Below are 62639 nucleotides of genomic sequence, written 5' to 3' on the forward strand. Positions count from 1 at the left end.
CCTCCTCCTCATACACAGATATCAGGACACTGATCTCACACACTCGTCCATTCTGCATCTCTTATCCCCCTCCCCTTCAGTACAATACAATACAATACACAGAGCGCCCCCTGACTACTATTAGACAGTCATTAGTAACAGCAATTGCAGGCAAGTCTGAATACAAACAATGTGTAGAGTACTGATCCATCTACAGACACTGACCTCCCCCCCTCCTAATACACAGATATCAGGATACTGACCTCCCCCTCCTCCTCATACACAGATATCAGGACACTGACCTCCCCCTCCTCCTCATACACAGATATCAGGACACTCACCTCCCCCCTTCCTCCTAATACACAGATATCAGGACTCTGACCTCCCCCTCCTCCTAATACACAGATATCAGGACACTGACCTTCCCCTCCTTCTCATACACAGATATCAGGACACTGACCTCCCCCTCCTCCTAATACACAGATATGAGGACACTGACCTCCCCCTCCTCCTCAAACACAGATATCAGGACACTGACCTCCCCCTCCTCCTCATACACAGATATCAGGACACTGTCCTCCCCCTCCTCCTAATACACAGATATCAGGACACTCCCCTCCCCCTCCTCCTCATACACAGATATCAGGACACTCACCTCCCCCCCTCCTCCTAATACACAGATATCAGGACACTGTCCTCTCCCCTCCTCCAGACCACACATACATACACACTCACACACAGTCACACACTCTCTATCCTGCATTTCCCTTCCCCCCTCCCCCTCTGTACCTAGCAGCACATCTCTCCTTCTCTTCATCTCTTGCAGCACTGCACGGGCTATAAAGACACACCCAACCTAGTCATGTGACGGCTGACAACATACAAGGTCCTACAAGCTTTCCCCCAATCTTATCACAGTTACAACAGTTTGTCTGTGATAAGAGCGGGGGTAGCAGGGGTAGCTGTCGCCGGGCCCCCTAATGTCCCGGGCCCTGTGGCAGCTGCTTCTGCTGCTATGGTGGTAGTTACGCCACTGAAAATAGGGTACTGATATAAGTAGTGTAATTCAATGCCTAAATAAGTGAGAGTGGTTACCTGCCACGTACATGGGAAAAAACCCTCTCTGGACCCATCCTGTGCTGCTAACTATCGACCCGTCTCTAACCTCCCCTTCATCTCTAAACTTTTGGAACGCCTGGTTTATTCTCGGTTAATCCGCTATCTCTCTGCTAACTCTCTGCTTGACCCCTTACAATCTGGTTTCCGCGCTCTGCACTCTACTGAAACAGCTCTCACAAAAGTCTCTAATGATCTACTAAAGGCTAAATCCAATGGTGACTTCTCTCTTCTTATTCTTCTGGACCTCTCTGCAGCTTTTGACACTGTTGACCATCAACTTCTCCTCACTATGCTCCGCTCAGTCGGCCTCAATGACACTGCGCTCTCCTGGTTCTCCTCTTATCTCTCAGACCGCACTTTCAGTGTATCATTCGCGGGCTCTGTTTCCTCCCCTCTTTCCCTTGCTGTTGGGGTTCCTCAGGGCTCGGTCCTCGGCCCCCTGCTCTTTTCTCTCTACACAGCCCCCATTGGACAAACCATCACCAGATTTGGCTTCAGGTACCATCTTTATGCTGATGACACCCAATTATACACATCTTCCCGTGACATCACCCCTGCACTCATACAGAACACCAGTGACTGTCTCTCTGCTGTCTCTAATATCATGTCCTCGCTCTATCTGAAACTAAATCTCTCTAAGACTGAACTACTACTGTTTCCACCATCTAACAGATCTGTCCCTGATATATCCATTGCAGTCTCAGGCCTTACTATAACTCCTAGGCAGCATGCCCGCTGCCTCGGGGTCATATTTGACGCAGACCTTTCCTTCACCCCTCATATTGAATCACTCGCACGTTCATGTCACCTCCACCTCAAAAACATCTCCAGAATACGCCCTTTCCTTACCAGAGATACACTAAAGACACTTACTGTCTCTCTGATTCATTCTCGCCTTGACTACTGTAACTCCTTACTAATCGGTCTTCCCCTCACTAAACTCTCCCCTCTACAATCTATTCTGAATGCAGCGGCCAGGCTCATCTATCAGGCTAGACGCTACAGCGATGCCTCTGGTCTGTGCCAGTCACTACATTGGCTGCCTATTCATTATAGAATAAAATATAAAGTTATTACTCTCATCCACAAGGCTCTCCATAAAGCCGCACCTCCCTACATTTCCTCCCTCATCTCTGTCTACCGCCCAACCCGTGTTCTCCGCTCACTCAATGATCTAACACTTACATCCTCTATTATCAGAACCTCCCACGCTCGTATACAAGACTTCTCCCGAGCTGCACCACTTCTCTGGAATGCTCTACCCCGGACAATAAGATTAACTCCCAACTTCTACAGTTTCAAACGCAAACTAAAGACGCATCTTTTCAGACTAGCCTATCACAATTCCTAATGCACAAAATTGTCTGAACACTGTATAAGCAATGCCGCCCCTGCTACCTCTTGTGTCACCCCCTCTACCTCATAGATTGTAAGCTCTTTTGAGCAGGGCCCTCAGTCCCATTGTGTGAAATGACGTTCTTTGTTATGTATGTCTGTCTGTATCTGAACCCTATAAATTGTACAGTGCTGCGGAATATGTTGGCGCTATATAAATAAAATGTATTATTATTATTATTATTATTATTATTAAGGTTGTACGCCATCCTTTCCTTGCAGACCCAAATATCAGAATCATCTTCATTCATTTCACCCTGCCCACAGCAGACAAGAAAACAAACATACACCATGTCACTATTTTGGGCTTAAAGGGTTGAAGTAAACGGGTCAGTTTAAAATCCTTTACCTCTTCGTGTTCTACGGCGTACTATTACATGGTAATAGTATGGCGTTATAATACCGTTTGCACAGGAATTGATTTTGTCAAATAGAATTCATTTTGACACAAAACTAAATTTTGCCACATTGAAGAATGTGACACAGAATGTTTTTGTACTGGAATGGTGCAGTGTGCTCTTTCCTGTCATGAGTAACTTGGGCAATCATTTGGCGTCAGTGGGTTGCACCACTTGAGAGCAACATTCAGCTTCTCCTATGGGGCAAATTATAGGTGCAACTCTGTTCCACCAATGAAGAGCCATCACATGATCTGACTTGCTGGAACTTCTCATAGCAATGACTGCACAAAGACCTCACCAGCCAAAGTGACTTACTCTAACCAATACATCAATACACAGTGCAATATAACATGCAATGCAACCCTTCCAAACTGAATGTGCAGTGAGAATAGTAGCTAGATTCCTCCCCAGCCTGTCTGCACACCTGTATGGGGGAACAGCTAGACTAGAGTATTTAAGGTGTGTACTACACCCAAAGTGCAGTGATTTTGGTGGTGGTAGATTCCCTCTAGGAACATAGGAAAAACTTCTATGTGTCATGAATAAACTTGCACAGATGAAGGTGAGGGTTCAGGAAATATATATATATATATATATATATATATATATATATATATATATATTTGAATAGAATGACATGACAAATTCATAATTGCTATGCCAGTACATATCTGCTACTATGGGGATAAGGTGCTATCTGCATATCACATTCTGTATTGGAGATCTGTGACCTGCCTTGAACACAGTAGATAAATGCTTATTTCTCTGATACTTAAAACATACACTGGGGTTCAAAGGTGGAGGGATTAATGTCCTGGGTCTTTATATATATATAGGTATAGTGTGACAAAAGATCAATTGTGCTTCAAGTAGTGACCAGTGAAGGAACACAGCTGAAGAAGATGAACCTGATCCATAAAGCTTCAGTGTCTGTGCTCATCACTACCTTATGTATTGTACCATTCTGTACAGGAGCAGCCATATCCATAGGTGAGCCAATATTTGATCTTTGAGCTTACTCTCACTCTACATACTGGTAACCCCCTAAACCCAAAAACCATCTGTACTGAACTGGAGGGAAATGATGGTATTTACTCCGCATTTACACTGCTTCCAGAAGAGGTGTGCTTTAAGGATAGCATTTGGACTACATGTATCAATGAATAATTATATTATTAACATGATACAGTATTTTTGAGCAAACATGAATTTTATTAATTTGTGGGCAGAAAGTAAAGATGTAGCCATTACCTGGAGATGGGCATACCCCCCACCACTCAGATATTTGGGATCCTACAATGCAGAGATTCTCCTTTTCTCTCTTCCATCACAACTGGGTGTTGGGAGAATAGACTATATCCAGAGAAAATGCTTTGGTATTGCCCAGGGACTGGATTGAAGCCAAATGAATGAATGAAGGATAAATGCTTGTCTATATATCCGGTCTGTCAGCAACTTGTATGGATGGAAAATGTTCTATTATTGGAAAAAGCAGTACACCACGTATTGGTCCACACCGGGCCCTTTTTCAAGAGTGGACCGATACGTGGTGTACTGCTTTTTCCAATAAAAGGACATTTTCCATCCATACAAGTTGCTGACAGACCGGATTGCTTTTTCTATTGCAAACCCTTTTGCCTGAAGAGGGGTTTCTGCTGTGCAATTTGTGGGATAATCCCCAGATTTGCTGGTGGTGCTGCTGCAATTATTTTTCATATATATATATATATATATATATATATATATATATATATTTATTTATTTCTTTAAATTTTATTATATATACCATTTCACTGTATGTTATATCTGCTCTGTATATACAGTAAAGTCATTATGTCCAATCATCAGCACATTAAGCTACACAGGGTATAGATAAGAGATAACACCTTATCTCTTATGAGCCAACAAACAAGCACATATGGCAACAATGATTGTCTGTAGCACAGTTCCCCGTGTAAGGCCCCATGTACATGGGGCTATCAGGACCGGATCAGGACAAGAGTCCCTACATACCCTCAACTTTCCTATTCATACCGTATACAGTTTGGGATAGTGAAGCCACAATAAGGCAGGGACTCCCACTATCAAAGATCACTGAGCCAAAGGAGTCCTGGTCTACTGACTGGGATTGGGACAAGAAATCTGGCAGATGTAGTGACTGAGTTTTTAGATTGTTCCTCGGGCGTGGGGCATTAGGGAGCCTTCACACGGAGCAAACGCGTGTGTATTTTTGCAAAATACACGTGTAAAAATACACAATTTTTACATGTCATGTAAAAATAAGACTCCCATTGACTTCGATGATATTTTTTACACGTGTAAAAATACGCCTGTAAATATACGCCTGTAAAATGTCATTGAAGTCAATGGGAGTCTTATTTTTACACATGTATTTTGCAAAAATACACGCGCGTTTACTCCGTGTGAAGGCTCCCTTATATAGTGGCTTTTCTGATCATGAAGTAAACGCACAATACATCTTTATATGTGGCAGTTAACTCATGTTGCAGATAAATTGAAGTCTTAGTCACATGGACAAGGGCAGTATAGAATTCAGTATATTACATGGCAATACTCTTTTAATTGCAGAAAGTGTTCATGATCATTGTTAGCAATCCTGAAGATTTTGCTTACATAAAGTAGTTGTCTCTGAGGTTACATATTTAGGCAATCATGATCGACTATCAAAATTAAGTGAAAAAAGTGGTCATGACTTCCATGGAAAGAGAGCATGGCTTAAATGTGACAAAATGCAACAAATTTTACCAAACTTTTTGCCCTAAAATTTTGACCCAAAGTAAATCAAGTTAGGTTAGATAGTCTAAAGATGCATCAGATACATCATCCAGCATCATCCTATGTGATAAATCTGGTACTTTTCTGGCAGCCTAAGGCTAGATTCATGTCTGTGTCAGAGTATCCATAGGAGATTCCGCCAGAAATCGTCAGAGAGAATCATGTTTTCCATACCGACATGCTGTCTGTCCTTGGGTATTGTGACCCCTGATGATTCTAAAATAAGATGAAAAGTTAGGGACATTATAGTGTGTGCAAATGGAGAATTATACTGTTTGAGGGCCTGGAAAGGGTACGCTATGCCAGTGATTAAATTTTTTCCATCAAAACGCCAAACTGCAATAAAAATGGACATATAACAACTTCATTTATGTTCTGTGTATTGTGCCTTATAGAAGCTGAAAAGACCCCCAAATACTGGAATGATCAAGCCAGGGAGACTCTGAGAGCTGCGCTGAATCTGAACCCAAATGTCAATAAGGCTAAGAATCTTATTATGTTTTTAGGAGATGGTAAGTTATCACCTGGCTCAGGATGACCAAACAATAGGTTATGTGTATTGGTACGAAGATACAAGTGCAGTTCTTAAATGTTGTTCAAGATGTCTTAAAGAATAACTAACGTTCAGACAACTTTTGATTTTCTGTCAGTATTTGTGTCATAAATACATTTTATTATATACTTTATTAACAAATGTTGTCTCCTTGCATGAAATCCTGTACTTCTTTATTCTTTCCCTTGCTTCTGTATTGAGAGCTGTTTCTGCCTCACTGAATGTAGTCGGGGCTGTATAACATGTAGAGAAAATTAGGGGGAGGGGAGGGGCACTTCAAACTGTTATATTTCAAGCATTATAAAACTTACAAACTTGATTCCAAAAAACAGAAACTTAGTCTGCTTAAAAAGCAATTACCTACAGAAATGGGTTTCCATCCGAAAAATACGGAGAGGAAAGTCTTGCTTGCAGGACTTATCTCTTTGCATTTTTCAAGTGGATTCGGAGATGGAATCCCCGAACAGCTGTGAACCTGTATAAATATTTCCAGAGATATTACTGATTAAAAACACAACATTAAGATATTTATTTATTTATAAGGATCATAATGTGCAATTTTTTTTTCCTATCAGTATGTCCACACAAACACAGGGAAAACATATAAACTCCTTGCAGATGTTGTTCCTGGCAGGGTTCAAACCCAGGACCCAAGCACTATCCAAAGCTATCATGCTAACCACTGAGCCACCATGTTGCCCCCAGCATTAAGATATTTATATGCAGCAGTATAATATAAATAATGTAAAAACCCCAATCTGGACTGTGTTTTCAACCAGTGCTGTCATAGTAAATAATAAAGATAGCATTGAAGAGAATCTCTTCTTACATATGAAACCAAAAGCAAGTTTGTATGTTCTATATTGCCCAAGTAATCACTGTTTGATGTGACCTTTCCCCTCTCATTTTCTCTATATGCTACACAGCTCTCTATTTCCCTACACAGTAACATTCAATGAGAGGCAGAAACTGCTCTCAAAGCTGAATCAAGGGAAAGAGTAAAAAAAAAATGCAGGATTTCACAGAAAGGATCCAAAATGTGATAATAAAGTATATTACAAATTTATTTATGACACAAATACTGATAGAAAATCAATGTTGTCCGAAAGTTTATTTAAACTGTAAGAAGATACATAGGCACTTATATATAGATGGCAAAAAATGGATCTTGTGTAATACAGTTTGTACTGGACGCTTAACTTTATAAAATACAAAGCTTTTAATAAACACTCAATAAAATCGGCATAAGGCTGAGGCCCACTTTGAGGAAACACATTTTTTTATATTTCTCATTTCCATTTTTGTAGCCATTCTTGGCTTTGGCAAAAAAAAAAAAAAAGCAGCAAAATCTGCAACTTAAAAAGCTGCACTTCCGCAAGGGGGCCTCAGCCTAATGCTTATATAAGCAGAAGCATCTTTCAAGAAAACAAGAACACACTACTAGGTCTGTTATACCAAGACAGATAGATGTTGCTCAAGTAAGGGAGAAAGGGACACCATCATTGTCCATCGTACAGACCTTCATGCAGAGTACCTTAAGTGAAAATGGCACCCCTGTCTGCGAACCTCTTCTTAATATGGGTTTGTAAGGTGAAAGAAGGTAGGGATAAAAAAAACCCCAAACAATGCATTTATACATGTTTTGCTATACATGTTTATTTCCTTTGTGTGTATTGGAAGAACACAAACAACAGGGGAAAAAAAAGCCAAAATTATATAATTTGATGCAAAACTCCAAAAATGGGTTGGACAAAATTACTGGCACCCTCTACTTAATATTTGGTTACCAACCTTTCGAAAAAATAACTGAAATCAATTACTTCCTATAACCATCAACAAGCTTGTTACACCTCTCAACTGGAATTTTGGACCTCTCTTATTTTGAAAACTGGTCTCTCATATATGATGGGTGCCTTGTCCCAACAGCAATTTTAAGATCTCTCCACAGCTGGTCAATGGGATTTAGATCCGGACTCATTGCTGGCCACTTCAGAACTCTCCAGGGCTTTGTTTCCATCCATTTCTGGGTGCTTTTTGAAGTATGTTTGAGGCAAATGTCCTGCTGGAAGACCCACACCTAGAATGTAGCTTTCTGACACTGGACTCTATACAATGTGACCCAAAATCCTTTGGTAATCTTCAGATTTTATGATCCCTTGCTCACAGTCAAGGCACCCAGTGCCAGAGGCAGCAAAACAACCCCAAAACATCTTTGAAGCTCCATCATGTTAGACTGTTAGTACTGTGTTCTTTTCTTTGTAGGCCTCATTCTGTTTTCAGTAAAGAGTAGAATGTTGTGCTTTACCAAAAAGCTCTATCTTAATCTCATCTGTCCACAATTTTTTTTCTCAGAAGGATTTTGGCTTACGCAGGTACATTTTGGTAAACGGCAGTCTAGCTTTTTCATGTCTCTGTTTCAGCAGTGGGGTTCTCCTGGGTCTCAGGTCATGGCATTTAATTTCATTTATATGTTGATAGATAGCTCATGCTGACACTGTTGCACTCTGAGCTTGCAGGACAGCTTGAACTTCTTTGGAGCTTGACTGGGGCTGCTTATCCACCATGTAGACCCGTAATGGCGAACCTTTTAGAGACCGAAAGCCCAAACTGCAACCCAAAACCCACTAAATTATCGCGGAGTGCCAAGACGGCAATTTAAAGGGGCTCTATCACTGGGAAAAGTCATTTTTAACTAATCACATCCTTGCATAGCCTTTAGAAAGTCTATTCCACACCTACCTTTAGTATGTAGATTGCCTCAGTGGTTTCTGAATAAGTCCGTTTTTATTCATATGCTAATGAGCTTTCAGCCAGTACAGGAAGTTTCCAGCAGCCTCCTCTCTGCTATTATCTCCTATGTGTGTGAGGCAAACAGGAAGCTGAGTCATCATCATCAGCAGCAGCAGCAGTCTCCCATAGGAAACAACAGGGAGAGGAGTGCACGATGTAGTGTGCAACAGTCTAATTATCATATGAATAAAAATGGACTTATTCAGAAACCACTGAGGCAATCTACATACAAAAGGTAGGTGTGGAATAGACTTTCTAAAAGCTATGCAAAGGTGTGATTAGTTAAAAATGACTTTTCCTAGAGCCCCTTTAATACTGTGCAGATCCACAATTGCGGACAGTTACAGACCACAAATTACAGTCATGTGAATGGGGCTTTACAGAGCTTTCAATAATACAAAAAACAAGTTCGTACTGAAATGTAAAACTATCTGCATTTTGTATTTTGAACAATTAATTTTCACTATTTACATCGCACAAGATCTGTTTTATAGTGACCGTGTAATATTCTTACATCCTGTACTAATATCACGTCTGCTATAAAACAGATACTGTGTGATATAAAGAGTGAGGGGACCCCAGACAGAATTAGATGTTCCACAGAAGGCCCACCACACAGTATTATATTCACCACAGTATCACAGTAGTCCCCCAGTGTTATATGCTCCGCAGTAGGTCCTCCCACACAGTATTATATGCTCCATAGTAGCCCCCCACAGGATTATATGCTCCACAGTGGCACCCACACACAGTATTATATGCTTATAAATACGCCCCCCCAGTATTATATGCTCCTCAGTATGCTCCCTTCCCTCACACAGTATTATATGCTCCTCAATACACATCCTTCCCATCTTATATGCTCCTCAGTACGTATCCCCTCAGTATTATATGCTCTTTAGTACGCTCCCCAGTATTATATGCTCTTTAGTATGCCACCCCAGTATTATAAGCTCTTTATTACACCTCCCCAGTATTATATGCTCTTTAGTACGCCCCCAGTATTATATGCTCTTTAATACGTCCCCCTGTATTATATGCTCTTTAATACACATCCGCCAGTATTATAAGCTCTTTAGTACGCCCCCCAGTATTATAATCTCTGTAGTACACCCCCCAGTATTATAAGCTCTTTAGTATGCCCCCACAGTATTATAAGGTCTTTTGTATCATATTCACACTCAGACACAGTCAGCCACAGTCAGCCACAGTCAGCCACACACTCTCATACTCACCCACGAAGAGCCGCTGGCGTCCAGCTCCTTTTCACTGCTGGTGCTGATGATGTCATCGCGCCCGCATCGGGGCAGAGGTAAAACTCTGCAGTCAGTGTAGGCCGCAATCCGCCGCCTACACTGACAGCTTTCAGCTGTATGTGCATTTGCACATACAACTGAAGGCAGAGATCACTGATCAATGGGGAATCCTGTACCGGATTCCCCGTTGGTGAGCGATCCGGGCGACCGCATGCGTGCCAGCATGGAGGACTCTGCATGCCCTCTATGGCACACATGCCATAGGTTTGCCATCACTGATCTAGTCTATCCTGCATTGCAAACCTTTCATCTATTTTATTGTCCACGTCAAGGGAGATTAGCTACACTGCCGTGGGTTGTAAACTTCTTGATTATTTTGTTCATGGTGAGCAAAGGAGCTTCAAGATCTCTGGAGAGAGACCTGTAACCTTGAGATAGTTGAAATTTTTCCACAAAATATCAATTCAAAATATCAAAATTCTATTCTCCATGTGCAGTGTGGCACAAACAGACACACAATGCAAACATTGAGTCAACTTTTCTCCTTTTTATCTGGTTTCAGGTGTGATTTTTATATTTCCCACACCTGTTACTTGCCACACGTGAGTTAGAATGAGCATCACATGCTTGAAACAGTTACTTACCAACAATTTTGAAAAGGTGCCAACAATTTTGTCTGGACCATTTTTGGTATCCTGTATGAAATTATGTCCAATTTGCCTTATTGTCTGTTTTTTGCTGTTCCAGTACAAACAAAAGAAATAAACATGTGTATAACAAAACATGTAATTACAATAATTTTATGGAAGAAATATTTAATTTTCTGGAAAAAAAAATCAGGGGTACCTGCATATGTATAAGGTTGTTTTCTAAATAATATTATGCCTCAGTACGATGAATGATGTACCTAATTCCAGGGATGGGTGTAACGACAATCACCGCTGCCAGAATATACCAAGGACAGTTAGCAGGACAGCTTGGAGAAGACAATATATTAGAGATGGAAAAGTTTCCACATGTAGCTCTATCAAAGGTGAGAATGGGGAAGCAAATATAACAATAACATAGATAAACATATTCACAATTTTGCCTGCTGAATCACACAACTAACAATTATTATGCCCATTGTTAATTTATATAGCAAAATATTGTAAATGCATATAGAGTAAAGTAAATATAAAAATAAACCTTCCTAAGCAAGTTGAAGGTTGTAGGTTAGGTTCTCACGGCAGAAAATAAAATGAAATTCCACATAATTTTCTGCCGCCGTATTCGGCCATTAAATTGACTCGACGGTTTTACTCTACTGATTAGACCTGGATGAATGGGCGTAATTGTAGGGGCTCCTGATCCGCGGAATCCAGCTGCAGAATCTAGTAGGACGCTGATATTTTTCTGAGTCCTATTGAGATTTTTCCCGCCCATTGAAAACAAATCCGTGGCAGATTCCTCCATGTGAATGTACCCTTAATGGTAATGCATATTTACACTGCCTCCTTTACCCCCAACTCATACTGGTCTCCATCTTGTCAACTTTCTAACATCTCCAGAGAGCACTCTCTCTCACAGGACTAGTATATGAGAGGTATATATAATACTGTATATACATAATAATAACATCAAAGGTACTGCCAGTTACTTTGGTGCAACTGTCTCTATCTTCAAATCATCATCGATTAGATTAGATACTTATTTTAGCCATTGCCCAAATTTTAAAAATTTCTGTTCCTATTCCTTATAAATCCCATTTTCATGTCTAATTTGGCTACTCATAAATTACTATAGCAACATGACACTAAAATGACTGCATGTTACTTCTAGGTATACAATGTAGATGCACAGGTCCCTGACAGTGCGGGTACAGGCACAGCCTACTTGTGTGGGGTGAAAGCCAATTCTGGGACCCTGGGTGTGAGCGCAGCTGCAACATATGGAGTCTGTACAAGTGCCAATGGCAATGAAGTTGAATCCATACTTCACAGAGCTAAATTAGCAGGTGAGAAATATCATGCCTTTACCTGGATGACACCGTTCATAGCCTCCACTTTATCATTGTGAATTTAGTCCTGTATCTGTATAAAAATAAATATAAAGAGCAGAACTAGTGACTGTCACTCCAAAGGATGCAAAGACGAATAGAGTGGAATTCCCACCAAATTTTCAGATTTAGTAAAATAGGAAGTAGGAATAAGAATTCTTTCAAGCTGGTCCTAAATGCAAGTTTTAAAGGTACCCTGTACGAAGGCTGGTTCACGCTTGACTGCTGTTTGGGGCTAAAATTTAAATGTTGCCCCCTAAAGACTTGCCGGCGGCCGGCCACTTAACCCCCCGCGTTCCGGCCGCTTCCATTCATTTCTATGGGAGCGTGCTGTGAGTATGCTGTTCGGAACGGCTGAAGAGACATCAAACCCCTTGCTCTGCTACTCATGGAAACCCCTTGCCCACAGTTGCATCTTGCTTCACTGCAGGAACCATATGCTATATTGGTTCTGAATTCCATGTATGGGTCACAGGTGTACTCCTATCTCTGGTTGGTATATACTGTATAGCTCCTGTCTTTGCTGGGCATTCATTGTATAGCTCCTCCCTTTGCAGAGCATTCACTGTATATCTCCTCTCTTTGCTGGGGATTCACTGTATAGCTCCTCTCTTTGCTTGGGATTCACTGTATAGCTCCTCTCTTTGCAGAGCATTCACTGTATATCTCCTCTCTTTGCTGGGGATTCACTGTATAGCTCCTCTCTTTGCAGAGCATTCACTGTATAGCTCCTCTCTTTGCTGGGGATTCACTGTATAGCTCCTCTCTTTGCAGAGCATTCACTGTATATCTCCTCTCTTTGCTGGGGATTCACTGTATAGCTCCTCCCTTTGCTGGGCATTCACTATATATCTCCTCTATTTGCTGGTCATTCACTGTACAATATAGCTCCTCTCTTTGCTGGGCATTCACTATATAGCTGCCACTTCTCTCTATTGGAAAGAGGTAGGATGAAGCGCTGGCTGTTGGTATTTTGCTGGAGCTGGTGATCTCTAGGAGGCGGTGGTTGGTGTATGAGCTGCTACTGTAGTATTAGGTATGTTAAACTCCACGTATAGCTTCAGTTTTCTCATGCTTCGAGGCTTTGTTTCAGTATATGGCTTTATTCATCTCAGACAGTGCACACTACTAGGCTATTTTCTTGTCTCACCTCAAGGCAGATGTATCCCTGGCTTGTATGGGATTAGATGCCGAAACTCTACTGAGTAGGATCCTCACTATAAACTCTTGAAATGCTCCAATAGCTGTGTGCAACCTTTGGTTTTTGACATTGTCAGAGTCTTTCAGAAAGCCACAAGGTTCCTACATTTTCTCATTCTCATTAGAACCCCTCAGTTTGCATTACATACAGAGGTGACGGACTCCCTATCTCAGCCCTTATCAGTCAAATTCAATTAAAGCGTCTGATAAGAGCTCAGAAATCCCGGAGCTCTCACCTCCCCTATCTGAGAAGCTCCGCTACTTATCGGACACAAACAGCTCAGAGCTGCTCCCAGCCCCTCCCTCCCCCCCTGAGAGCAGGCAGCTACATCACTTGACAAATGAGCAGATAATCCCAAGGGCCATAGAAATGAAATAACAAAATAAAGCAATGCATTTAGGAAAAGTCTTAAATCCACATAAACTAGCAGCATAGATAGGATCCTTGTGATGGGACAACCCCTTTAAGGATTGACCACAGTCTACTGGCAGTCTGCGTCAGTACGATAGCTACCTAGATATTTCCTGAAAGTTCACTACCTTGCCTCCACCGGGTGGCAAACACTCCAGCTGTAACTTACCACCCTAATGGCACCATAACTTAGATATGTGAGGACATGTCTAACCCCACCCAGTGATGTTTTATCATCTCTTGTGATGACATAGACACTAGAGATGAGCGAACACTAAAATGTTCGAGGTTCGAAATTCGATTCGAACAGCCGCTCACTGTTCGAGTGTTCGAACGGGTTTCGAACCCCATTATAGTCTATGGGGAACATATACTCGTTAAGGGGGAAACCCAAATCCGTGTCTGGAGGGTCACCAAGTCCACTATGACACCCCAGGAAATGATACCAACACCCTGGAATGACACTGGGACAGCAGGGGAAGCATGTCTGGGGGCATAAAAGTCACTTTATTTCATGGAAATCCCTGTCAGCTTGCGATTTTCGCAAGCTAACTTTTCCCCATAGGAATGCATTGGCCAGTGCTGATTGGCCAGAGTACGGAATTCGACCAATCAGCGCTGGCTCTGCTGGAGGAGGCGGAGTCTAAGATCGCTCCACACCAGTCTCCATTCAGGTCCAACCTTAGACTCCGCCTCCTCCGGCAGAGCCAGCGCTGATTGGCCGAAGGCTGGCCAATGCACACTCGGGTCTGCTACATCAGATGTGCACACTCGGCTCTGCTATATCAGATGGGCTGACCGGCACATCAGATGTAGCAGAGCCGAGTGTGCACACTCGGCTCTGCTACATCAGATGTGCACACTCGGCTCTGCTATATCAGATGTGCACACTCGGCTCTGCTACATCTGATGTGCCGGTCAGCCCATCTGATATAGCAGAGCCGAGTGTGCACACTCGGCTCAGCTACATCTGATGTGCCGGTCAGCCCATCTGATATAGCAGAGCTTAGTGTGCATTGGCCAGCCTTCGGCCAATCAGCGCTGGCTCTGCCGGAGGAGGCGCAGTCTAAGGTCGGACCTGAATGGAGACTGGTGTGGAGCGATCTTAGACTCCGCCTCCTCCAGCAGAGCCAGCGCTGATTGGTCGAATTCCGTACTCTGGCCAATCAGCGCTGTCCAATGCATTCCTATGGGAAAAAGTTTATGTCACAAAAATCACAATTACACACCCGATAGAGCCCCAAAAAGTTATTTTTAATAACATTCCTACCTAAATAAAGGTTATCCCTAGCTATCCCTGCCTGTACAGCTATCCCTGTCTCTTAGTCACAAAGTTCACATTCTCATATGACCCGGATTTGAAATCCACTATTCGTCTAAAAAGGAGGTCACCTGATTTCGGCAGCCAATGACTTTTTCCGATTTTTTTTCGATGCCTCCGGTGTCGTAGTTCCTGTCCCACCTCCCCTGCGCTGTTATTGGTGCAAAAAAAGCGCCAGGGAAGGTGGGAGGGGAATCGAGTTTTTTTGGAGTTTGCCACGTGATGTTCGATTCGAATCGAACACATTGAACAGCTTGATATCCGATCGAACATGTGTTCGATAGAACACTGTTCGCTCATCTCTAATACATTTTATATTTGACTAAAACACATAATAGTGTAAGTCCGGGCCAGCAGGTAACGAGGATCCGCGACTAGGAGACAGACGCACACTGGCAGGTATATAACACAATTTACTTATGGAAAATGGGAAGGAATCAACAAAATAAAACTAAGTTACATATAACAGTATGAGGATAACGCACGCTATAAACTGGCCCTAGCTGTCCCTGAGATACTTGTACGGTACCGGGTTTATACAGTCTCTCAGCTCTCTGTGGTGCTCCCTCGATGCAGGCCTGTCCAGGAACTCAGCAGACTCTGTCTTGCTTCTGTCTTGGGTGAAGGTCTGAACAAAGTCCAAGGCACAGTCCGGCTTTAGTCTCCAGAACAATCTCCACAACACTGCCGCTTTCTCCAGTCAGTCTCTGCAGTGCTTCAGGCCTTCTACTATGGCCTACAGCAGCAATGGCCTCTCACAGGTCCTCACAGCACACACTCTGGATCCACACCACGCTGCTCTGTGCTTCCTGCTCACGTCACTTCCTCTGGACCGCACCATTTACCAAACAGAACAGGGTGATTATTGTCTCACAGTAGTACAGTCCCAGGCTATATTTCTTCACACCAGTAGATGGCAGCAAAACACCACTGTTAAGACAATAGGGGCTACTACTGACTGCTACATACCCCCCCAGTCGAATGTTGGCAGTCCCTGACAACAATAGCCCCATCAACACATTTCTGTAATCGCAATGTTGTGATGTAACGATGGACCGCTGGCCAAACAAACTCATTCTGGGCATAACGCACTGGCGGTACACCCGCTGTGGAGCGACTAGTCCGCCGCAAGCTTGTCATATCATCAGCAAGTGTAGAGGTCGGTCTCTCATTAGGACGGTCAGATATGGCAGTCGGGGGTGTCACTACTGTTGCAGGCCCAGTTACTGTCGGGGTGGTCACAGCTTCCACAACACCCCCGTTATCATCATCGTCATCCCACAACCAGGGCTCACTTGTGGAGGGGTGTGTCATAGTCACTTCCTCTCTGTCATTCTGAACTGGTCCCTGAGACTGACATGGGCGTAACATGTCACGGTGTAGCGTCCGCGTCTGCTTGGTCAGGGTATTTTGGACTTGGTAAACGGGACTATCAACATGAGGGTGGGCCACAATGCAGTAAGGGTCAGGTTCCCACCTACTGTCCAATTTCCCTAGTGGCTTCTTTACTCGTACCAAGACTAAGTCGCCCACTTTAAGAGGGGTGTCCTGCACCGGCCGATGATTAGGGTGAACTTGTTCTTGTAGTCTCTCACGTACTATCCGGTGGACAGTCTCTAATCTCTGACGGTGAGCCTGAATCCAAGTGGGCAGGCCTCGATAAGGAAATTCATCGGTGTCTTCGAGGTTGAGGTCTCCCACACCTTTTCCGGGTCGCCCAAAGAAGAGAACATATGGGGCGTACCCTGTGACAGAGTGGACTTGATTATTATAGGCCCATAGCAATTCAGGCAGGTACTGCGGCCATTGTCGCTTCTTGTCGGCTTCCAAGGTACGGATCATCTGAAGTAATGTGCGGTTAAATCGTTCACATGCCCCGTTCCCCTGTGGATGGTATGGGGTGGTGCGTGACTTTTTCATTCCATAAATACGTTGCACTTCTTGCATGACTCGCCCCTCAAAGCAGGCGCCTTGGTCAGAGTGAATGCGTTGAGGGCAGCCGTACACTCGTATGAAGTGGTGACACAGGGCCTCAGCAGCCGACTCAGCAGTCTGGTCCTTTGTTGCAACGGCTACAGCAAATTTGGTAAAGTGATCTACCATAACTAAGCAATACTGATGCCCACTTGCAGAATATCCCACGGCGAGATAGTCAATCATCAATACTTCAAGTGGCTCTTTCGTCACTATGGTCTGTGTTGGAGCCCTCTGTTCAACTGCTTTGTTGATTTCGCATGCTCTGCAATCACGACATACTTCTTCAACAATGAAGCGGAGACTCGGACAGAAGATCAATCGTTGGAGCCACCTAAAGGTCTTCTCAGCTCCAAAGTGACCATTCCTACGATGTACCTCGGCGGCTAGTGGACGGGCCAGATCAGTAGTCACTACAATTTGATAACAGGCGTCAATTTCAGTTGGCAAGTATACACGCCGTCGTAGGATCCCGTCCCTCATCTCCAATCGGTTCCACTGCCCCAGTACCGCTAATACTTCGGGTGACAGCTGGTCTCTTTCATCAGTAGTAGGCTTGCACCCCTTTTTAACACAACGGCATAGCAGTGCCAGGCTTGGATCACGTTGCTGGAGCCCAATCCATTCTTGGTGGGATGGGCCCAGGAAGGGAGCTACTTGAGTTCCCAGTATTTCGCTCTGTCGAGCAGTCACCACCTTCTGGGAAAACTGGGTGAAATCAGGTACCTCTGTTGATTCTAATTCTTGATCTATGTCCCCGACCGGTGGTTGGGTGGTGACTCGGGACAATGCATCGGCATTCTGATTCTCATTTTTGGAGCGATATTTCACACTGTAGCGGTACTTAGAAAGTCGGGCCATCCACCGTTGCTCCAGGGCACCTAGCTTTGCATTATCCAAATGTGCCAGTGGATTGTTGTCTGTCAACACTTGTACTTCTGCCCCGGTGAGGTACCCCGCAAACTTCTCAGTCATTGCCCACACAAGGGCTAATAACTCCAAGCGGAAGGAGCTGTAATTAGCAGGGTTTCTTTCAGAGTCTCGTAATGACCGGCTGCCATATGCGATCACTCTTTCTTCTCCATTCTGGATTTGGGAGAGTACTGCCCCAAGACCATATTGGCTGGCGTCTGTATAAAGCTGAAAGGGTAGATGGTAATCAGCATATGCCAGAATTGGAGGGTTGGTCAAAGCATCTTTCAGAGTTTGAAATGCTCTCTCTTGTTCGATACCCCAAGGCACGCATTGAGCCTTCGGACCCCTAGCGGTATTCCTCAATAGCGCATTCAGTGGTTCAGCTTTGTGTGCAAAGTCTTTCACAAACCGCCTGTAATATCCAGCAAGCCCTAAGAAGGCACGGACCTCTCGTAGGGTGGTAGGAGTGGGCCAGTCTCGCACAGCCGCAATCTTCTCACTGGATGGCTGCACTCCACGTCCTGATATTCGATGTCCCAAATATTCAATTTCTTCCTGTAACAGGCGACACTTACTGGGCTTCAACTTCAAACCGTGCTCTCTCAGTCTCCTAAAAACCTGCCCCAGCTTCTGAAGATGATCTTCGAATGTAGCGGAATAGACAATGATGTCATCAAGGTAAATCAGAGTGAATTCGAAATTGAAATCGCCCAGACATTTCTCCATGAGCCGTTGGAATGTACCCGGGGCATTGGTCAGACCAAAAGGCATACGGTTGAACTCATATAGACCCATTGGGAGGATGAAAGCCGTCTTCCCTTTGTCTTTCTCACTCATGGGGACCTGCCAGTAGCCACTTGCTAAATCCAGGGACGAGAAGTAACGGGCCTTGCCTAAGGCCGTAAGCGATTCTTCAATACGGGGGAGCGGGTAAGAGTCACGTACAGTGCAGGAGTTCAGTCTACGATAATCCACGCAGAACCTTAAAGATCCGTCCTTCTTTTTGACTAACACCACTGGTGCAGCCCAAGGGCTTTGACTCTCTCTAACAACTCCATTCTCCAGCATTGAATTCAGCAGATCTTTCACTTCTTGGTACTGTTGGGGTGGTATCTGCCGATATCTCTCTCGGATGGGAGCCGCATCTCCAGTGGGTATTTCGTGATAGATTCCCTGTGCGCAGCCAAAGTCATTCTCATGTCGTGCAAATGAGGCCTTGTGTTCTCCTAGCAACTGGTCTATCTTTCTGACTTGATCAGTGGTGAATCGGGAAACATTTAACTTCATCCGTTCCCGCAGCAACCGCCCTTCTTCATGGGAGACAATGAGCCCTTCTGCTTCTGTGGACACGGTCACTGACCATTCCCCCTTCCCGGACGGGGTCAGTTCTAAAGGTGTCGCCTTTCGTATTTCAGCTGGGACAGCATAGACCTTGGCAAGGAGGCTACCTGGAGTCAGATCTAAACTCTGGTTATAGGTATTGACACACCGCACCAACACTCTCCCCTGGGTTACCACAGACAAGGAGCGAGCCACAAGCACATTAGTGCACCCGCTCTGGTTAGATAATGGGTCAATCATGACAGAGAGGCCTTCTAATTTCCGGGTGGTGCCCAGTGGGAGCGATATAATAGTCTCTCTTTCAGCTGGTAGTGTTATCTTGGTGTGATGAGGAACAGTAATACAGCCCACGGGCTGTTCTCCACCGGTGGCTCTCTGTAGTCCACACATCCTTATTAATCGCTGTAAGGCAGCCCGAGTGGGTTGGTGAGCAGTAGCTTCTCTCCAATAATTATGCCCATCTCTAGCAAACAGCAGGTGGTCCATGTCCTTCAGAATATTCATCCCTAAAATTACGGGGATCTGTTTATCATAGCCCTCCTGGACTACGATAATACCTCTTCTGCCTAAGTCTCGGCCGCATATGTTCACGTCCATCCAGACTACTCCGCATACCGGGACAGGTAGGTTATTGGCTGCCACCACACTCACAAACATCTCAGGGTCATACTGGGCAGACTGTTGGAAGTACCGTTCATAACATTCTCTTCCCATAGTGGTAACCTGTGATCCCGTATCTATCATTCCAGTAACAAGAACATCATTCATCTTGACCTGCAATACTGGGCTTGCTGCAATCAGTGTATCATCAGGGCTCTTAACTTCCTTCACTCTTTTATTCCCTTCCAACGCATGCCCCGCTGCGCTGGAACCTTCTAGTTTAAAGGCGGCTGTCTTGGGAACTTGTCTGGGCATTTTGCAGCGACATGTCCCAGTCTTCCACACACCCAGCACTGGATCTCTCGCCGAGGTGGTCGTCTCTCTGGGCCCCCTCGGTAGACCCAACGTTCTCGGTCCTGTTCTGGGCCCCCTCGGTAGGCCCCTGACACTCCTCTCTCAGGTACTTTATTCACTCTTCCTCCTTCATAGCCTCTCTTGGCCTGCTGTGCATAATCTTCGCAGCGCTTTGTTAGGTATTCTACTTCTACCTGTAGTTTCTGAATAATGGACTCCAGGTCTCTGGCTTTTCCTATAGCTGCTGCTTCGCCTTGACTTAGTGTGACACTCTCTCTCACCTGTGGCTCTGTCACTTTACTATTCGCACGGTAAATTGCCTCCACCCGTATGTCACTGAAGGTAGATTGTGGCCGTCTCCTTATCTCATCTTGCATTGCCTCTGCTATGATCTTGTCACGTATTCCTATGACAAACTGGTCTCGGAGAGTACGGTCATAGTCGGCTATAGCGTTGGTTCCCCCTTTTTCCCTAACGTCATTGAGTAGTTCTTGTAGGGCATTGGCATACTGAGGGAGAGTTTCAGTTTCTGACTGGGTTCGCTGAAAGAACCTGACCTTTAGGGAACCTAATGATGCTGTCTCTCCATAAATGGTCTCTAACAAAGTCACTACTTCATCAAATGTCTTTTTCTCATTAGCTGGTTGTAGCCTGACAGTCGTCTTGGCGTCCCCTGTCAGCGTCAGTGTGGCTAACTGTACTATCACATCTGGTGCAATGTCATATATCTGCTGTAAGCCTCGTATCTGATCTGCCCATTCAGCTACCGTCATATTACATCCGTCAAATTTTGTCACTTGGCTCATCACTGAGCCCGGCGGCACCATTCTCCTTCCTGGTAAAACAGCTACATTGGGACTATCAGCTGGGGCGCCTGAGCTTGACCCGGCAGAGGTTCCCTCTTCCCTGTCCGACATGTCTCCTGAGCTACGGATCCTGCCGACTACGCCAAAATGTAAGTCCGGGCCAGCAGGTAACGAGGATCCGCGACTAGGAGACAGACGCACACTGGCAGGTATATAACACAATTTACTTATGGAAAATGGGAAGGAATCAACAAAATAAAACTAAGTTACATATAACAGTATGAGGATAACGCACGCTATAAACTGGCCCTAGCTGTCCCTGAGATACTTGTACGGTACCGGGTTTATACAGTCTCTCAGCTCTCTGTGGTGCTCCCTCGATGCAGGCCTGTCCAGGAACTCAGCAGACTCTGTCTTGCTTCTGTCTTGGGTGAAGGTCTGAACAAAGTCCAAGGCACAGTCCGGCTTTAGTCTCCAGAACAATCTCCACAACACTGCCGCTTTCTCCAGTCAGTCTCTGCAGTGCTTCAGGCCTTCTACTATGGCCTACAGCAGCAATGGCCTCTCACAGGTCCTCACAGCACACACTCTGGATCCACACCACGCTGCTCTGTGCTTCCTGCTCACGTCACTTCCTCTGGACCGCACCATTTACCAAACAGAACAGGGTGATTATTGTCTCACAGTAGTACAGTCCCAGGCTATATTTCTTCACACCAGTAGATGGCAGCAAAACACCACTGTTAAGACAATAGGGGCTACTACTGACTGCTACAATAGAAAACACAACATCAACACAGTCTAAAGGCATATACATTTTTTTATTTTTTTTAAATGTCGATTGTGAGCTCCACATAGAGCTCACAATGTACATTTTTTCTCTATCAGTATGTCTTTTTCGGAATATGGGATGAAAATCCATGCAAACACAGGGAGAACATACAAACTCCTTGCAGATCTTTTTTTTGCCCATGGTGAGATTTGAAGGCTGCAGTGCTAACCACTGAGCCACCGTGTGACCCCTATACATTTGCATATGTGACCGGGGCAAACACGCCATTTGTAGCGTACCCCCTACCTCCCCCTACCTCTTTTCATTGTTATTTGTCCCTATGTTCTTTTAGTGCTGATGTAACTAATCCTTTTTGCATTATTAAACTAAACTTTTTGCATTGACAGGTAAATCTGTAGGCATTGTGACAACAACCCGTGTCCAACATGCCTCTCCAGCTGCTTCCTATGCACACAGTGCCAACCGTGACTGGTACTCTGACAATGAGATGACCACAAACATGATCAACAATGGTTGCAAGGACATTGCTTACCAGCTGGTTCATAACACAGACATTGATGTAATTATAACTACAATGTATTAACTGGAGGATCAGAATATTTAAGCAGCATTTACTGACTTATTCTCTTATTTGAAGGTGATTCTGGGAGGAGGCCGAGCCTACATGAGTCCCAAGGGAACACCTGATCCAGAATACCCAACCAGTACATCAAGCCAAGCTGTTAGAAAAGATGGTCTCAACTTAATAAATCTGTGGCTGAACAAGAGACAGGTATTGAAATCTGTGGCTATTGGGATATTCATATAATATTGACATGCTTCTCTTACAAAGCATAAAATGCAACCTGCCCATGTGTTACCACAGTAGGAACTATAATTCCTCCCGTAGGTGGCAGGTTACATCATATACAGTCCTATGAAAAAGTTTGGGCACCCCTATTAATCTTAATCATTTTTAGTTCTAAATATTTTGGTGTTTGCAACAGCCATTTCAGTTTGATATATCTAATAACTGATGGACACAGTAATATTTCAGGATTGAAATGAGGTTTATTGTACTAACAGAAAATGCGCAATATGCATTAAACCAAAATTTGACCGGTGCAAAAATATGGGCACCTCAACAGAAAAGTGACATTAATATTTAGTACATCCTCCTTTTGCAAAGATAACAGCCTCTAGTCGCTTCCTGTAGCTTTTAATCAGTTCCTGGATCCTGGATGAAGATATTTTGGACCATTTCTTTCTACAAAACAATTCAAGTTCAGTTAAGTTTGATGGTCGCCGAACATGGACAGCCCGCTCTCAAATGATCTGAAAACAAAGATTGTTCAACATAGTTGTTCAGGGGAAGGATACAAAACGTTGTCTCAGAGATTTAACCTGTCAGTTTCCACTGTGAGGAACATAGTAAGGAAATGGAAGACCACAGGGACAGTTCTTGTTAAGCCCAGAAGTGGCAGGCCAAGAAAAATATCAGAAAGGCAAAGAAGAAGAATGGTGAGAACAGTCAAGGACAATCCACAGACCACCTCCAAAGAGCTGCAGCATCATCTTGCTGCAGATGGTGTCACTGTGTATCGGTCAACTATACAGCGCACTTTGCACAAATAGAAGCTGTATGGGAGAGTGATGAGAAAGAAGCCGTTTCTGCACGTACGCCACAAATAGAGTTGCCTGAGGTATGAAAAAGCACATTTGGACAAGGCAGCTTCATTTTGGAAACAAAAATTGAGTTGTTTGGTTATAAAAAAAGGCGTTATGCATGGCGTCCAAAAAGAAACAGCATTCCAAGAAAAACACATGCTACCCACTGTAAAATTTGGTGGAGGTTCCATCATGCTTTGGGGCTGTGTGGCCAATGCCGGCACCGGGAATCTTGTTAAAGTTGAGGGTCGCATGGATTCCACTCAGTATCAGCAGATTCTTGAGAATAATGTTCAAGAATCAGTGACGAAGTTGAAGTTACGCCGGGGATGGATATTTCAGCAAGACAATGATCCAAAACACCGCTCCAAATCCTCAGGCATTCATGCAGAGGAACAATTACAATGTTCTGGAATGGCCATCCCAGTCCCCAGACCTGAATATCATTGAACATCTGTGGGATGATTTGAAGCGGGCTGTCCATGCTCGGCGACCATCTAACTTAACTGAACTTGAATTGTTTGTCCAAAATACCTTTATCCAGGATCCAGGAACTGATTAAAAGCTACAGGAAGCGACTAGAGGCTGTTATCTTTGCAAAAGGAGGATGTACTAAATATTAATGTCACTTTTCTGTTGAGGTGCCCATACTTTTGCACCGGTCAAATTTTGGTTTAATGCATATTGCGCATTTTCTGTTAGTACACTAAACCTCATTTCAATCCTGAAATATTACTGTGTCCATCAGTTATTAGATATATCAAACTGAAATGGCTGTTGCAAATACCAAAATATTTAGAACTAAAAATGATTAAGATTAATAGGGGTGCCCAAACTTTTTCATAGGACTGTATATAAATCTGTTGGCCCTTCACCTAAGAACATGTAAGAATGTGTAATATTCCCTACTTGTGGCCTCCTCTACATTATAATGTCCCTTTGTAGCCCCCCACAAAGTATAATGCCCCTTCCTTGTGGCCCCACTTATTTACCTCATACTGTAATGCAGTTTCCACTCTGGTTTCTGTGGCTTGGAGCAGGAGGTGCGATATAGTGTTACCACTGCTTTGGGTCTACCTACAATCTAAGATACCAGCATCCCCACCAGTGACTGAATGGTGAAGCAAGAAACTGACTTCTCCTTGCTTCAACATTGTTCTTAATGCTATCTGCATGCAGATAGAGTTGAATCCTGGACCTACTGTTCACCACCCAAAACCATGATACAGCATCTAAAATAATTGTAGTATTCTGGAGTTTTGTGGGTCACAACACAATCATGTTTACCATCTGCAGTTGCAATATAGCAGCCATCATCATTGTAAGTTATGTGGCGAAAAGTCAACTGTGTAGTGCAAGCCATAGCCTCCATATATCTTAGAAACAAGTGAAAATTATTCAGGCAGCATATTCCGAGATATGAAAAGGATGGTTATTACAAGGCATTTCCTACAACAGTTTTAATCCATATTGTACTTTACTGAAGTCGGACATGCAGGACTTTGTGTCCGGTTTAAAAAAAAAAAGGTTTCGCCGCGGAGAGCCGGCGCTCATAGCAGGACACTGTCTGTCGGGTTTCCGTCTTCTGCCTGCAGAAGAGGAAAACCAACAGACGGAGACCGGGCGCTGGTGTAAACGAGCTGTCAATGTCTGCTATAAGCAGGTAAAGAATTGTGTTATAATTTGTGGCAATTACTGGCCTATGGAATAGTAAATCTGTTTTTCCTTGCTAAACCCTGCCCCTGTGAAGGTTGAAAGCTATAGCACATATATGGCGTCCCTTCATTTGTGACTTTTCTATATATATAGTTGGATATATATATATAGTTGGTGTATAGCCTACAATAAATTTCCTCCACGGTGTATGTTTCTGGAACACATTCTTGTGGTATAAAAAAGTTGCAAGCCTTGGGTCTGTAACTTTGTAGATGGCACTTGCAAAAAAAAAATTATTGCAAGTGCTGTTTTTATGTCACCCTCACCACTTTCCTGAAAAGATGGGTTGGTGAGGCTGTGTCGCTGGCAAGGCGCCATCGGGTGCCATTTTTGTTGCATAAATAGTGCCTAAAATATACTCCACCTATGGATTGGCATATATTGAAGGGTAGACGCATGGCCTGATGGAGGGTGCACTAGATTTCTGACAAGACATGTGCCTCATGATACATCAGGCTAGTTCTCCGGCCAGTGCAGGGATTCTCAAGACCAGAATAAGTTGTACTCTAAGGCTGCATTCACACTACGTAACGCCAGCGTGTATCACAGCCGTACACGCCGGCGTTACAGCAGGGCTGCCAAACACTTCCCATTCATTTCTATGGGAGCCGCCATGCGAGCGCTCCCCATAGAAATGAATGGACTGCTTCTTTCACTGCGAGCAGTCCCATTGAAGTGAATGGGAAGTGCCGGCGTGTACGGCTCGGCATGAGCAGAGCTTGCCGTATACGCCGGCACTTCCCATTCACTTCAATGGGACTGCTCGCAGTGAAAGAAGCAGCCCATTCATTTCTATGGGGAGTGCTCGTATGCCGGCTCCCATAGAAATGAATGGGAAGTGTTCGGCAGCCCTGCTGTAACGCCGGCATGTACGGCTGTGATACACGCTGGCGTTACGTAGTGTGAATGCAGCCTTAGACATAGTTTAGCTATGTCACAAATCTAGAGTAGTCACTACACTGAAGCATGCTCTGTCTGTGATACTAAACATCATTATTTGCGTCATTTTTCTCCTGTTAGGGATCCAAGTATGTGTGGAATAAAAAAGACTTTGATGCAGTGAATGAAAATACAACTGACTATCTTATGGGTAAAGTATCCTATTAATATTATAAATGTGAAAGTTTGTGAGTTTGGATGTTTGTGGGTTTGTGTGTTCGGATGTTTGTTAGTCAATCACGCAAAACCCGCTCGACCGATTTGGCTGAAATTTTCCACAAACATAGTTAATACACCCCATTGCGCAATAGGCTACTTTTCGTCACAATAGCGCACACACGTTTTTCCCAGGACCCCCACAAACCCCAAACTCACATCACCATCTCTGCAATCTCACACACTTTGGACCATAGCAAGCCACAAAATTCATATTGCCCTCTACAGCCTCGCCCCTAACCCCATACAATCACATATACATATACTTTACCACTTTGCCCCTCACCTTAACGATACTCCAGGAGGCTCTCTTTAACGCTCCGGAGCAGCCATGTTTGCCAACCCCCACCGCTATGACAATCCGCGACACCGCCCACCCATGTCAATACCCCTAGGCGGTCTAATAAATGCAAAGAAAATTTTTAAAAAAAAGTAAAAAAAAAATTAAAAACAAAAAAAAAAAGGATTAAAAATTCAAATCACCCCCCTTTCCCTAGAACACATATAAAAGTAGTTAAAAACTGTGAAACACATACATGTTAGGTATCCCCGCGTCCAAAATCGCCTGCTCTACAAAGCTATACAAATATTTTTCCTGTTCGGTAAACGCCGTAGCGGGAAAAATGGTCAAATGTGCCAAACCGCCGTTTTTTCACTGTTTTGATTCTGATAAAAATTTGAATAAAAAGTGATCAAAGCAATAACATTTCCTGAAGATGGTAGAACTACAAAGTACACCCAGTCCCGCAAAAAAAGACGCCATATACATCCCCGTACATGCACGTATAAAAAAGTTACGGCTGTCGGAATATGGCGACTTTTCAACAAATTTTTTTTTAACAGTTTTGGATTTGTTTTTAAGGGGTCAAAATGTAACTAAAACCATATAAATTTGGTATCCCCGGAATCGTAACGAAACACAGAATACAGGGGACATGTCATTTTGGTTGCACAGTGAATGCCGTAAAACCAAAGCCCGTAAGAAAGTCGCAGAAATGCATTTTTTCTTGAAATCCACCCCATTTTGAATTTTTTCCCTGCTTCCCAGTACATTATATAGAATAATTAATGGTGGCATCATGAAGAAAAATTTGTCCCGCAAAAATTAAGACCTCATATGGCTCTGGGAGCGGAGAAATAAAAAAGTTATGGGGTTTAGAAGGAGGGGAGTCAAAAACGAAAATCAAAAAATGCCATCGGCGGGAAAGGGTTAACTTCAAATACCTCTGTCCCAAAGTCACTATGTAAAGTTTCTCACAACACCGTATAGCAGCTCTAATACAAATTAACTTCAACACAAAAGTCTCACGTATTCTCAGAATTACAGCAAAAACAAGATACAATCTTACATTTCATATCCCATACCTTATACACAGTACGAAAACCTTACCCACGCCTGTATATACCCACTTCTACATTCACCGCAGACGAAGTCGCGGGTACCAGCTAGTCTTCTATATTTTTATTCTTTTCTGGTTAAATTGAAGAGTAAAGCATCAGTATATCTCCGATTATATCACAAATGTCTGATTATGGCATTTTGGCCACTGTAACCCCCACCAGTCCTGAGTTAGAAGGTACCTATTTCCATAGTCCTAATGGAGAATTGGCTGTGTGTATTTCATCAATCTTTGTTGAAGTCTATGACAGCTAAGTAAGCTATGTCTAAGATTGTCAATCTTTCAAAGGTAACATTTATTTTACTGCAAGTCCATCCCCCCCCCCCCCCAGTACATAAGTTTGTTTTCCTCTCCAATCCTGTGTAATGTAATATACATTTACTATGCATATCATTTGATTTGGATTTCTATGTCCCGGACTCCATGTATGTAGCTGCAGTTTATTCCATTGTCGTTATGATGCTATGTAGACATCACCTAAATGCTTTTGTTATTGGTTTGCTAGGTCACTTATTTCTGCCTTAGTAGATTTGTAGAAAATCACAGCACATAACACTTTTATAATTTTAGGTCTTTTTGAGCCCAAAGACATGAAATATGAACTGAGTCGTGACCCTTCTTCCGACCCATCCCTTGCTGAGATGACAGAGAAGGCCATCAAAATTCTAAGCAAAAATCCCAACGGATTCTTTCTATTTGTAGAAGATGAGTATAAAATACTTGCCAAAAATGACTTGTGTACTAACTCAATGTGAAGAAACTTTTTTAACTTACATTAAAACTCTGAACAGTCTCAATAAGCAGATGGCTTTTCTCTTACAAAACCATTGAGGTTACATATTGACATAAGAGTGTCCTGGCTGAAGTATGTTTTAAAGAAGACTTGTCACTAGGCCTGAAAAGTCCAATGACATGCATATACTGTCATCCTGAGCATTTTGGTGTTTTGTTTATGCAAATCATCCCGCCATGAGGTAGGCTATCAACGTGGGCAGTAACACTTTGGTTTCTCCAGGTTTGTGCTATATGTCATGCAGTGCTATCACCATCCAATTTTGCATCAACACTAAAAAGGTCTATATCTTTGCAATGGCTGAACAGATTTTGATAAACAAAACAAAAAAATGCTCATGGTGACAACGTCTATTATATGATATATGCCATTAGGCTTTTCAGACCTGGTGACAGGCATTTCACCACATCCACCAATTCTAGCTTTTTGCTACACTAAAAGGACACTGCTTCACTGATTCTGGCACAGTTGGAATTTTTTCTCTAGCCCCTACCGATCCTGAACAATAAGTGCAGTGTTCTGACACTGTCCACCTTTGATTGGAGCTCGGAATCCTGCCCCTTGCCTGTTCCTACCTGACACTGCCCTTCTGATAGTACAAAGTCTAAGTAGCATATCAGGCACCATAACTAACTGCATTGATTGCTGGGGAATGGTTGGGGCTGGAGAAAATTTCCAGAATCAGTGAAGCTGATCCTATTAACAGATGCTGGGGTTGTAGGTGGTGAAAGGTCCTCTTTAGAGGACAAAACTGAACAGTTACTACAGTTGGCTAGGTGTCAGTGTCTATGAATGTGTATTTTAATGACCGTGTGGGTTCTCACAATCACCAGCAGTGTTGAAGATATGCTGTACCCCATTGGACATGATGTACACGGCTGCATAGAAGAGAGGATATATAAAAAATTATATTTAATGTAAATGATGATATATTTGCTGAGCTGCAAATAAGGATGACACACTGAAGAAAAAAAAACAACAACCTGTGGGTACCTGGGTAACTGTTCTGCAAATATGAATACACACGGAATGCCCTGTGCCATCTGTGATTTGTAGTCCTCCATAGGCTTCTATGGGTGGGTTTGTGCCACAAACACTGAACACAGTAGGACCTGCACTGAGATTTGCAGCACGGACTCTCGCCCTGCACACTATTTTATGGTAGTGTGCTTCGGCCCATAGGAATTGAACGTGTCAGTGTGCTATTCAGGAACAAAGCGGATAGCACACTGAAAAATCACAAGGTCATCTGTGATGGGCCTAAGAGATACAATTATGGAATTTTGGGACATATCATAGTCAGGAATAGGACAGAATCCTAACATGAATTATATAAGAAAAATACGTCAGTCCCTGACTGGTGTAAATTTACATTTTGTGGAGTGGGATTTTACAGGATGCCCCAGAATTATTAAGAGCCTGGTTGTGTCAGGTTAGAGCCTGTTGTGTCAGATGGAGAATGAAATGAGATAGACGTAAGACAGGTACCAATCTTAATAACTGGGTTTATGATTTCTGTTAATTGATGTATGTTTAATTGAATTTACGAGGTAGAATTGATCACGGACACCATGATGGGAACGCTAAGAATTCACTGACTGAGGCTGTTGAGTTTGACAAAGCCATCCGTAGAGCTGGACAACTGACCTCGGACTCTGACACGCTGACTGTGGTGACTGCTGACCACTCACACGTCTTCACCTTTGGAGGATACACAGACCGTGGCAATAGTATTTTTGGTATGAAAATCAGCGAAAGTTGTTTCATTATTAATTGTTTTTCAATCTAATTAACTAATATTAGGGTGACGACACGCATCTGCTTTTTTAAATCAGACTGAAAAGCTAATAAAATGGTGGGTGCAGATGGAGATCATTTACTATAATGGATGATGGACGCCTTCTTCTTATACAGTATATATGTATCTGCTTTTAAGTCTCGTATGTCTGACTAGAATATTGTATTCCGAGCTTATCCCTGGGGTATCTGACTTATCTGTCTTCTCTCTGGCCACAGCATTGCCACTGACATTGTGTTGTTCCTAATCTTTCTAGGTTTGGCGCCTAATAAAGCCAGCGACATTAAACCTTTCACTAGCCTTTTGTATGGGAATGGACTTGGATTTAAGCTCTCTAATGGAGTACGGGAAGACATCACCAATATTAATACAGGTATCATCCTATATACTATTAAAAATCATTCCATGATGGGAATATTTCTTCATTTCTGTGTAAACCTGAGCAGTATTTGATAGTGTATCCTAACTGTAATACTATTAGCTTCTTTATGTTACCTTATACTGTGTATCATTTTTCTTTCATCACTTTCATTTCCCAAATTTTCACGTTAACTGAAACTGGTTCTTCCTTTCTACAGAATCCAATACCTACAGACAGCAGGCTGCTGTGCCCCTAGTATCGGAGACACACGGAGGAGAGGACGTAGCTATCATGGCTAAAGGCCCATTCGCCCATCTTTTTCACGGCATCCATGAGCAGAGTTACATTGCTCATGTTATGGCCTATGCAGCCTGCCTGGAACCCTATGCAGAGTGCGAGCAGCTAAAGTCTACATTGCACCCTGAATAGCTTCTGCAGCAGGTACCTATATTTCTGCCATTGTAATAATTGTGGTGGTGTCAGAGCATCTCAGATACATATTACCTGTTTATAATTTTTGGTATTATGATGTCTACAAAATTTTCGAAGATAATAAATTTCTTCATTAAAAAAAAACTATATGGTCATTGTCACTTTTGATGTTATATAGAGTGTCTGGTTTCTGACTCGTGCTCAAAGAAAACTTCAGTGTTTGCTTAGCTAATAAGATACATGTACTCCACAAGGCATCTGAAAGACTTTCAGAACTGCACTTATTGTTCAGGATCGGTAGGGGCTAGAGAAAAAAATTCCAACTGTGCCAGAATCAGTGAAGCAGTGTCCTTTTAGTGTAGCAAAAACCTAGAATTGGTGGATGTGGTGAAATGCCTGTCACCAAGTCTGAAAAGCCTAATGACATACATCATCTGATAGATGTTGTCACCATGAGCATTTTTTTGTTTTGTTTATCAAATCTGTTCAGCTATATATATATATATATATATATATATATATATATATATATATATATATATATACAGTCCTATGAAAAAGTTTGGGCACCCCTATTAATCTTAATCATTTTTAGTTCTAAATATTTTGGTGTTTATAACAGCCATTTCAGTTTGATATATCTAATAACTGATGGACACAGTCAGGGGCGTAACTACCGTGGTAGCAGCAGTAGCAGCTGCCACAGGGACCGGGCCATTAGGGGGCCCGGTGACAGCCGCTACCGCTGCGGTTTTTTTCAATAGGCAGTTACGGGCCCTATTCACTTGCCGATCCTGGCTGGGCCGGGATCGGCAAGTGACACCGCGGGCCCCACAGAGGCTATCATTATACTCGGGGGTCTTTGCAGACCCCCGAGTATAATGACCGGCGGATCAGGAGAGGTAATAAACATAAAACACTGTTACTTACCTCTCCGCGATCCTGCCAGGCCTCCGTCCTACTGCTGTCTGACGTCTCTGACGTCACATGAACCCGGCATGCTTCCCGGGTCATGTGACGTCCGACGTCATTAACGAAGGACGCGAGAGGAGGACAGCACAGCACAGGAGCCGGGGAACAGGTAAGAAGCAACAGTGGGGTTTTTTTTTTAATGTTTTTATTCCCGATTTAGTCTCCGATTATTATACTCTGGGGTCTGAAAAGACCCCAGAGTATAATAATTGTTTATGGGTGTCCACAGAGGGACACTATTGGGGTTAACACTGTGTGCAGGGGACACTATAGGGGTTAACACTGTGTGTGCAGGGGACACTATAGGGGTTAACACTGTGTGTGCAGGGGACACTATAGGGGTTAACACTGTGTGTGCATGGGACACTATAGGGGTTAACACTGTGTGTGTAGGGGACACTATAGGGGTTAACACTGTGTGTGCAGGGGACACTATAGGGGTTAACACTGTGTGTGCAGGGGACACTATAGGGGTTAACACTGTGTGTGCAGGGGACACTATAGGGGTTAACACTGTGTGTGCAGGGGACACTATAGGGGTTAACACTGTGTGTGCAGGGGACACTATAGGGGTTAACACTGTGTGTGCAGGGGACACTATAGGGGTTAACACTGTGTGTGCAGGGGACACTATAGGGGTTAACACTGTGTGTGCAGGGGACACTATAGGGGTTAACACTGTGTGTGCAGGGGACACTATAGGGGTTAACACTGTGTGTGCAGGGGACACTATAGGGGTTAACACTGTGTGTGCAGGGGACACTATAGGGGTTAACACTGTGTGTGCAGGGGACACTATAGGGGTTAATACTGTGTGTGCAGGGGACACTATTGGGGTTAATACTGTGTGTGCAGGGGACACTATTGGGGTTAATACTGTGTGTGCAGGGGACACTATTGGGGTTAATACTGTGTGTGCAGGGGACACTATTGGGGTTAATACTGTGTGTGCAGGGGACACTATTGGGGTTAATACTGTGTGCAGGGGCAAGTAAGTAAGGGACATAATAGAGTGCGGAGGAGGGGGTCAGTCGAGGTCTTCGGCGTCAGTTGGGATGGGGGGGGGGAACCATGTCAAAAGTTCGCCACGGGGCCCCGCCATTCCTAGTTACGCCACTGGACACAGTAATATTTCAGGATTGAAATGAGGTTTATTGTACTAACAGAAAATGCGCAATATGCATTAAACCAAAATTTGACCGGTGCAAAAGTATGGGCACCTCAACAGAAAAGTGACATTAATATTTAGTACATCCTCCTTTTGCAAAGATAACAGCCTCTAGTCGCTTCCTGTAGCTTTTAATCAGTTCCTGGATCCTGGATAAAGGTATTTTGGACAAACAATTCAAGTTCAGTTAAGTTAGATGGTCGCCGAGCATGGACAGCCCGCTTCAAATCATCCCACAGATGTTCAATGATATTCAGGTCTGGGGACTGGGATGGCCATTCCAGAACATTGTAATTGTTCCTCTGCATGAATGCCTGAGGATTTGGAGTGGTGTTTTGGATCATTGTCTTGCTGAAATATCCATCCCCGGCGTAACTTCAACTTCCTCACTGATTCTTGAACATTATTCTCAAGAATCTGCTGATACTGAGTGGAATCCATGCGACTCTCAACTTTAACAAGATTCCCGATGCCGGCATTGGCCACACAGCCCCAAAGCATGATGGAACCTCCACCAAATTTTACAGTGGGTAGCATGTGTTTTTCTTGGAATGCTGTTTCTTTTTGGACGCCATGCATAACGCCTTTTTTTATAACCAAACAACTCAATTTTTGTTTCCAAAATGAAGCTGCCTTGTCCAAATGTGCTTTTTCATACCTCAGGCAACTCTATTTGTGGCGTACGTGCAGAAACGGCTTCTTTCTCATCACTCTCCCATACAGCTTCTATTTGTGCAAAGTGCGCTGTATAGTTGACCGATGCACAGTGACACCATCTGCAGCAAGATGATGCTGCAGCTCTTTGGAGGTGGTCTGTGGATTGTCCTTGACTGTTCTCACCATTCTTCTTCTCTGCCTTTCTGATATTTTTCTTGGCCTGCCACTTCTGGGCTTAACAAGAACTGTCCCTGTGGTCTTCCATTTCCTTACTATGTTCCTCACAGTGGAAACTGACAGGTTAAATCTCTGAGACAACTTTTTGTATCCTTCCCCTGAACAACTATGTTGAACAATCTTTGTTTTCAGATCATTTGAGAGTTGTTTTGAGTAGCCCATGATGCCACTCTTCAGAGGAGATTCAAATAGGAGATCAACTTGCAATTGGCCACCTTAAATACCTTTTCTTATGATTGGATACATCTGGCTATGAAGTTCAAAGCTCACTGAGGTTACAAAACCAATTTTGTACTTCAGTAAGTCAGTAAAAAGTAGTTAGGGGAATTCAAATCAATAAAATGATAAGGGTGCCCATACTTTTGCACCGGTCAAATTTTGGTTTAATGCATATTGCACATTTTCTGTTAGTACAATAAACCTCATTTCAATCCTGAAATATTACTGTGTCCATCAGTTATTAGATATATCAAACTGAAATGGCTGTTGCAAACACCAAAATATTTAGAACAAAAAATGATTAAGATTAATAGGGGTGCCCAAACTTTTTCATAGGACTGTATATAGTGTGTGTATATATATATATATATATATATATATATATATACATAATATAAATATATACAGTAATGTATAATGAAATATAATACACCCTGGCAAAATATATATATATATATATATAGCCAGGGTCTGGGGTTGCTAGGTGGGGTGGCATAGACACAAAAGTCCAGTTTCTTTAGTCCAAAATAAAGGTAGAGTTTATTTTCACTCAAAAAGGTAGTGCAGCAACAAAAGGAAACAATACAAAAATAAATCCCTGCCCAGCTAGGCTCTAACTAATCATAGAATAGGTTACCTCACTGAGAATAACAGAAATCAAAAGCCAGTTGAGTCATTCAGGACACAGCTCCAAAAATATGACCTCTCTGTCAGCTCTCCAGCCAAGCTCTGCCCCCAGTCTGCTGCTGGAGCTGGTTTCTTAAGCCTCCTTGACGAGGAGACTCTCTGCAGCTGAGTCGCTGCTGGAACATCCCCAAAGTGTGGACTGGAGGGGGGTGGAATGACAGATAGATCCCACTACCAACCTACCTGCCATTCCTAAAAATCCAGCCCAATACTGAGCATTTACCAAAATGTTCAGCAGACGAAAGTTGTCTGCTGAGAACAAGCATTCCTGGAGTTTTCTCATGTCATCCACCTGAGTAGTCTGGGTGAGATGTACACCCCCTCCATTACCTGACCAGCCATCGGCTTATAATATATATGATATAAATATAGGCTTTATGCAAATAAATGCAATAGATGACTATAGATGTAACTCTATATATTAATAGTCCAAAGAGGACAATAATTATGTTTGTGATACTGAAATCATCCGTTCTGAGTTGTGAAAACTTCCTTATGACACTTTAATAATGGTGCCCTAGAAGTAATAAACATTGTAACCTTGTCAGATCTTTGGCTAATTTAGTGTTAGTGCTAGTGTAAGGAATATAAAGACCCCTGCCATCAATTCTAAACAGTACATGACATTGGTCATAGTATCTATATAATATCCCTAAAACGCTAATCTTCTGTATGACTTGAAAGTGCTGTGTTACATAGTGACCACTAAGGGGCAGGAGAGACCATATTGGCTTATGGAGTGAAGAGGAAAAGAATTACCTTTGTACTTAAACTCTATTGAGACATTAGTATCTTATAGAAGAAATCTTTCACTATTTTCCTATAGTGTTTAAAGTTATTTTGTGAACTGTATATCAGGCTCCAGGACTGAGAGGTTTCAATTGTTTTTTTTTAATCACATCCTTCAAATAACAATAGCATCATCATCATCATCATCATCATAATAATAATAATAATAATAATAATAATAATAATAATAATAATAATAATAATTGAGCTATATAGGTGTGAAAAAGTGCAATACTAGCAGTTTTTTAGACAGCGTTCAATTTACAAAGCAATGGCTACACACATGATAGATACACATATCTACAATGAGTAGATACAAATATGTGAAAAAAAACTGTATGTAATTTATACCATTAGAGGTTGTTTAATGTATTTAGTGATTCAACAATGAATCTGAAATGATTCAAGACTCTCACTTACAGTATTATAGTTACAGCATTAGAAAGCTATCATTTGGATAGAACATCAGTATAAAGTCATATGAGCTGAAATATTACATGAACCCTAGAGAGTGTACGAGCTGTCTGCTTTCAGTTCCACAGTCACAGGATGATAACCAACCCTAGGGACAGGTCCTAAATATGTAATCTTGGACAACCCCTTCAATATATAATTGTGCTGAGAATTCTGTTGTGAAGATGTTAACAGATCTTTTTTGAAAGTCCGGAAGAACTAGGTCGTGCACCTTGTATCGTATGGTGAGTCACATAACTTTCTTTTGCTTTTTTGTAGATCTTTTTGTTGTTTAAAAATAAATCCCTCCAGTTATTGTAGTAAAAAATGTTATTTTTTTACTTCTTTTAGAGCTCAGCTTGAATTACAGCAGATGGGGCTGTTGCATTGCTTGTTTATTTCTTAGAATACAGGCACTACTAATCTTTCAAGGAGATGTTTCTTACGATAGCGGTCCCTTAATTTAAAGGATCAAAGAAGACTATTACGGTATATTCACTTGTGGTGGATTTGTTTACTAAAAACCAATCTCATTCATTTTCTGTGGATGTGCATGCATATCCCATTCCTACAACCAATGTGCCAAGTTTGGATATACAGAACCGTATATCACTTGCCAGCTTTTGAGACAGGATAGAGAAAACCTAATGTACCTACCAGTTTTTACACCCCAACATTTGAATCACTAATGGCATATATAATATGACCCCTTTATCACACCCCAAAATAGATATAAACCACAGAGCAGACCTCCAAAAATGAATACAGACCACAGGTCAGACCTCTTTAAATGAAAACAGATCACAAATCCCCTAAATAAATATAGACAATAGACCGGACATTTCAGGAGGAAAACAAATAACCATGGGGCTCCCATACAAATTTGTAATTGGAACCCTCTTTACCATGGCCACCTTAATCAGTGATGTCAATGGTTTTCAATTATTCTGGTTTCCTTTACACACATTTTACAATACAGATAATGCACACAGTGATGCGCAATACTGGGACAAGAAATACAGTGATGTCACAGTACAGAGATAATGCACACAGTGATGTCACAGTACAGGATGATGATCCACACAGTGATATCACAGTACAGAATGATGATGCACACAGTGATATCACAGTACAGAGATAATGCACATAGTGATGCACAATAATGGGACAAGAAATACAGTGATGTCACAGTACAGAGATAATGCATACAGTGATATCACAGTACAGGATGATGATGCACACAGTGATATCACAGTACAGGATGATGATGCACACAGTGATATCACAGTACAGGATGATGATGCACACAGTGATATCACAGTAGAGGATGATGATGCACACAGTGATATCACAGTACAGATATAATGCACATAGTGATGCACAATAACGGGGCAAGAAATACAGTGATTTTACAGTACAGAGATAATGCACACAGTGATATCACAGTACAGGATGATGATGCACACAGTGATATCACAGTACAGGATGATGATGCACACAGTGATATCACAGTACAGGATGATGATGCACACAGTGATATCACAGTACAGGATGATGATCCACACAGTGATATCACAGTACAGGATGATGATGCACACAGTGATATCACAGTACAGATATAATGCACATAGTGATGCACAATAATGGGGCAAGAAATACAGTGATTTTACAGTACAGAGATAATGCACACAGTGATGTACCATTACAGGGATAATACCTACTATGATGTCATAGCATAGGTAGGGAAATAACTATTGCAGGTGTGGGGGGCATCATTATTAGGGAAAGCAGATTGGCACTTATTTCTGCTGCCTATACAGGTCACTGTGCTGAACTCTCCAGACAGCAGACACGAGTGCTGATGTCTTCTGCCAGTAATGTATTATATTTACATAGGAGACTGCCTTATCCTATAGAAGTGAACATGATTTAATTAAAATGCACAATCACTAGAAAACAGAAGCGTGGAATGTAAGAAGTTAAGGGGTCACAGCACTTGCACTTGCCATCCCTTCAACCAGATAATCTGCAGAGGGCCTGGGAGTTGGACCTCCACTGATCTTTTATTGATGATCTATCCTCATTAATACCAATGAACCAAACATTTATGGCCTATCATTAAAGACGTTGTCCAGGATAACTTTTTTCTTTTTTATATATTATCCCGGGAAGGTGGAAAAAACAAAACCTACTCACCTGTCCCTGGTGATCTACCAGTGCGTTCCAGTCCAGCTGCTCTAATGTTTTCCTCCATTGGAAGTTCCTGCCACAGTATGACATCCCTTGTTCCTTTCCTTAGACTCAGCAGTCACGTGACTCAACCAATTAGCGGCCTAAGGAAAGGACATGGCAGGCCACAGGTAGTGACGTAACATGTCCTTTGCTGAGGGTGCTGATTGGCTTTAGCAATCATGTGTGGTGAGGACTTCAACCAGCAAGAAACACTAGAACAGCAAGACCGGACTGCATTGTGAGACACAGGAGAACCAATTATCGTATTTAGAGAAATTAAGGTTTTTGGTGTCACAGCATTCTGAGAGTCATAATTTATTTTTTTTTCCATATCAAGGCTTGGTTTTTCAGGATGAGTTACATATTATGGTACTATCTTGGGGCATAGTATATATAATTTAGTAACTAAAAGAACAGCAAAAAGTGCGTGTAAGGTCAAACACTGTCATACAGTTGTACAACAAGTCTAGATCAGAGAAGTCACACAACTGCTCCACTATTTCCTGCAAGTATCCCTCAGGATGGCTCCAAGCCAAATACAACCGGGCAGGGGAGTGTTGCCAGTAACAGTGGCACAAACATTGTAGCTGCACTGTAGTTCGGTAGAACAATACAGCATACCTGCATGGCACATATAGTAAATCTGGTGGTGTGCCGCTTTATAAGCGGAAGTGGTGGCTTTACTATTGCAGTCCCATTCCTTTCATTAGGAGCTGAGCTACGGTACCCTGGCATGGTTACCATACAGTGTGCAAAGCTGTTTTTGTCTGGCTCAATACAGTGAGCAGATACAAAGACCACAGCAGCAGACTAGTGGGGGTGCTGGGAATTTTACCCCCACCAAGCTGATATTGATTACCTATCATACAAATATACCATCAATATCAAGTCTTGGACAAGCACTTTAAAGAACTAAATAAGGATGACTGGATAGTGTGCCACCAATAGTACCACTTTAGTTTTCAGTATATGGACTCAGCTTTCAATAAGAAAATGTTGAGAAATATCTGACCCTAACTACTGTAGACTTTTATTGTCATTATATGGAGGGACAGATAAGTAGAAGCTAGCAGATTCCAATGTTGTAAAACAGTTTCCAGGAAAGCTGCTGCTAACATGAACTTCAAGCTAAGTACTTACGTAGGTGGATCTTCTTGAACTGTCATATCATCAAATGATATTTGGTGAACTTTGTGTTGTGTGGCCTGAAAGAAACCAAGTACTTCAGTGAATACAGCCAGGAGATAAGCAGGTTTATCCAGATTAGGGGATCTCTTGTTTCGTGGGAAACCTTTAATTCGCTCCTGGATATAGTAGCTACTATGGAGCTCAGCATTTGAGAGGCACACATCTAGTGATGTGTAGCTGATCATAGCCAGAGCCATTTCAATGCAATAGAGGGCCAGGCGCGCATCTCTAATGAGGCAAAGTTTTTTTTGTTTTTTTTTTACTCTTTTTTTTATCCTAAACCAGTCCATGACAGGGCACTCTGAAAAAACAGTTGAGCGGGACCTGTCCTGGGTTGGCTTAGGAGACCTTTGCATCACAGCACAGGTGACGATGCTATGATGTCATCATGCCTCCTCGCAGAGATGCAGACATCTCATGTGCTAGTGATGAAGAGGAGGCGGCGGCTCCATCAAGGGATCGCAGGTAGGGGAGGATAACTTTTTCTTTTTAATAGGCCGTTACCCGCTGGAGCAACCCCAGCGGATAATGGCCTATTTACCTATCTATCCTCGCTCCTGTTCATGGCCACCCCTGCTTCCCCTTCTGCTATAGGACACAAAAGGGGGAGCAGATGCAGCTGTGAGCAGGCACAGGCCCGTGAACCCCAGCAAATACCTCTATTATTATACTCTGCGATCTTTTCAGACCTCGGAGTATAATAATCGGAGACTCAGGGGAGGTGAGAGAACATAAACAACAATGTTACACACCTCTGCTGGATCCGGTGTTACTCCCAGCAGGTTTTGGGCCTTTATGGTAACATCCCAAATGTCATGTGGGCCAGGCCTGGTCTGGCCCATATGATGTCAGGGCTGACATTGAAGATGACCGAAAGCTGCAGGGTGTGCACCGGAGCCCGGGATACATAAGTAACAGTGGTTTTTACAGTGTTGGCCAAAAGTATTGGCACCCCTGCCATTCTGTCAGCTAATACTCATTTTCTTCCAGAAAATGACTGCAAACACAAACTCTTTGGTATTAATATCTTCATTTATTTTGCTTGCAATGAAAAAACACAAAAGAGAATGAAAAAAAAGTCAAATCATTGATCATTTTACACAAAACTCCAAAAATGGCCCAGACAAAAGTATTGGCACCCTCAGCCTAATACTTGGTAGCACAACCTTTAGACACAATAACTGCGAACAACTGCTTCCGGTAACCATCAATGAGTTTCTTACAATGCTCTGCTGGAATTTTAGACCATTCTTCTTTGGCAAACTGCTCCAGGTCCCTGAGATTTGAAGGTGTCTTCTCCAAACTGCCATTTTGAGATCTCTCCACAGGTGTGCTATGGGATTCAGGTCTGGACTCATTGCTGGCCACTTTAGAAGTCTCCAGTTCTTTCTCTCAAACCATTTTCTAGTGCTTTTTGAAATGTGTTTTGGGTCATTGTCCTGCTGGAAGACCCATGACCTCTGAGGGAGACCCAGCTTTCTCACACTGGGCCCTACATTATGCTGCAAAATTTGTTGGTAGTCTTCAGACTTCATAATGCCATGCACACGGTCAAGCAGTCCAGTGCCAGAGGCAGCAAAGCAACCCCAAAACATCAGGGAACCTCCGCCATGTTTGACTGTAGGGACCATGTTCTTTTCTTTGAAGGCCTTTTTTTTTTTCCTGTAAACTCTATGTTGATGCCTTTTCCGAAAAAGCTCTACTTTTGTCTCATCTGACCAGAGAACATTCTTCCAAAACATTTTTGGCTTTCTCAGGTAAGTTTTGGCAAACTCCAGCCTGGCTTTTTTATGTCTCTGGGTAAGAAGTGGGGTATTCCTGGGTATCCTACCATACAGTCCCTTTTCATTCAGATACCGACGGATAGTACGGGTTGACACTGTTGTACCCTCGGCAGCTTTAACTTGTTTGGATGTTAGTCCAGGTTCTTTATCCACCATCCGCACAATCTTGTGTTGAAATCTCTCGTCAATTTTTCTTTTCCGTCCACATCTAGGGAGGTTAGCCACAGTGCCATGGGCTTTAAACTTCTTGATGACACTGCGCACGGTAGACACAGGAACATTCAGGTCTTTGGAGATGGACTTGTAGCCTTGAGATTGCTCATGCTTCCTCACAATTTTGCTTCTCAAATCCTCAGACAGTTCTTTGGTCTTCTTTCTTTTCTCCATGCTCAATGTGGTACACACAAGGACACAGGACAGAGGTTGAGTCAACTTTAATCCATTTCAACTGGCTGCAAGTGTGATTTAGTTATTGCCACCACCTGTTAGGTGCCTCAGGTAAGTAACAGGTACTGTTAATTACACAAATTAGAGAAGCATCACATGATTTTTCAAACAGTGCCAATACTTTTGTCCACCGCCTTTTTTATGTTTGGTGTGGAATTATATCCAATTTGGCTTTTTGACAATTCTTTTTGTGGTTTTCCATTGAAGACAAATTAAATGAAGATAATAATACCAAAAAATTTGTGATTGCAATCATTTTTTGGAAGAAAATGAGTATTATCTGACAGAATTGCAGGGGTGCCAATACTTTTGGCCAACACTGTATATCAGATATTTTATAATTGGGGTAGCAGAAGGATGAGGGACTCAAGCAGCAAAGAGGCTAGGTTTACCCCTATAGAGGTCTCTGTGCGAACTTTTGGAAAGCTGGTCCTCCAATGCCCTCACAAAAAATTAAATTTCCACTCCCCCTGCAACCACCATTAAAAAAAAAAAAAAAAAGAATACGCAATGAACCTCATTCCCACATACTTGCAGGATCTGTCTGTAATGTCTGTAACTTGGCGTTCATTGAGCTTCCCTGCAGCAGATATCATCAGCTGAAGATGAATAATGGAGCAGCAGAGCTGATGGCGTTATGCTCCACTATTGTATTCCACCTCTGTGTCCTAAGGATGTCTACCGAAAGAGTTGAAATCACCACCTGCTGCCTGGAACAGTGGGACAGCACCCGAAATGTGGGACTGTTCCACACAGAACCAAAAGGTCAAGAAAAAACCCAAGTACATAAATACAACTTCATGACCACACTTGCCTCAACCAGTGATTTGCTAAGCAGGCATTTTTTTCTCTGTCAAAAGGGTCAAGGAGGTAGAGACCAGCAGGGACCTGTTATGTATTGGAACCAGGGGTGAAGCTGCCCCTTTCGCTGCCCGAGGCGAACTACAGAAAGCCCCTCCCCCCCGGAGGAGGGGGCGGAGCGGAGCGCGAAGGGGGCGGGGTGAATCAAAGGGGGCAGGGTTTAGCGGCGTTCGCAGGCAGAGAGCAGGCAGGGAGAGGACCTGCTCTCTGCCTGAGTGTGAGGGGAGGCTGCTGGAGCAGTGCTGCTTCAGCGGCCTCCCCAATCCACCGCTCGGTGCTAAGCCAGTCCTGGCTTAGGTAATCAAAAATGCCGCCCTCCCTGGGGCCCTGACATAGCGCCACCTGAAGCGCTCGCTTCAGGTCGCCTCATGGGAGGTGCAGCACTGATTGGAACGTGAGCAGTGGGGGGATCAGTGTGGTATCACTTTTTTAATTCTGTTCTTCCATTTTGAGTCTTTAAGATGGCCATTGTTATGCTATTCTTAGTCAATTTATTCTTACTGCTTAAAGAGGAATAACAGAGGAATCCACAACGCATGTCTATTGAAAACAATGGGGGATCTATTATTACTTTTACTTTTGTTATTATTATGCTAGAAAATGGAATCTAAAATGAATGATTTTGTACCAATAATTGTGACTTTTTGCTGATTTGCACCTTCATGCCACTTTCTTAAAAGGTAGGTATATTGTGGTGGGCTTGGGGGAAGAGGACATGGTCTACTGCAGCCCAAAATATATAGTAGAATTTTACTGCAGAAACTGGAGTATTTACAGCTGAAATATTCCTCCGAGCTGCTGTACATTTCAGATTCTGTTGCGTGGGGGCAGGAAAAGCATCTAAATGATGGTGCTGCACGCTTTTCACTACAGAATGCAAATATTTATTAAAATTCAACAAAATTGTGAAATTTGCTCTCATTACCAGTGCTATACTTCTATACCAGCGTTGGTTTCTATCTGGACAATTTGTATGGATATTGCTGTTCATGGGAAAGAAAGCCATTCGGTGTTGACTTCCTGCTTTGTTCATCTGCCCGGAGGAAAGATTTTAAAGGTTGATGTTTTTAACTGAAATGGTGAATTCCACAGTGCTATTATTCTGTATTGTTTTTGAGTATATTTTTGCTATTCTTAATTTGCTGATCACCTCCATATTATTGAAGGGGAATCTCTATTTCTTAATCCTTGGACAGACATATACAAAGGCTTGCAAAAATATTTATACCCCTTTAACTTTTTCACATTTTGTCACCTTACAACCACAAACTTAACTGTATTTTATTGAGATTTTAACTGACTGACCAAAACAAAGTAGCAGACAATTGAGAAGTCGAATGAAATAAAAATCTGAAAAGAGTGATGTGCAAAAGCATTAAGCCCCTGTATCTCCGACCTAACCTCACACTACCTGCTCACACGTAACCTCAGATCCTCCAATGACCTCCTACTCCTCTCTACTCTCATCTGCTCCTCACACAACCATCTCCAAGATTTCTCCCGTGCATCCCCCATACTCTCGAACTCCTTACCAAGACACATAAGACTGACCCCCACAATCACAGGCTTCAAGAAGGCCCTGAAGACTCACCTATTCAGGAAGGCCTACAACCTCCAATAACACTACTATCACCACACCACCATTTGAACAGTCTCCCCTTCTCACCTTCTGTCTCTACCCCTCTCCCTCACAGATTGTAAGCCCTTGTGGGCAGGGACCTCTATCCCACTGTGCCAGTCGGTCATTGTTAGTATCATATCTGTTTGTGCATTTTGTGCACTGTATGTGAACCCTCAATTGTAAAGCAGCATGGAATTAATGGTGCTATATAAATAATAATAATAATAATAATAATAATAATAATAATAATAATAATGATACCCCTAAATAAAACCCAGTGCAATCACTGGGTTCAGAAGCCACTTAACTAGTTAATAGAGTCCAGCTGTGTTTAATTTAGTCTCGGTATAAATACACCTATTTTGTGAAGGCCTCAGTGGTTTGTTAGGGCTAGTTCACACGTGGGCAAAGGGGCGGATTTTGACAGCGGATTTCGCTTCAAAATCCGCCCCTTTACAATGGTGGTCTATGTAGACCACCGGGCTTTTTTTTTCCGCTAGCGGCGGGCTGCCGCTAGCGGAGAAAAGAAGCGACCTGCCCAATCTTCAGGCTTCCGCCCCCGGCAGCTCCCTCCTATGTCGGCTCATTCATTTGAGCCGACAGCGGAGGGGAAAGCTGCGACCGCGATGGTCGCGGCAGGCGGGTTTTGACAAGAGAGAGACGCGGCTCGCCGCGTCTCTCTCGGTGTCAAAACCCGCGCGGGCAGTTCACGTGTGAACTGACCCTTAGAGAACACTGGTGAACAAACAGCATCATGAAGACCAAGGAACTCACCAGACAGGTCAGAGATAAAGCTGTGAAGAAGTATAAAACAGGGTCAGTTTATAAATACGTATCCCAAGCTTTGAGCATCCCAAGGAGCACTGTTCAATCCATCATCCAAAAATGGAAAAAATATTTTACAACTGCAATTGACATGCTGCTATTTGCAAAGCCGCAACGGCTTTGTAGATCGCAGCGTGTCCGCACTGCAGTCTTTTCCGCAAAGTGGGGATGGGATTCGCATGAATCCCATCCACTTTGCCTGCACTGTACAACGCCATGATTTTTCCTGCAGCGTCTTTGATGTAGGCAAATCGCAGCGTTTCCGGTCCGTGGGGCCCCGGCCTTACATAAGAATGGGCAAAGATCTCAGTCTCTGGATGAGCAAAGCTGGTAGAGACACCCCAAAAGACTTGTAGCTGTAATTGCCGAGAACGGTGGCTCTACAAAGTATTGATATAGGGGGCGGAATACTTTTGCACAACACACACTTTTTAGATTTTTATTTGATTATAATTTTGAAAACCCTACATCATTTTCCTTCCACTTCACAATTATCTGCTACTGTGTGTTGATCGATCACTTAAAATGAAAATGACTCAACATGTCCTATTAAGCAGACACTGCAGTAACCCATGCGCTGCTTTGACAGCTGATTGATGGGGATGCATGGTGTTGGACCTCTGAAAATCCGTTATTGAAACCCAATACAAAAGATAGGTTATAAAGTACTAGAAAACCCCTTCCAGTTTTTTTTCTACTATTTCAGTGTCTGCAGAACTGATGTGGATAGATTTTTTCTTGTAGGAAATGATTCTAGTGTCATTTTGTGTATAATACAATGTGAAGATTATAAAATAGGTGTCCTTAGTTAAAACATTTAGCAGCCTGTTTTTGTTAGAGGAGTCATAAATATAAAGGTAATGTATCGAATTACAGATAGGTCTGGAAATATTTGGACAGTGACACAATCTTCATGATTTGGGCTCTACCTGCCACAACATTGGATTTGAGATAAAACAGCTGAGATACAAATGAAGTATATACCTTGAGATTTAATGCAAGGGGTTGAATAAAAATATTCTGTAAAGCCTCACAATTTCAGAGGCTCAAAGTAATTGGTCAAATTAACATTATCATAAATAAAATGTTCATTTTTAATACTTTGTAGAGTATCCTTTGAGGGCAATGACTACATGAAGTGTAGAACCCATGGGCATCACCAAACGCTGAGTCTCCTATTTTGTGATGCTTTGCCAGGCCTTTACTGCAGCTGTCTCCAGTTCTTGCTTATTTGTGGGTCTTTCTAACTTAAGTTTTGTCTTAAGGAAGTGAAAAGCATGCTTAATCGGTTTGAGATTTGGTGATTGATTGGCTATTGCAGAATATTCCACATCTTTGCTTTAAAAGCTCCTGTTGCAAGCCTTCTCCATACTTTGTTCTTTTCATCATTCTGGTATAAGTTGAGCTTAGTTTCATCTGTTCAAAGAATGCTATTCTACCACAGGGCTGGCTTCTTTAGATGTTTTTTTGGCAGAGTCTAGTCTGGTCTTTTTATTTTTGAGGTTGATTAATGGTTTGCACCTTGATTTGAACCCTCTCTATTTGCTCTCAAGTCTTTATTTTATGGTAGACTTAGATGTTGATAGACTTACATCCTGGAGAGTGTTCTTCACTTGGATGGCTGTTGTGAAGGGATTTTTCTTCACCATGGAAAGGATGCTGCGATCTTCTATCACTGTGTCCTCCATGGATATCCAGGTCTCTATGAGTTCCCAAGCTCACTAGTGTGCTCATTTTTTATTTTTTACCAGAATGTACTACACTGTAGATTTGGTCGCTCCTAACATTTCCACTATCTCTCGGATGAATTCATTCTTTTTTTCATCCTAATTATGGTCTGTTTTACTGCCACTGAGATCTCCTTTGACCACATGTTGTGAGTTCGCAGCAACAGCGTCCAAATCCCAAAGGCCACATTTGGAATCAACTCCAGACCTTGTACCTGCTTATTTGATGATGGATTAATAAGTGAATAGCTCATACAGCCCATTAAATAGCTTTTGAGATAATTGTCCGATTACTTTTGCTCCCCTGAAAGAGAGGCATCTGCATATTACAGAGCTGTAATTCCTAAACCCTTCCTCCAATTACAATGTGAAAACCCTGAAAGCTGAGAGTTTGCACTTTAATCCCATATTGATCATATAACCGTATCTTGAATATGTCTTGGTAAACATCTAAAATGGCAAAACTTGTGTCACAGTCCAAATATTTCTGGACCAAACAGTATGTCATATATCATGCTTAGATTTTATTCTGTTTTACAATAATATTTTAGCTGTACCATACCATTCTTGCATATAGAAAGGCTTCAGAAAATTCCGAATGAGTTAATAAGTGATACGGCCTTCACCACTATGAAACATACTTCTGAGGTTATCAGGAATATACTACAGAAGTCATAACAGTCTCCTACCAGTTTGTTGGATTTCAGCTCCATAATTTGAACCCTGGCTTGAGAGATATTACTGTTCAAAGGTTAAAGTGGGTGTCTTTGTAGACCAAAGTAACAGTAATATATACACATATATATATATAGTGCAATATATAGTTCCCTTTAGTATAGGACAAGGAGCCAGAAGGTGAAGAGACGATGGGAATGTTCACAGTTGTCTACACTCTTTTGGTCCTAGGTTTTATCATTGCCCCATCCTGCAATGGAGCAGCTGTTGCTTCTATCGGTAAGATAATTTTTTCTTATATTTTGCAGTTTTAGGGCACAATCAGTATAAATGACTATGATTTCTTGTAATCTTCCTACCTGTAATACCTACTCTAAGTTATGTGGGTACAACATATATTAGAAGGGTAGAACATACATTATTGTAATTTAGTCTTGCAATGCGATGAACAAAGGTTTTTTTGGGCTAATAAATGACTCTTAAATCTACAACTCCACATGAAATAATACAGAAGCTTGCTATTATTTCTCAATCCCCATTACTCATTTCAATTGTCTGAGCAAGCAATATCAGTAGGAATTGGGCCACTTCACTACAGTTAAAAAGGTGCCTAAAAGAATAGACTGGGTCTGTTGCCAAATAACACGGCAATTTAACCTTAATACTGTGCGAATCCACAATTGCGAAAAATTATGGACCCGCAAAATACAGTTGTGTAAATGGGGCTTTACAGATCTTTCTATTATAGAAACAATTTTGTATCGCATTTGGTATAATTTTGAACAAATAATGTTCACTCTTTACATCGCACATATCTGTTTTATAGTGATCGTGCAATGTAATTATTACCTGTAATAATATCACATGTCTGCTATAAAACATATACTGTGTTATATAACTAGTGAATGGTCCCCACTGCACAGTGACGACTATAAAATACAATCTGCTCCACAGTGGCCCCAACACAGTCCAATCTGCTCCACAGTGGCCCCCACACAGTATAATCTGTTCCACAGATGGGTGCCCACTGAGAGGGATCTGAGTGCCACTGCTGGCACCCATGCCATAGGTTCGCCATCACAGTAATAAACCTTAATAATGGATTTTCCATCTTTCATTGAAACCCTAAACTGAAATCCACTTCTGTCCCTTCTTTATTCTTTGCTTTATTTTTCTCACTGCCTTCTAACTGGCGTACTGGTATGCAGGCTCTAATAAAACAGAAAAACTGAGTATGGAAGGAGGGAATCACCTCCAACAGCTATATCTTGACCAATATAAAACAGGGAATCAATGGCGTAACTAAAGACTTGTGGGCCCTGGTGCAATCTTTTGTCCGGGGCTCCTTGCCTCATCCGTACAGTGAATTCTTGATAGTGATGGTTACAGTTGCTCATTTTTATCTGTATCACTGTATTATTTATAGCTATACTGAGATATCATTTATTAAAAACACAGGTGGAATTGGATGCAGCGGCATATTCTCATCTGTTATATGACACTGAGATCACGGCTCTGTTTGTATTACTTTCAGAGATATCACCAGTTAAGAACACAGGTGGGATAACTGTGATACAGATAAAATCACCTTTCATCTGACACCAAAAGCATTGTTCTTTGTTTTATATTGGCCAAGACTGTTTAAAGTAACCCGCCAATATCAGCTTCTCTGCATTTTTAGAGCCCGTATACCAGTGAGAAAGCCAGACCAGAAACAAGGCAAAGAATAAGAAAGGACAATACAAGATTTCATGTTCAGGAGCAAAACTCCGTTAATAAAATACAATGTTTATTAATGTGAAAATGATGCCAGAAAATTTGTGGTTCAAAAGTTCTTCAAAGGTTTGCAGATTTTAGGATGAGTACTGGGCTGCAACACTTTCAGAACCTTAACCTTAAAGGGGTTTTCTGGGTTACAAAGGATAGGTCATCAATAATAAATTGGTGGGGGTCCAACACCTGGCTGGCCTTCTTATCGATCAGCTATTCTCAGCGGCTAATACATAGAGAATGTCGCAGGAAGCAGACCTGGCGATTATACAGAGAACAAACCTCCATTCTCTGTGTTTTAGCTGCTGGATGTGGGACTCCCCGTCAGTCTGATATCGATGACCATTCCTTAGGATATATGATCAATATTTTTAACACAGAAAAAAAAAATTATGATTTAACTTTTTCTTGCAAAACTGTTTTTGTTTTTGTATTCAGAGCAAGAAAAGACCCCCAAATACTGGAATGATCAAGCCATGGAGACGCTGAAACGGGCTAGGAACTTGAAACCCATTGACCAAAGAGCCAAGAATTTAATTATGTTTCTGGGAGATGGTGAGCCTATATAATATTTATAACATATAGAATAGCTTTATGCTAACACACATTGTGGTATTGCAAACATGTTATGTAAGTAAAGATGGAACTTACATGTGGTGGAACTTACATGCAACAGATCAACACTAGAAAAGTCAATGCATCACTCATCCAAACTATATAATTTGCTTTGTTGAATATTATAAATATATACATGTCTATCTATCTATCTATCTATCTATCTATCTATCTATCTATCTATCTGTATATAGATAGCATCTCACAAAAGTGAGTACACCACTTTCAATTTTGTAATGATTTCATTATATATTTTCATGGGACAGTACTGAAGATATGACACTTTGATACAATGTAAAGTAGTCAGTATACAGCTTGTACAGCAGTGTAAATTTGGTGTACCAACAAAATCACTCAACACTTAATGTCTAAACCAATGGCAATAAAAGTGAATACTATATATATGTATGTTCCAGGGATGGGAGTGGCCACAATATCTGCAGCACGTGTATACCAAGGACAACTGAAGAATCAACCTGGAGAAGAAAATATATTGGAGATGGAAACCTTTCCTTATGTTGCACTTTCTAAGGTAATATGGATGAAACCTCCCACTTACATATCACATCTATGTTTTCAAAGGCAAATGAAATGAAAGGTTTCTTTTCTTACTTTACTTACTCTTCTTACTCTCTTCTTCTCTTCTTGTGCTACTAAATTTATACTGCAGGTATACAATGTAGATGCACAGGTCCCTGACAGTGCGGGTACAGGCACAGCCTACTTGTGTGGGGTAAAATCCAACTCTGGAACCCTGGGTGTGAGCGCAGCTGCAACATATGGTGTCTGTGAGACTGCTAATGGAAATGAGGTGACATCCATACTTCATCGAGCAAAGCTAGCAGGTACAAAGCCGTCTTGTTTTAAAATACTTTCTTCCAGGATAACATACAAAATTCATAGAACATCATATGGTTGAGATAGTCTAAAGCTCCACATTGCAAAAAACAGCCTTTTTTCTGCTTTTTTTTTTTTTTTTAAGCCAAAGCCAAGAATGGCTACAAAAGGAATGTGAAATATATAGGAAACACTTATACTTCTTCCTTCTGCTCTTCCTTCTTTCTTCTTTTTGCTCAGTCCACACCTGACTTTGGCTTGAAAAACCTACAAAAAAAAAATGCTTCTCTATCACAATAAGGGCTCTCAGCCTCAGAGAGTTCACAAGTCACACATTAGGATATGGTTCAGTTAGAGTTATGTTGCATATCTTTTTCTATATGTTAGTTTTATGATTTTACATTCGATCTGGCAGTCTGATCTGCAGATATTTGACGCAAAAAACCAGGTTGGTATCTTTTCATGGACCTTTTTTGAACATGTGCTATTGGGACTTGGGAAATAAGTGGGCAATCTAGAAATTTTGTAGATTATAGATATATTTTCTCTTTTTTGAACATGAAAAAAATTCCACTAATTATACTATTTTTATCTGCAGGAAAATCTGTAGGAATTGTAACGACAACCCGTGTTCAACATGCCTCTCCAGCCGCTGCTTACGCACATAGCGCCAACAGGGACTGGTACTCTGACAATGAGATGTCCTCAGCTATGATTGCAAAAGGCTGCAAGGACATTGCTTACCAGCTGGTTCACAATACTGATATTAATGTAAATATAGAGACAGTATCACTGGATTACATAATCATCTGTATACTGAATTTCTGAATAGAATCCACTTAATTCTGTATAGTATATTGATACATGTTTTTATGTTTTATTTTACTCTATTTGGATCACATACTGCATGCTAAAAGATTGAAAATAAGAAAATATTTTTATAATATATATTTTTTAATATAACTGAAAATTATGTAGCTTTTAATTTAGAAATGGTTCACATTTCTTTTTCTATAACATTTTCTCTGCAGGTGATTCTTGGAGGAGGAAGGGCATATATGACTCCCAGAGGAACACCAGACCCAGAATACCCCACTAGTACATCAAGTCAAGGCCTTCGAAAAGATAATTTGAACTTAACAAAAACATGGCTGGATCAAAGGAAGGTAATGTATAGCTGCTGAAATAGCACATAAATCGGAGCTTGATATTGGGAATAACTGACTTATGGTCATTATCTGATCAGGATCCATTATAGACATGTTTATAAGCCGAGGCCCCTAATTTTACCACAGAAAACTGGGAAAACTTATCGAGTATAAGCCTAGGGGTGGGGGGTGGGGGGAATCAACCGTTGCAGATAAAAAGTCTGGTCATGTGCATTACAGCTCACTAACTCCATGTGCCTCATAGTAATAGCAGCTAACCTCATCATGCCCCTCACATTAACCCCCTGTTACTAATATGTGGGACATATGGAGGTAATAATTAGGTGTCTTCATAAATAAGGTCCTTTATTAGTACCCCCATGAGTCTCACATATTAGTAACCCTTATAAGGGGCACACAGGGGTTAATACGAGGGACATGATGGGGTTAACTGCTATTAATGTGAGGCACATGGAGTTACTGAAACTAAATTAATAACCCCAAATGCCTGACATTAATACCTGTGTGTTAATGTACTTATGTGCTTTACTTTCACTTTACTACAACTTCCTCTCCTCCATACGGCAGACATCTTCTATAGGACACAATGAATCCTGGCCACTGACTTATCTGCAGATGTTACATTCTAGTTTCTACAGGACCTTTGATGACATCACAGTCACGTGATCTTACATGAGAAGCCAATCACAGAGCAGTAACACTAAAGAACCTCCCCCCTTCGTTTAATTTATGCAAGTCCTTCAAGTTTCTGTGCTCCGTGGACCCTGACTCGAGTATAAGCCAAGGGGGGCTTTTTCAGCATAAAAACTGTGCTGAAAAAGTCAGCTTATACTCAAGTTTTATACTCGACTTTTATATATTAGTTTATGGAGAAGGGAGGGGTAGGAGGCAGCAGGAAAACAGACACAACTGCTGCTGCTTCACCCTGCTACACTGTGATTCAGAGAACTTTTCTAACACTGCTTTGTTTCTAAATAACATTCCACCAGTGAACAGAATGAGGCAATAAACAGTTAAAAGCCTAGATTCTACAGTGCATAGCAATAGCTATAACTGCTGCTATCAGGAATATAGCGAGCTAGCAGTTCAGCATCAGCATGTAAGCAATGCCAGGAGCTGTTCACTTAGGGACACATCTGACTGTGGCCTGGCCTGGCTTGCCGGCCTATCATAATAATATGTCATTAATTTTGAAAAGGTGGATAGCCCCTTTAACATATAAACCTTGATTTAAACAATTCTTCATTTTCTGCTTATACATCCAGTTATCTGTAATAGTGGATCTCTTTGAAGGGTATTTTGCAGTGAGTGCAGAAGATAGCAAAAATGAAGTTCTTCCGCCACCAGCTTAATGTCCCCTCTTCATCTGCCACCAGCTTAATGCCCCTCTTTATCTGCCTCCAGTTTAATTGCCCCCTACATCTACCAGCAGTTTAATGTCACCCTTCATCTGCCACCAGCTTAATGTCCCCCCTTCCTCTGCCACCAATTTACTGTCCCCCCCTTCATCTGCCATCAGCTTAATGTCCTCCTTTATCTGACACCAGCTTAATGTCCCCCTTTATCTGCCCCGGTTTAATCACCCCCTTCATCTGCACCCAGTTTAATTGCCTCCTTCATCTGCATCCAGTTTAATTGCCCCTTCATCTGCACCCAGTTTAATTGCCCCCCTACATCTACGACCAGTTTAGTGTCTCCCTTCAACTGCCACCAACTTAATGCCCCCCCCCCCTTCATCTGCCACCAATTTAACATCTCCCCTTCATCTGCCACCAGCTTAATGTCCCCCTTTATGGGCATACGTAGCCTTAAAGAGCCATTTTAGGTATTATATTTTTCAGTAATTTAAAAATTCATTGCTTGTATTTTTTGCAGGGTTCAGTATATGTGTGGAACAAAGCGCAATTTGATGCTGTAAATGAAAAGACCACGGATTATCTTATGGGTAGGGATATTACTTATTGTGTATATAGAACTGGTCCTATGTTATGGCAGCATGGGATTCAGATGAATTGTTAGATAATAGAGCATTTACCGGTAGTTTTATATTATTCAGTCATATTATAGCACTAAATATTATATAAAATGTCCTCTGGATGGGTGCTGACTAACCCACAGGGGAACTGGTGTAACTAATGGTTGTTGTGATTATTTTAACTCTTTAGGCCTCTTTGAACCTAAAGACATGAAGTATGAGTTAAACCGTGATCGTTCCATGGATCCAACCCTTGCAGAAATGACAGAGAAAGCCATCAAGATTCTGAGCAAGAATCCAAAAGGATTTTTCCTATTTGTAGAAGATAAGTATCTTATACTATATTATACCATGTGGTCGCCTTCATACAATTTTCAAAGTGTAACTTGAAGTCATTTTTCAAGGTGTTTTGTAAAAAATGCCTAGAAATACTGGCAACTTAAAGTCTGCCCCAAGCAGAGCCTGAGACGCTCCAAACTTCTGCTTTCTACAGTATAACCCCTTTAAGCAAAAGATATTTTTACAAAGCAGACACAAACCAGATAGGGTAAGTTTTTCTAACTGATAGCTAAGTGGCCACATGATTTAGCAGGTTTTTTTTCTGGCAAAACGTTGCAGCCATTGACAACTCCTTTTTTATCTGGAATATGGCATGTATTTCTTAGTGGTCCCTGGTAAACATTACAGAACTCCTTAAAGGGTATATGCCACAAAAAGTATATAAATAAATAAATAAATAAATAAATAAATAAATATTATAAATAAATAGAAATACTTGATGCCGAGAATGAGGGATATTTTCTCCATGCTCTACATTCAGCCTGTCATATGGGGGATGGTGCTCCCATTCACTCCTGGCTACTTTAGGTTCCATCGACTACATTCAGGGTCCATTCACATTTAGGAAAATGGTGAGAAATTTGGCTTGGTATTTTTCAGCGCTTAAAAAAAAACCCTCGCGTTTTTTCTGCGTGGAATTTGCCAATTCCGTGACAAATTTGGCACAGAATCTGCGATATGGAATTTACGCCTCCCATTGAGAGCGTTGTTTTTTATAGGTGGAATCCACCTGAAGGAAGCGTTTTTTTACGCTAGTGGAAAATTCCACTAGTGGAAAAAAAGCTAGCAGAACACATTGAAGTCAATGGGAGGCTTTTTTTTCAGCGCTGAAATTCCACACCAAATCCCTTACAATTTTCCTCCATGTGAATGGACCCTCAGAATGGCTGCAGTCAAGGTGAATGTGAGGAAGGGGGAAAATAGCCCTGTTTTTTAGGTGAGTGGGAGTCTTAGAAGTCAGACCCCCACTGATCAGGTATTCATTGATATTCATTGATACATTCTTTTAACAGTAAACAAAACATATTTTAACAAACCCAACACTTTGAGGTAACGTGACATCTGTTGCTTTACGTGGTAGAATTGACCATGCCCACCATGATACTAACGCACGAAATTCGTTGACTGAGGCTGTTGAATTTGACAAGGCTGTTCAAGTTGGTGGAAAGTTAACATCAGAATCGGATACCCTGACTGTGGTGACTGCTGACCACTCTCATGTCTTTACATTTGGGGGATACACAGATCGTGGCAACAGTATTCTTGGTGAGAGATTTTTTTTATTTTTATGGAATTATTATACATCTGAATATCATAAAGGGATTTGGAAATTAATAAGGAATCTTGGGATATTCAGTGTATGTGAATCAATTGATAAGGCCTAATATAAAATGATTTTCATCATAAACTACTTCCTGCATTACCTAGTAGTCATTTCATCAGTATCAATCATACCTGTGGGGCTTCATAAACTTAATATCAATACTGTGTATAGAAAAGAAGAAACCCTACACAAAAGAGCAAACTGGACTGTTGGTTTTGTCACCCAGAACAGTAGGGCCTTGTTACACGCTTTCAGTAACATTGGACCAATATTATACCCCTTTTTGTTTACAACGTAAAATAAAGTCCTGCGTTGGTACTTCCCTCTCAGTAGCAGAGGCCATGGGCCTAACTATGGCTGAACCCCCTTCTCCAAGGGCTCAAAATAGTTGCATGACTTTAATGGCGCATACATTTTTTCTTTTACTTACGGTATATAGTAATGTTCCATTGAATTAGCCAATTTAACATAACACGTATTGTATTTATACCAGTTCCAAACTCCTTAGGTAGATAGTTGTATAGTACACTTAATAACAGCAGATAGCAATTAGAGATGAGCGAGTACTGTTCGGATCAGCCGATCCGAACAGCACGCTCCATAGAAATGAATGGATGCACCTGGTACTTTCGCTTTGACGGTGGCCGGCCGCTTAACCCCCCGCGTGCCGGCTACGTCCATTCATTTCTATGCGAGCGTGCTGTTCGGATCGGCTGATCCGAACAGTACTCGCTCATCTCTAATAGCAATACATTACATGTGTTACAGGAATATATCAGTACAGTAAATGTAGCGCAGTACATATAGTACAGGTAGATTGCTTTACAGTACAGGTAAATGCCTGGTAGGTCTCAAGTCTGGGACATGTATCTATCTCTAGAACAGAGTTCTGTTTGCAACAGTAAGTGAATGAGTTGGAGCTGCATATGTGTAAGTCTCTCCATTCTCTTGTATGAGGTTGTACAAATAGTTTTTTTTGAAACTCTCATGCAAGTGAAATGGGAGACTTTTACATGAGCAGCCCTCTCTCATTCACTTGCAGTCGCAAACAGGGCCCTGTTCTTGAGATAGATATCCAAAAATTGGGACAGAGTTCTATCATCAGGCATTTATGGAATATTATGTAGGTATAGTCATAAATGCCAAGAAGGGAACATCCCTTGAGGCTGTGTTTTACACCTTTATTGGAATTTCCATTTTTCTGTTCTTTTACAGGAACAGAAAAACTCAAATCCTGAGAGGGATGGCTCAGTGATATGAGGGACACAAATGGACCCTGATAGACCCCATAGACTTTAATGGTTGCCATTAGAGTGTCTGTAATTTTAAATGCAAGACTTCCTTGATTTTTGAGGGAAACTTTGGTGAAGGCCAGAGGAGTAACTTAAGGCTCGCGGGCCCTGATGTAAAAACTTAACTTAGGACCTCTGTACAACTTCTTACAACCAGCAACCGTATCCCATCCATACAGTTTATCAGCATTTACACTTACCTTTCTTTGTCTATCTGGGCCCAGAAGAGGACTTGTTAACAACATGTCTGTACATACAAGCTTCCCATCATTCCCATTCGCTGTTGGTTCCCCCACATAGTAATCATGTCCCGCTTTGTACCAGAGCCTCCCCCACAGAATCCTTCCTTCACTATGGTGCTGCTGACCAAATGTTATCTTTTGCCATTAAAGGTCCATTTTTTTTTCTTTCTGAGAGTGGGAATATGCAGCTCCCAGAGGGCAAGGGTCATGACTTTACAAGCCACAGAGTGATAACCATAACAGAAAATAAGAAAGGAGATATACGATTTGGGAATGATACCCTGCCCTTTTGAGCCCAGTGCTGATTTGAGAGGAGCATAAAAATAGAAGGTTACTTTGCGCTTCCTTTTGGGATTTTCCTTGTGTTTGGGATGCGTTGACAGACTTGTCCTCAAAAGTCCCAATCACTTCCCTGGATTTGTAGTCCTACGGAATGGAATTCAGATGAAGAAGAGACTTGTCTAGACAATGGTTTACCACATTCAGAAACTACAGCTTTCCCTTAAGGAACTGGCTGTTGGGAAGATACTTGAGGTAGGTTGGGATCCAAGCAAAAGGAGGCCCACAAAAACATCCGATGGTGCTCACACTGTCTTCAAACAACACTCTGTCAACGCATCCCAAACTCAAGGAAAATTCCAAAAGGAAGCGCAAAGTAACCTATTTTTTTGCTCCTCTCAAACAGAATATATTTTCACTACAGAATTTGTGTACATTTTCTAAAGCTCATATTTAATATTACATACTATTTACTATGTACTTCTTCTTACTGTGACAGTGGTTCTCTAATGGGAGGAAGCAGCTAAAAATTGATCAATCATTTTAATTAAATCATCATTTAAAACTGACTTTTTCCAAACCTAATTTTCATTTTCTAGGTAGAGCACCAAACAGAGCTACGGATGGTCTACACTATACCAGTCTTCTTTATGGCAATGGTCCTGGCTACAAAATTGTGAATGGCTCAAGAGAGAACATTAGCAATATTGACATTGGTATGACCAATTTGTAGTATATATAATAAGAATGTCCATTTGGACTTCACAAGATTTTTATTATTATGGGTGTCAGCTACTTAGTCTCATCATTTGTGTTTCTTTCAGGAGGTGACTACAGACAGCAGACGGCTGTTCCACTTTCATCAGAGACACACGGAGGTGAAGACGTGGCTATTATGGCTAAAGGACCCCAAGCACATCTCTTCCATGGGATTCATGAACAGAATTACATTGCCCATGTTATGGCATATGCAGCCTGCTTAGAACCCTATAAAGACTGTCCTCCAAATTCAGGTTTTCTCATTTCCTCATCCATTACGCTCTTACTGACCACTTTATTAACTTCACTAATGTGGTGAGGACTATAATGGCCTATCACTAAACACTACTATACTTTTTTCTGAAATATATGAGATTTATTTCTAAATTATAGATTGTAAGCTCTTGTGAGTAGGGTCGTCATTCCTATTTGGTTATATACTCGTGAATGAGCCAAGACATTTAAGCACAGGATTTGTGTGGCAATGGGTGAATTGGATCTATAAAAATGGTTCCAATAGACTCATGCGTGAAAAAAAACGCCAATGAACTCTGTCATCTGAACAGACTCTTGGAACTATTGAGTTATTGTGTCTGTACATGAATCCTCTGATTTGTATAGTTGCTGCTATGTAAATAAAAATTATTATTAGTAGTATTATTAACCGGTTAAGGACCAGGCCCAGAAGTGCGTTAAGGACCAGGCCTCTTTTTTCAAAACTGACATGTGTCACTTTAAATAGCAATAACTTTGAGTCACTTTAATTTACACAAGTGATTTTGAGACTGTTTTTTCATAACACATTATACTTCATGTTAGTGGTAAACATTAATCAATATTTTTGTATTTATTTATAAAAAAAAAACTAGGAAATTTGATGGAAATTTGGAAAAAATTGCAATTTTCAAAATGTGAAATTCTCTACTTTTCAGGCAGATAGTCATACCATCCAAATACATGAATAAATATTATCTCCCATATCTCTGCTTTATATCGGCATCATCTTTTGATTGTCTTTTAATTTATTTTGGACGTTACAAGGATTACAAGTGTAACAGCGATTTTCCAGATTTACAAGAAAATTCCCCAAACTAATTTTTTAGGGACCACTTCAGTTCTGAAAGGAATTATAAAGGCCAGTATAATAGAAACCCCCATAAATCACCCCATTTTCAAAACTACACCCCTCAAATTAGTCAAAACAGCATTTGGGATGTTTGTTAATCCTTTAAGCATTTCATAAGAATAAAAATAATATGGAGGTGAAATTTAGACATTTCATTTTTTTTCACTAATACATTCATTTAGACCTAAAATTAACACATTCACAAAGGGTTAAAGGAGAAAATGCATCTCAGATTTTGTTATGCAATTTCTACCCCACATGTGGGTGTAAACTGATTTTTGGGCACACGGCAGTGAATGGAAGGAAAGGAGCGACACTGGGTGTGTGAACAGCAGATTTTACTGGAATAATTTTCAGGCACCATGCCTCATTTGCAGTACCCTTAGCGTACCAAAACAATGGAAACCCCCCAAAAGTGACCCCATTTTAGAATTTACACCCCTCACAGAATTCATCAAGGGGTATAGTCAGCATTTAGACCCTACAGTTGTTTCACAGATTTTACTAACATTGGGATGTGTAAATGAAAAATTACTAAAATGTCATTTTATCCCCAAAGTTTTCATTTTCAAAAGGAGTTAAAGGAGTAAAAGCCTCCCACAGTTTGTTAAACAATTTCTCCTGAACACGGCAATACCCCATATGTGGCCATAATATGCTGTATGGGAACATGGAGGGGCTTGGAATGGAAGGAGCGCTATTTGGCTTTTGGATGGCAGATTTTGCTGGAATAATTTTTAGGTGCCATGTCGCATTAGCAGAGCCCCTAGAGTACCAATACAGTGGAAACCCCCTAAAAGTGACCCCATTTTGGAAACTACACCCCCCACAGAACATATCAAAGGGTATAGTGAGCATTTTGACCCTACAGCTGTTTCACAGATTTTATTAACATTGGGGCATGAAAATGAAAATTTACTTTTTTTTTTCCAACAAGAGGATTTTCACAAGAGGATAAAGGAGAAAAAGCTCCCTAAAGTTTGTTACACAATTTCTCCTGAACACAGAAATGCCCCATATGTGGTCATAATCTGCTGTATGGGAACATGGCGGGGCGCAGAATGGAAAGAGCGCTATTTGGCTTTTGAAGGGCAGATTTTGCTGGAATATTTTTCAGATGCTATGTCGCACTTGCAGAGCCTCTAAAGTACCAATACAGTGGAAACCCCCTAAAAGTGACCCCATTTTGGAAACTACACCCCTCAAAGAATTTATCTAGGGGTTTGGTGAGCATTTTGGCCTCACAACTGATTCACAGATTTTATTAACAATGGGACGTAAAAATGAAAAATTACTTTTTTTCCAAATTAATCGTCCATTTAGCGCCATATTTTTCATTTTGCAAGTAGTTAAAGAATTAAAAGCCCCCCCACAGTTTGTTACACAATTTCTTCTTAACACGGCAATACCCCATATGTGGCCATAATCTGTTGTATGGGTACATGGTGGGGCTCAGAATAGAAAGAGCGCTATTTGGCTTTTGGAAAGCAGATGTTGCTGGAATAGTTTTCTGGTGCCATGTCGCATTAGCTGAGCCCCTAAAGTATCAATACAATGGAAACCCCTCAAAAGTAACCCCATTTTAGAAACTACACAGGTGACAGTAAACTGGAATTCACCAAGAAGTGACCCTATTTTGTAGGGACAATTTTAGGGTCTCTGCAAATGTGACAAGATGTCCAAAAACAAAGAATATAAATCTGCACTCCAAAAGCACATATCGCTCCTTCACGCCCTGCTGTGTACCCAAATGGCGGTCTATGCCCACATGTATGACACTGGTGTACCCCGAATAACAGACTTAATGCCATATGTGGGTAGAAATGGCTGTTTGGGCACAGAAGGAAGGAGCACTATTTTGGATTTTGGAGCACAGTTTGATTTTTGGACGTCATGCCACTTTTGTAAAGCCCCTGAATTGCCAATAAAGTGGAATCCGCAGACATGTCACCCCATTTTGGACACTACCCCACTCATGGGATTTATCAAGTGGTGTAGCGAGAATTTTTAACCCTTGAGTGTTGCATTTATTTAGTTTCCAGAAATGAAATCGCAACTGATAGAGAAGTTAAAAATGAAATTTTTCCAGAGATTCGCCATTTCAGTGCCCGATATGTTGTGCCCGACTTATGTCAGCAGAGACACTCCAAAAACTGGTAAGTGGGTATCCCGGGCACAACGGCTTTTAGAGCGTTCATCTCTGATACAAGTCGGGCACAACATATTACGCACTGAAATGACGTATTCCTGGAAAAATGGTCATTTTCACATCTCACCTCGCTTCATATTCATTTATGGATAATAAGTTATAGCAACACTTGGGGGTTAAAAATGCTCTCTGTACCCCTGGATAAATCCTTCAGGGGTGTAGTTTCCAAAATAAGGTTTCATATCAGGGGATTCCACTTTACTGGCGTTTCAGCTCTGCAAAAGTGTCATGGCATCCAAAAACCAAACCGTCTGTGCTCCAAAAGCCCAATAACCCTTCTTCCCTTCTGTGTCCGGCTGTGCCCTAATATCAGTTTATACCCACATATGACATTATGTCCGTTATCCCGGGTACACCAGTGTCATACATGTGTCATACAATGTGCCATAAACTGCAGTTTGGGCGCACAGCAGGGCGCAGAAGGAAAGGAGCGTGATGCGGCTTTTGGAGTACAGATTTTGATGTTTGGTATCTGGACGCCATGTCATGTTTGTAGAGCCTGTAAAGGTACCAGAAAAGTGGATTCCCCAAAGGAGTGACCCCATTTGAAAACTGCACCCCTCAAAGAATTTATCAGGGGGTATAGTGAGTATTAGTATCCCAGACATGACTGCACAGCGAAGAGGGAATATATAAGCGGTGCGGAGGACATTACAAACACCACATTCCCTACTATGTCCCAGTAGCTCCTATAATTGGGGGAGTCACTCTGGGGGTCACTACTGGTGTCTTTTCACTCATAAGCTGTAAATCTGGGGTGTCCCCTGATATCCGCTTGCACAGCTTATATATTCCTTTCCTGCCGCAGCCAGTTGT

At 41.9% G+C, this 62639-nt stretch overlaps 2 protein-coding genes across 2 annotated transcripts; both read left to right on the plus strand.

Annotated features, from left to right (window-relative positions):
* Positions 1–6171: 6171 nt before the first annotated feature.
* Positions 6172–31342, plus strand: LOC142198514 (intestinal-type alkaline phosphatase-like). Its single transcript, XM_075269546.1, has 10 exons — positions 6172–6202; positions 11207–11322; positions 12111–12285; positions 22430–22602; positions 22681–22815; positions 26427–26496; positions 28532–28666; positions 30302–30493; positions 30809–30925; positions 31131–31342. The coding sequence occupies exons 1-10, from the start codon at positions 6187–6189 to the stop codon at positions 31340–31342; spliced, it is 1341 nt and encodes a 446-aa protein (XP_075125647.1). The 5' UTR covers positions 6172–6186.
* An 18753-nt stretch (positions 31343–50095) lies between these two features.
* Positions 50096–58807, plus strand: LOC142197856 (intestinal-type alkaline phosphatase 1-like). Its single transcript, XM_075268493.1, has 10 exons — positions 50096–50212; positions 50689–50804; positions 50943–51117; positions 51708–51880; positions 52141–52275; positions 54154–54223; positions 54444–54578; positions 55667–55858; positions 58329–58445; positions 58554–58807. The coding sequence occupies exons 1-10, from the start codon at positions 50134–50136 to the stop codon at positions 58805–58807; spliced, it is 1446 nt and encodes a 481-aa protein (XP_075124594.1). The 5' UTR covers positions 50096–50133.
* Positions 58808–62639: the final 3832 nt, after the last annotated feature.

The sequence above is a fragment of the Leptodactylus fuscus genome, chromosome 3 (genome assembly GCF_031893055.1).
Source record: "Leptodactylus fuscus isolate aLepFus1 chromosome 3, aLepFus1.hap2, whole genome shotgun sequence".
NCBI classification, from domain to species: domain Eukaryota; kingdom Metazoa; phylum Chordata; class Amphibia; order Anura; family Leptodactylidae; genus Leptodactylus; species Leptodactylus fuscus.

What these genes read in the sequence shown, in the direction of transcription:
- LOC142197856 (XM_075268493.1), top strand. Translation starts at nt 50,134, where the DNA reads ATGGAGACGCTGAAACGGGCTAGGAACTTGAAACCCATTGACCAAAGA. An exon ending in CTTATGTTGCACTTTCTAAG is followed by an intron (nt 50,805 to 50,942) that starts GTAATATGGATG and finishes TTTATACTGCAG; the next exon opens with GTATACAATGTAGATGCACA. An exon ending in CATTAGCAATATTGACATTG is followed by an intron (nt 58,446 to 58,553) that starts GTATGACCAATT and finishes TGTTTCTTTCAG; the next exon opens with GAGGTGACTACAGACAGCAG.
- LOC142198514 (XM_075269546.1), top strand. An exon ending in ATTCTTTCTATTTGTAGAAG is followed by an intron (nt 28,667 to 30,301) that starts ATGAGTATAAAA and finishes AATTGAATTTAC; the next exon opens with GAGGTAGAATTGATCACGGA. An exon ending in CATCACCAATATTAATACAG is followed by an intron (nt 30,926 to 31,130) that starts GTATCATCCTAT and finishes TCCTTTCTACAG; the next exon opens with AATCCAATACCTACAGACAG.